The sequence below is a fragment of the Nelumbo nucifera genome, chromosome 1 (genome assembly GCF_055504915.1).
Source record: "Nelumbo nucifera cultivar China Antique chromosome 1, China Antique-T2T, whole genome shotgun sequence".
Classification (NCBI taxonomy): Eukaryota; Viridiplantae; Streptophyta; class Magnoliopsida; order Proteales; family Nelumbonaceae; genus Nelumbo; species Nelumbo nucifera.
This window is the reverse complement of record NC_142649.1, coordinates 52,539,283-52,611,371: the sequence shown is the minus strand read 5'-3', so window position 1 is coordinate 52,611,371 and position 72,089 is coordinate 52,539,283. Positions and strand designations below refer to the sequence as shown.

General features: G+C 38.5%; 3 protein-coding genes across 5 annotated transcripts; 1 reads left to right on the top strand and 2 right to left on the bottom strand.

Annotated features, from left to right (window-relative positions):
* Nucleotides 1-8,736: 8,736 nt before the first annotated feature.
* On the bottom strand, nt 8,737-10,386 carry LOC148803266 (uncharacterized). Its single transcript, XM_088894801.1, has 6 exons — nt 10,356-10,386; nt 10,112-10,268; nt 9,635-9,806; nt 9,307-9,427; nt 9,015-9,214; nt 8,737-8,928 (listed from the first exon to the last, which is right to left on the bottom strand). The coding sequence occupies exons 1-6, from the start codon at nt 10,384-10,386 to the stop codon at nt 8,737-8,739; spliced, it is 873 nt and encodes a 290-aa protein (XP_088750927.1).
* A 21,524-nt stretch (nt 10,387-31,910) lies between these two features.
* LOC104586955 (Mitochondrial import inner membrane translocase subunit Tim17/Tim22/Tim23 family protein) lies at nt 31,911-53,583 on the top strand. 3 transcript variants are annotated; one of them, XM_010244360.3, is made up of 4 exons: nt 31,911-32,137; nt 32,370-32,483; nt 33,971-34,075; nt 51,927-52,985. In XM_010244360.3, the coding sequence occupies exons 1-4, from the start codon at nt 32,056-32,058 to the stop codon at nt 52,070-52,072; spliced, it is 447 nt and encodes a 148-aa protein (XP_010242662.1). In that variant the 5' UTR covers nt 31,911-32,055; the 3' UTR covers nt 52,073-52,985. The 3 variants fall into 3 exon arrangements, with proteins under 3 accessions (XP_010242662.1, XP_010242663.1, XP_010242661.1); XM_010244361.3 differs by having other exon boundaries at nt 31,917-32,137; nt 51,923-52,985; XM_010244359.3 differs by lacking the exon at nt 51,927-52,985 and adding an exon at nt 53,031-53,583 and having other exon boundaries at nt 31,926-32,137.
* Nucleotides 53,584-57,215: 3,632 nt separating this feature from the next.
* On the bottom strand, nt 57,216-68,286 carry LOC104586956 (FHA domain-containing protein FHA2-like). The gene is made up of 3 exons (XM_010244362.3): nt 67,470-68,286; nt 61,589-61,746; nt 57,216-57,634 (listed from the first exon to the last, which is right to left on the bottom strand). Exons 1-3 carry the CDS (start codon nt 68,107-68,109, stop codon nt 57,425-57,427), a joined length of 1,008 nt encoding a protein of 335 aa, XP_010242664.1. The 5' UTR covers nt 68,110-68,286; the 3' UTR covers nt 57,216-57,424.
* Between the last annotated feature and the right edge of the window lie 3,803 nt (nt 68,287-72,089).

The following is a 72,089-nucleotide window of genomic DNA, read 5'->3' as shown; positions in this document are numbered from 1 at the left end:
TACGCTTTCTCTATATCCAGCTTAACTACAAGGCCTGGAGCACCCTCCCTTAATCTTGAATCAATTAGCTCATTTGCTATAAGGACAGAGTCAAGCATTTGTTTCCCCGGGACAAAAGCAAATTGATTTTTTGATATTACACTACTTAACACCTGTTTTATCCTTGCAGCCAGTACTTTTGCAAGAATTTTATAGAAACTATTCAAAAGGCTGATGGGTCTAAAATCCCTAAGGTTTGTATCCCCTTCTAATTTTGGGATCAATGAAATGAAGGTGGTGTTAAGACATTTTTGCAAGGATGCATTACTATGGAAGTCCTGGAAAACCTTCAACAAATCAGACTTAACAAAGTCCCTTACATTTGATGAAAAACAGGTTTTGTCACCATCCAAACTCCAGATTGCTGACTTAATTTCTTCTGAGAAAGGCCTCTCAAGAAGCTGACTCTGATCTGAACTTAATTGCTTGAATCTATCTCCATAGGAAAAGGTCTCTTGTCCCAGGTTTCCTTGTAAAGATTCTTATAGAAAGAGGTGGCTACTGATTTGATTTCTGAAGGAGGATCAAGAGAATACCCCTGTGGAGGAGTCATTCCAAATGAAATATTATGTTATTTCTGTTGTTGAGCTTTTTGGTTTCTTTTACCTTTTCCTCAATGGCAATGATTTCTGAACATGATTCAAATCTAAAATTTATGTGCTGATTGATAATTGCATTGAGTTGGAAACGGAAGCATCAAAATAAAACTACAAGCAGAAGTAAAATAACCAAGGATTAATAGATTTGAGAGATAGTTGTAACAGATAAGCAGATAAAATCTATGTAAAGGTATTTTCAGCTGCATCACAAAATTCCACAAATCCATATGGCACTTAATGCATGTGTGATGCTAAAATTCAAATCTCTTCTACCTTATTACTGCCAGCTAATAAGCACCCTTCAGTGTCAAGAAGAATGGTGAAAATAAAAGAAAATAAGAAAGGTATTTCTTAGATCCACCATCTCATATAGAACCACTTTTGCAGAAGCTCCCCATGTATGTGTACATCCACTTATTTCAGTCTTACATTTTGCAATTTGTGGTAAAGGACTTTGATGCTATGTTGAAAGGATTCTTCACCGTACCTGTAATTTGATATTCTTTGGTGCATCAATCCTGTTGAAAGTTATGCTCGATATTTATTCCACCACAACATGCATGTTGGATGAATTCCGTTGCTATAGGTTGTCTGTTTCACTTTTGAAGAGTCCAAATATTTCCTCAGTTCTATTTAACCAACCCAATGTATCTGTATTTGCAACTTACCCCCACTGCAAGATATGAATCTTATCACTAGCTTCCAATCAATCCCCAATAACCTCAATATACTCTTGTTAGGTGGTAGTTCTTGATTCAATGTAGCCAATCTGGCTCCACTTTCCTCTTTTCATTTGAGTTCTCCCCTCCCTCTTGAATTGATCCAGTCCAACAACACTCCTGTGTGTGAATGGAGGCCCCACTGTTGGGTTCTAGGTGATCTATTCATGCATTCAGGCCATCATGACAAAGTGCAAGGTTCAACTTCAACCAGACATGGGTGAGCAATTGCCACTTTTAGTTGACTTTCAAATCTAAAACTGCAGTGCTACTCCTTGTAGTCTGGATAGAGCACTTGGGGGGATTATTTCCTGTACCTTAACGTGTAACTGATTCTGGTCTCCAATGTCATTGAATGCCTAAACAGTAAATAGCACTACTTAATCCAAGAGTTAAATGATATTTATTGTGAAGACTTTAGTGTGTGTGTGTGTGTGTGTGTGTGTGTGTGTATGTATGTATACACTTCATACAAATGTCAAGCCAATCAATGCCAGAAAAACTCAATTTCATTGTCACTAGATCATCAAGATGATGCAGCTAGGCACAAATTAGCAAATGTATGTCCAATTAAGTTGAGAAGCCATCTATGATAAATAGATACCAGTACATGCCAAGCATATTGGTGTTGGACAGAATATTGTATCTGGTACTACACCAGATACTGCATGGGCATTTCTAGGGATGCTCTATAGCATTAACACTTCCAAAATATGTAAAAAATGAAACATTTTAACAAATAATACCATAAAAAATCAAGAATCCTAAGAATATTTTATGAAAAGGAAAGAAGCAAAGAAACTGTGATCAAAGTTATAACCTTAAGGGTGGCACATTGGGTGAAAACCTTAAAGCTGTTTGCTGACTTTAAGGTAGAAGATTTCTTCAGATTGTGGAGAACAATTGCTGACTCTTCATCTAGAAGACCTTTAGTACTCAGGTCCATCGGCTATATGGCAAATCCTCACCCATCGGCTATTGGTGGGGTAATAAGCCATGTCTCAGGTCCTGTTCAGCATGGTGATTTGGTGAAATCAGAACTGATGGCAGCAGTGTATGGAGTAGAAAAAGCTAAAGAAATGGGGATTGACAGGCTGGTTATTGAAGGGGATTTGAGAATTGTTGTGAGTTGGCTGAAAAAGGGGGAAGGAGCAATATGGAAGCTAAGGAATGAGATCAGGCGCTTCAAGCAGATATCTAAAGACATGTTGATCCAAATAAGGTGGATTGGGAGATCTGCAAACAGCATGGCTGATGGGTCAGCTAAACAAGGGATTCAGTAATCTATGTTCTGGGCTGTTTTGTAAATAGTGGGATAGTTTCTTTTGGGCTTCTTGTTTTCTGCCCACAACTTCTTGTTGTATATGCTTTTTTAATCTAATGAATCAATTTTTGTGTTGTTGATCAAAAATAATAATACCATAAAAAATCTGTATATGTCAGAAATTTAATTAAGTTTAGCAATACATAAGTCTTTGGAAATAACACTTGGAAATCTAGATATAAAAGCATGAAATAAGCATTATTATATGGCATTGCCATACTTGTAATCCATGTCAAGGATTTTATGTTATTGAGAGTTGTATCCCGGTTTCCCACTTCTGTTGTCAGTACCAGTGTCTGGGTATCATAGGAAGCGATTTACAACACTAGTATTATTCTTATTCTTATTCTTATTATTATCTGCTACAACAGTAGTCTTATTAGTAAGAAAATTTAGTTCACATGGAATATTTTGTTTCCAATGTTTTCACTAAATTATATTTTGCTAACACCTACATCAAATATCTTATTTTTCAATACTGTTTTTGAGGATTTTGAACTTGTTTAAGAGGCTCTTGATAATTTACCACTTTTCTTGAACTTGTTTTTGAGGATTTTCCAATGTTTCCACTTTTCATTTTCATAGGAAACCACTTTGTGCCAAAAAGAATACCAAGAGTTAGGTCTGTACCCAGTCTACCCCTCCCAAGTTCCCAGATATCTGAGACCAACATTGGATGGTGGCCTTTTTTCTATACATACAAGTTGTGATGAATTCTGGAAGATCATAACACACATAGGCTGGAGAAGATGTAGTTGAACTGAATAAAGAACAGAGGTTTATTGGTAATCTATGAATGAACCCGACACATGATGACAACAGCCCTGGCAGAAGTTCAAAGGTTAGCAGCTCTTTGGGAAGTGGATTTGCAACATGCATGGTATACAAAATTTCCAGTTAAGTAATAAAGGGTGCTTATTGATCTATTGATTTAATTCATAGTGCCATGTATGGTAGAATCCCCAGTGAATCACATGGTTAAATCTGCCATGATCCTTCTAAATTAGAAGTCAAATCTCATCCAAGACTTGATGTTTTTGAGACAAAATTGGAAATTTGACATTCCAGCATACAAAAACCAGAATACCATGCTGTAACTCTAGATATATCTATTTGGCAACTAGCATGTGTTCTAATCTCAAATATCATGACTGTGTCTCTTCATTAAATATTGTACACTGTAGATTAATGGAGATTAAATTTGTTCCCCATCTCAGTTGCAACTATATTCTGGAAATTCTTACTTTTGGTTATGATGTTACAATGCTTGTTAGTTGCAAATTCATCAAGCCTGCAAGAACTGTGCAGTGTGGTGCAGTCAGCCTTTTTGCCTCGAGTAGAATTGCTAAATTGGGCTAATCTGTAGTTCTGTGCTGTTTATTGATAAGACTTCAGTCTACTCATCCTAAAGGGGAGGTAGCATCTCATGCCTCCTCCTAGGCTGATTGTATTCTTCTTTTTGTTCTCTTTAACAAAATTATTTACTCATTCATAAAAAAAGAAAAAAGGGCTTTACTGGAGTCTGGAATTACCACACTGATGAGTGATGAATTCCTTTTACAGTCAAGCATCTCTCTCTTTGTTTGCAGTCACTTTTATAAGTTTCTTGACTCTTATGTTTTCCTGTGTTATTAGCTAAAATTTTAGGCCTTACAAGGATTTTTTTTAATTAATTCATGTCATACACAGAAGGTGAAAGCAGCATATTTTGTCACCTTTAGTGATGAATTCCATTTTCCACAACCTACAGTCACTTCCATACTTTGTAAGATGATACTACCATGTACTTAGCATTTATTAGCTTCCTTCACCCAACCTTGTGAAAATTGTTCTTCTATCTTCAAGGCAAGATAAGGTATCCTTAATCTGTAGATTAGTAGGTTTTTCCATGTATTCTTTCCTTGCTTCACTATCTGCATCAGAGGATTTCCAGTTGTCCTTCCTCTCCTTGTTTGTACTCAAAAGAATGTCAGAGGCCACTCAACACAAATGAAATCATCCTAGTGAATTCTTCAAATTCCACAAGACTAGAAGTCTGAGTAAGTCTTAGTAACCCTATTGATCAATTGGCAACATTTTATCATTTGATTGGAAATCACTCAGAGCATGATGCTTCTTTGAAATTCTTTATGGTGAAAAATGGAATTTTATGCCTTGATGAGCTTGGTTTTATTACTGTACATAGAAAGAAGGTATCTCATGTTATACAGCTTATATACCTTTTTCCCTGGAACCTTGAGAGATTTCATTTCTCCACAGAGGTTCATAACAAATGTATTTTGTAGTAGCTTTCACAGCTATCAATCTTAGACAGCATTATGGAGATGGTCCTTGTCAAGGCTTAAGTGAATGAAGCCAAGCGCTCAACAACATTGTATTTGTTCTCACAATCTCAACCACCAAATCTATTCCTAGGTTTTTCCCCCAAAGTTCTGACTCAGATAATCCCATTACGTAGTGCTTTTGATTTTCAGATTATAAACTTACTGCAACTTTTTTCAATTGAATGGGCCTCTAATGCCCAAGAAAGGTGCCACTCCTGCTCAAGCTGTGTTTCTGGCTTTTAGTGTTCTATCACACAGCATCAAGAATTCAAAATAGTTGTTCAGGTTCATTTGTAAGTAGACCTTCTTTGTTAACAAAATAATTTTAAGTTCATTTTAGTGATTACATAATGAATATTCTAACATGTTGAACTTTCATAAGCATGGACAGGAAAAGAACACAACGGCTTATATATGTGGAGATGATATCATGTAAGCCTAATCTTCTCTACAGGATTTTTCCTCTCGTACTTAGAGGATCTAGCCCACTATCTATTTTTTCTTTTTTCTTTTTTGTACAAATGAAAACTTTTAGTTTATTCACTCTCTAAACAAAAGTGATCATATGGCCAATCCAGAAGAAAATCTCACATGGCCCTTTGGCAATATATGTGGCGTTCATAACCAAATTGCCAACAAAAGCTGCATTCTATGTTGGATTTCCCTTCACACAATCATGTAATCAATGGCCAATCGTTAACTGCAGCTTTGTGGTGTGAACATAATATCTCCTCTATTCATATGGCTATTTTTATTGAATTCTTGTCACATGGATTTTAGTCAAGGAGTTAAGGAAGTTAAGCTTGAAGGAGACATTCGTTCGATCCTTCAGTCCTCCGTGGTCCATCCCATGCTTCCAATTATGATTTTGTGTAGAGGATTTATTGTGGTTTGGCATGTGGTCTGATAGGAAACCGAGGTCATGTTGGATTTGGGTGTTCCCATAAGAAGGATGATATCATTTGGTTTTCCATTAGGCCCTTTTGGTGTGTTCTGTTTGTTCTTGTTTATCTGCTTCCTAAATTTGATCCCAATTCCCAAGAGAACTAAACGTGTCGATGGTGAGCTAGCAAATCCAGGATGGTGAGAAAGAGATGTATAGCAGACCGTCTTTACCCGTGTAAATATATAGCTTGTGCAGCTTGGCTCTTCTTGCCTTTGATGTCCGTCTCTTCACTAACAAGAGAAAAAGGCTGCCTTGGGAGTTCAGAGACGCGTCTCACCTTCTAAATTCTAGGTGGCATTGTTATGTAATTGCTAAAAGCTTGAACCTACACCGGGAACTTTTATGGCTCTGTATGGTAAAACTTCTGAGATCTCTTCCAGAGAAAGATGCATAAAACGATTTTCTAGAGTAACCCATTTGCACAGGAGATTTCTTCTGTTCACAAGAGATTATGTGCCAATGCAATTAATTTGCTGTGGTATGATTGGACCAAGATTTCATTTTTAAAGATGTTTAAGTCGTACTAAATCCTGCTTATATAAACCTGACAATACCATTCATTTCGTTCTGCTATTAAAATTCTGAGTCGAGTTTTGGTTTAGTTTTAACCCACTCTTGTATATTTTACATAGTAATTGTTTGTTCGTTTTTTGCAACAAAACTATTCCATGGAATCAGAGGGAAACAAGATTTTAATTGCATTGCATATTGCATATTGGCCAACTAAATGCTGCCTTTAGGTGGAATTGGAAATCCTTCTCTTAAAATATTTCTTCCAAGTTCCAATGTAGTACTTACTAATTTAGTTTGCAGCCAAGTGGTCGTCACTGCCACACTGAGGTTGATGAAGGGATAAGAGCGTGCCAATTTTACATTTTGCATACCATGCACTGGGCTTCAACTTGAAAGAACAATCAATATAGATGGATACACACAGGGTAAGTAAAACATTGCCCACCTCAGCATAGCTTCTCCATCTTTGATCTCCTCGACTCCCTTGTAAAATTTGTTGTTTGTTATTATTTATTTATTGCTTAAAAAAAATCAACTCATTCATCCACATCACAAGAGTCTATATTTGGTTTCAATTCATGGGCATGTCTTCAAGCAACGTTTGGTTTTCCTTTTCCAAAGCATTATTAGCATGAGCTTCTTGGATCAAGAAATCCATTGGTTTGTACATCATCCTGTGCATCTTAGATCGAAAACTACAATAATGATGTTATAAGGTATCTGTTATTGTGTTTGTACTTGTACTTTCGAAAAAAAAATAAATTTGGCATAAGGTGCAATGTAATAATGTAAAAAATGTTTAAATGGTGATTCTTTCAAAAAGTGACTTTCATATAACCTGAGAGGCTGAGATAGAGTACAGTAGTAAATCTGATCGGTCCAACGGGATTATGGGTTAGTAAAAGTCCAATTGCCTAGGCGATGCCGATATGGAAGAGAAATGAGCACACAACATAATGATATCAAAGATGCCCTAAGTTGATACGAGTTCTTTCCATGGTAAAGGAGATTGATGATGCCAAAAGATATGTTGTCTAATAACCAAAAACCCAAGGCCCTAACGCAAGGCAGCTTGGATCCATCTTGCCTTGGGGTAGTCTAATAATCTGTAGTTCTGTATAGATCTGTATTTCCAAAAGATCTGCAGTTCTGTACATTCTTCAATAAAGGGGTAGTCTAATAAATATTACTAATATACTTATAGTTGCAACCAAACACCACAACCTACATATATATGAAGGTCTTTAAGAACAGAATTGCTATTGACTAATTGTCAAGAACTCATTCAATAGATTTTGTATGTTCAAGAAGAGGGTCGAACAACCACCTTGTCTCCTTTTTGTTTCATATTTTGCAAAGAATTTCATCAATTCATCAGTCATTACAAACACAGGTTCTTCTTCTTCTTACCATTAGTTAGATAAATAAAATGTTTAATTAACAGAAAAAATTTAATTAACATTAGTTAGATAAATAAAATTTTTAATTAACAGAAAAAATTTATAACTTATAATTGAGAAACAAAATCATTCCTTGAGAAATACTCATTATAACAGCTCAATGCACCTTACCATTAGCTATTCCAGGCTTTCAGCTTTTACTTTCTTTGAGTTTCTGACAAGCCCTTTTAACCTGTATTCCAAATATACAAAAAAAAAAAGGTAAGAAAAACTTCTACCAGGCCATAAGCAATGCAAACTATAAAAGGAGTACTTTCTTTCACCTTATGGAAAGGGACCCCTTTAGATGGTCAAGTCTTTCAGAGTTTCCTCTGGACTTCTTGTTCAAAAACACTAATAAGACAAGAAAAGAAATTTTGCAAAAGATTCTATTCATATTGCTATAACATCATGCATTCTTAATTCATCAAACATAATACTTAGATACTCAAAAATAAAAAGATCATAAACACAAGTAACAAAAAGATCAAAAACCAAGTTCACCAAGTATTAAACACAAATCAGAACTTCAAGTTCAACATAGAGTTTGGTTCACTAATCTAATCATCCAAATTCTCCAGGTATATTGGCCCAACTTCTCAATGGTACCAACTACCAACCAAAGCCAGGTGGTATTTCACCATCATCTTCATCTTCATCTTCGGGAGGTTGTGTTTCATCTACATCTCCAATTTGGGTGTTGACTGCATTTTCTTCAATGATTCCCCATTGCTCAATGAAAAATTCATCATCATCTAAAGAATGAAAATAGAAAATTAGAATTCAAAAAATACATAAAATAATCAAGTATGGAAATGTCATTTGAGATAATATCAATGATAGTTATCATCAGTCCTAGCTCTTTTTCTTGATGGTGATTCCATTATTGGAAATGTTGTCTCATCAGCTTTAAACATATCATCATTCTCATTATCATCAAGTAATGGAGGATCCTCATCATCGTGCACTATCCAATCTTCCACAACATCAACAAGTTCATGCCCAATTGGGTCAAGACTTTCAGTCTACAAATCAATAAATGATACATTAGATGCAATGCAAGCATTAAAAAAACAATCATGAAACATATAAGTTAAAACACTTATCCAACCATCACATGCAGGTTGCAATGAACATATACTAGGTCATTGAGCCTCTGGTGCTCTAACTTATTCTTTCTCTTCGTGTGTATACGTTCAAAAACACTCCAATTGTGTTCATATCCAGATGAGCTACACATCTGGCTAAGGATCCGTTCAACAATCCTTTTCAAATTTGGAGTGTCACAACCAAATCTCGACCACCATTCACCTATATACAATGAAATAGAGTTAATTTAATTTATAAAATAAAATTGAAAATTGAAATAATAAACATGTTACAAGAAAAAAAATATTTATTACCTGGAGGCATTGATTTAAATGTCTTCATTGAGAAAGGTTTTTCAAAATTACCACGACAGTTTTCAAAAAGAGTAAGTTCTTTGTTCAGCTTTATCTCCACATCATCTGATTTGATTGTAATCTTTTCAATGACATCAAAAAACTACAGACATAATGGCCAGGGATTTAACTTTTGATCTCGGATCATATTGGAAGGTCGGGTTAAAATAATACCCTGCAAGATGAATCCTCTGACCCATTTGTCTATTCCATCTTCTATCAATAATGTCCATGATTGGGCCATATTTAGCTTTCTTATAATTAAAAAACTTTTCAGTGATTCTTTTGCCTTCAACATTGCATGATACATATACCCCATTGTAGGCCTAAACTCAGAATTTGCAAGTCTCAATGCATTAACAAGAGGTGATGTGAAATCCACAATCATTTTGCATTGTGCCCAAATTTCAGAATCCAAAACTATTTGTATTACTTCCTTCCCCTTTGCATCTTTTGCATACCTAGAATCAATAAAACTCCAATCTATCACCAAATTTTGCAAATCATGCATGTGCTTCAAAGTGCTATCCAATGCAATGAAATTAGTTGCAAAACGAGTGGCTTCAGGATGTACTATCTCAGTTCAACTAGGTCTCTTCCTTAGCATTAAGAGTACAAAAATATGATTGTAGACAAATTTGGTAATCTTAAATGCATGTTGAACCACATTTGCAACATAATCAATTTCCCCAATTTTTTTAACATCAGGTTTAGACAATGTGCTGCACAAGGTGACCAATATATCCATGGAAACTCTACTTCCAACAATCTTCCTGCAACTACATAATTTGTAGCATTATCTGTTACCACCTGAACAACATTTTCTGCTTTTACCCAATCAATAACTTCCTTAAACAAAAGAAATAAATTCTCTGCACTCTTGACTGTTTCAGAAGAATCTACAGACTTCACAAATACAGTTCCTGTAGGACAATACACTAAAAAATTAATCAATGTTCGACTACGTGTATTTGTCTAACTGTCAACCATTATAGTGCAACCATATGTACCCCAATCCTTACGGAATTTATCAACTGACATTTGCACCTTTTGAACTAAATCCTTCAACAAATTGGTCCTACAGTTATAATATAAAGGAGCTTTGTACCATGGACCAATAGTAGAAAGGGCATCCAACATAGGCTGAAAATATCTTGAACGCAAAGCATTCAAGGGAATACAAGCATCACACAACTACTTCATAACAGCATGGTCCACATGATTAATTGCTCCCTTAGATGCCAATACACTCTTAATTCCAGGTTGTGCACCTGGAGTGGTCCGTGGAGCAAAATGGCTAGTTATTAGCCCTGAGATGCTTTCCCCTTTCCCGATGATGTAGTTGGTTTTTTCCCTTGATAGGTATCATGTGTACTAGGTGGATTTATTTCTCTATCTCAATATCATCATCATTATCATTCCTTCCACATTGTGCTCTAGTGTCAATAAAATTCATTGGTTGCTTTTCACTTCTTTTTTTGTCATTGATTTCATTCAGTGATTGCTCCATTTTGAACCTTACATCATGGGGTACTTTACGACAAATTGCAATCTCACCTTTCCTTTGGGAAAGATGTTGTTTCATCCTATTAATCCCTCCCCCTTTAAAAGTCTTTTAACAATAAAGGCATGTCATTGGCTTTGATCCATTAAGAGGGTCAACTTTAAGAGAAACATGCTTTCAAGAAAAATCATTTTTTCCCCTAACATTTGATGAAATGGACTCTTGTGATGGAGCTGGATCAGATGTATTAACATTTGGACTTTGAGATTCTATCATCTTAGTTCAATCAAAGAAACCCAACTCAAAAATAAATCCCTTCATACAAACACAAAATATAAAATTTAAAACCTTGCATTGACTAAAAGAACCAACCAAAATGTAAAATCACTCCATATAAGCAAAAAAATAATTAAGCAAATACTTAAGCAAATAATTAACCAAAATGTAAAATCACTCCATTAGAAATGAGAGTAAATTGCATGCAAAAATTTGAACATTTGATCATCATATGAAAATTAAGCAAAATATGCATATCAAAATAAAAAACAAATTAAGCCAAATTAATTAAACAAAGAACTAAGCATCTGATCATCAAATGAAGTTTGAGGGTTTAGCAAGGCATATAATCAACAAGAAACGGATACAAAAATACAAGCAGCAATTTTCTACTAGTAAATCTTATCAACTTATCATCTGTTGCTCCTAATTATAAAAAACAAAGTATTCACTAAAAGCCTCTGCCTATCAGGTCCAAAGCAAAATGATGAACCAATGAAGAAAAAACAGGAGCTGATGAACCAAATGAATCAAAAAAATTCAAAAAATCAATTAAATCACAAAAAAATCAACAAAAAATTATACCTTCAGGGTTTCACTGCCGAGTGCCGGTAATGGTGGTGTAACAGTGGATTCGTCGCCAGTGGGCTTGGGCAGTTGGGCTTGGTCGTAGGCAAGCTGCCGCTGCAAGCCTGCAAGTCGGGCTTGGGCTCGCCAGTGCAAACGTCGAGTGCTGAGTGCCGCTGCCGAGTGCCGAGTAACGAGTGCCGAGTGCCGCTGCCGAGTGCCGAGTGCTGAGTGTCGCTGCATGCTCGCCGTCCGCCACTGCAAGTCAGTGCTGCAAGTGTTGGATCCTCTCGCCGTTGGACGTCGCTGCAAGTACTGGGGTGAGGGTTACTTTTCGCTGCTGCAAGCTCGCCGGTCGCCGTCGGTGTGTATCGTCGTCGAATGCCGGAGGTTATGGCCGCCACAGGTGATCGATCGGTAGGGTGTGAGGGTTGAGAGGAGTGGGAGGGAACTTGGGAAAATGGGAAACAACCCTAAAGCTAAAGGGAAAATTGAAAAAGGATTCGAATTGTTTGGGATATAATGGGTATTTTATTTTTTGTTTTTTTATTTAAAACATTAAAAATAAAAATCTTAACCCGCGAACCGTTGCTCGTGTTGAATAGTTTAGCGGTCTAACCACCCTGGTCAGCGACTTTTTTTACTTTTCAATGTATTTTTTCAATTTTCTGGTTTCTAGTAATACCAGACCCAGATGGCTGACCGGTTATCGGTTTTTCCTGTCCAATCGTCCGGCCTAGTCCGGTTTTGAAAACCATGGGTCGGCATGCGATGCGGGACCAATGGCGCAACTACACGCGGTGACCTCAAATGGCTGCATCCTCAAGGCCAGACTACATTCTGGTCGTCCATGCCCACTTACCTCTAGGCAGTCTCAAGTATAAATAGGGGGTGATCCCCCAAAGGTGAGTATAAAGGTGAGTATCTAGACTTTTCACAACTGAGAACTTCATTGTCTCCTTTGTGGCCTCGTCTGAGCATCCCAACCTTAGGCCTTGTCCACCTCTCAGTCACACCTTCACTAACTTGACCATCAGAGTCCTTGCCTCGGGTTAGCACCCGAGGCCTCTGGCATCTTTTCTCTCTTCACAGGTCTGACCTATAGGCCCTCGAACTCATCAATCAGCCCTCGGCTCAGAAACGAATTTACTTTGTTGCCCTCAGCCCATCCAAGGCAGCAACAATTAACATTAGCATGAGCATCTCAAATTGAATAAGAGGGACTTAGTTGATGGCAAGGAGGCAAGGGTGGAACTACATGTATTTGAGTGGGTTGACCCAGTGAAGTTCGGAGTTCCTGTATTATTTCAAGCTTTTCAACCCACTTTTCCACATTATCCCTAACAAAGAGCTCGTGTGAGAGGGCTTCTTTGGTGATTGAGATGCATTGGTAGAGCAACTTATCAAAAGCTACCTATGAGTTACAATAGCTTCAATTGAAATTCTATATTTGGGCCCATGTAAGTTTTATTTTCAGCTTTCCAAATTTTTACCAAATAGGGCTTCACGACTTTATGGGTTTTTTGACTCATACAAAAGCTTTTGATCATGACTATTTTTGGGTGTATAGTTTAGTTTGAGAACCATATTGCCGGTGAGAAATCAAGCATTGCTGAAATTTTGATGTGGCCACAAGTTCCCGCTGGAGCTTAGGGTTGCTTTTATGGATGATGAGATCACAAATTTTATAGATACGATTTTGTATAACCCGTTTTACCTACCAAGTGAACTAGATGAGTTAGATAGCTAGGTCATATTATAACCATTTTTTAAGACCCATATAGTGAAAGAGCAAAAAAAGAGTTTGATTTGTACATCTATACTACTTTAAAAGGCATGAATAGCCATAAAAATATTTCTGGAATTTTCTGAAGATTTGTCATATTAAATAAAATAATTGTTAAAATAAAATTTATTTTTATTTATGACAAATGGAATACAAAATTTCATAATAATAATAATAATTGTTATTATAATTTAAAATTTCCACATGCAATGCATGCATACATTACTACAAGCATTTAAATTTATTTTTAATCATATTGTTACTTTTGTTAATTTTCAATTTCTATTTGTAAAATTCGAGTAATTAATATGAAGAAAAATATCTCACGTGTAAAGTACATGCTTAACTACTAATATATTTAAACAGGTCAATATGAACTCGAGATATTCATCTCTTTCACTCATACATTTAAAAATGGTATGTTTAATTGAATGCCTCTAGACTAATTCTGGGATATTTCTTTCTAAAAAAATAACAAAAAATAGCAAAAAAGAAAACACACACAAATCCCAAAAAAATGTCAAAGAAATTGATTTGAAAAACCAAATCTTACTAAATATGACTCTATTTTTTACGAGAAAGTGGAGGGAATAAAGGGGAGTTGGAGATAATTTAAAAGTTCCCATAAATTAGGAGAGCAAATGGGAGTGTTTTTTAAAATACTTTTGAAGAAGAGAAAAATGTATATGTATCTATGTACTATTAAATTATAAAATTATAAATTGCAATAATATTTTAATTATTAAAAATTAGTTCATTTTAATTACAAAATATTAAATTAATTTATAAAATTCTAAAATTAAATTTCATTTAAAAATAATAAATGTTATAATATTATAACTTAGGCATAATAATATGATAATATAAAAACAACAACAATAATATTTAAATGTCATTAGTTAAGATTTAAAATCTACTTACTATTTAGATATAATTACATTAATTTTTTAAAAACTAATTAATAAAAACTTTCAAACAAATAATTTTAAGTAATTAATTGACAAAAAATAAAAAGTATTAATTGATTAATTACATGAAAATAAAATTAGTATATGCAATATGTTGGTCATGCTAGATAAAGGTAGGTTATGTCTTACACCACTAGTCCCAACTCCCAAGATAGATAAAGTAGGTGTTTGTCATCAATATCATTTTTCCGAAAAATTGTGCTACATTTGAAGTCCATTTTTTCAGAAACATATAATGTTTGAGTAGCTATTTTTTTGAAAAACATTTTCTCAAACAATGCATTGGAAATTAGGAAAGGTGTGGTATGAAAAATGCCCCTTTTATTGTTTTCTCATTTTTTGTACTATTGTTAGCAACAATATGCTAACATGGCATTGAAAAATACATATGTGACAATAACAACAATGGTACCAAATAGAAAATCCAAAAAGAAATACATTTTTCTAAGAAAAAAACATATTTATGCAACACAATTTTTCTAAAAAACGCATCTTAGGAAACGACATGGGTTCCTGGATATCTATAAAAAATTTTTGCCAAACTCTTATCAACAATCATAAATTTTGCTTTTGTTCTAATATTAACACACTACACCTTAACCTAGGTGTGGTGTTTAGGTGTACAACTTCTATGGATTAGGGTTGTTGTTTTATTAAAGTTTGAATGGCCTCAACTTGGAAGACCAGGTCTATAATGTAAAATCTTTAAATTAAATACTCAGCTTACACCCTTAGTGGTGTCACATGGACAAGAATATGCTAGAGTACCTCCCAAAAGCAACAAGCAACAACTATACTCAGTTGTAGTGAAAAATGGGCAAGGATTCTCACATCTTTTTGGATAGAAGTGAATAAAAAAGTTAGTCTAAGAATAAAAATCCAATTAAACGCATGGAATATATAACATTAATAGAAAAAACTAAAATTTATTTGTTTTTCAAATAATAAAAGATTTAGACTAATAGACAATGAAAAAGAGAAGGAATTAATATCACATGCTTATAGAAAACTAAATGGATAAAAAAGTTAGTCTAATAAATAAAAATTCAATTAAATACATTGAATATAGTAACATTAATAAAGAAGCATGCAATATTAATTAGGGTGGTGCATAAATGCTGACTATAATTATGATGTCTGTATAAGGTGGTGTGCTTGGATCTATTGAGCGAGATTATAGTATAATTAAAATCACATGTTTAAACAACACCACGCTTTATGAAGTATTATAAAGTGTGTGAATGCATTATTAATTTTGAATAAAATAATTTCTACCATTTATTAAGTTATATATAGTAATGGTCAACTCAACTATGGTGTGAAATTGAACTATGAGATTTTGGTGTGGAATAGAAATTGTGTTGTTTTATATTTCAAAACTATCCATATATGATCTTATGACATGTTACACCTCTAAAAGAATGCATAATGGGTGTAGTATATTTTAGAATCAAACAATCCATACAATACCTATGGTATAAACATCTCCTTAAACCATATTAGATGTATCGAGGAAAAAATGTGAAAAAATCTCAATAAAAAAATGAGAAAATCAATAAAAGATGGACAACTATTTCAGAAAATCATTAGATGAAAAACATACAAAAATGTTAGTGGAGATACTAAACTCTAATAATATTAAAGATAACATATAACTTCATAAAATGGGATATTAAAAATAATATATACCTTTTTAAAATAATTATTATTTAAATGAATTAAATACAAAATAAGGTAAGGAAAAAACATTAGAATTTAACGGCACCCCAATAAAAGTGTGAAACGGTATGTTAGATATAAGCCAGTTATAACTTATTAAAACTTTTAATAAGATAATAAAAAATGTCTAATGAACAGACTAAAAACATTATAGTGCTTGTTATTAAAAATTAATATGATATAAAAAATTGTAATAATCATCGTAGGATTACATTCATGAGTTACATTATAAAACTTTATAAGAAAACAGTTGAGTAAAGATTATTGATATAAAACAACTATATCAAGTAATCAATACAGATTTATACTATGGGAATAAACAATAAAAGTTATCTTTTTTTTTAAACAGCTAAAGAAAAGGTATAGATTATAGAGAGAAGAGAGATCTTCATATATATAATATTATATATAAATAATTTAATAATATATTTACATATGGATAGTTGAGTTGTATAAACGATAAACCAATGGCAAATTAGGACCATGAACTAATAAAGATATTCTTAGATACCTGTATAAATGAGATCAACACTATCAGTCGATTAGGTATGTCACTTAGGAAGGAGTCTTGGTCATGTGTAGTTCAAAGGATACAAGAACTTACTGATGTGTTTTTAGAGCAACGCCAACTCAAGAACCAATATGATAATTTAAGGAAACAGTAATGATGAGAGCGGATTTGGCCCTCCAATGACATTGTGACACCTGCCACATCATGCCAACTAAGTGCAACCTCTTGACAGCTAGACAGCTCGAAATCGCCTCAGGCAGTTCGCCACTAGGCTGCTCGCCATTATGCAGCTCGCCACCATGCAACACACAGGTAGCTCGCCACTAGGCAGCTCGCCATCTTGTAGCCTGGCACCTCATAACAACTAGGTAACACCTGGGACCACTTTGGCAACAACTAGCCTTTGCTAAATTGATGGTGTCCCACTAGGCATAGCCTGGCATAGACGCGGCCTGGCCCTGGCATGAGCTGGCAGCCTGGCCCTGGCATGACCTGGCCCTGGCACGAGCTGGTAGCTTGGCCCTGGCACGAGCTGGCAGCCTGGCTCTGGCACGAGCTGGCAGCCTAGCCCTGGCGCGACCTAGCCCTGGCACGAGCTGGCAGCCTGGCCCTGGCGCGACCTGGTGGCCTGGCCCAGGCGCGAGCTGGCAGCCTGGCCCAGGCACCGACCTGGCGGCCTCACACAGGCGCCAACTTGACAACCTCGAGGAACACACCTCCGTAACCCGCATTTTACGGGATTGTGACTTGTAACGACTATATAAGCTCACCCACTCCCCGAGTCTGACGAGAAGGGACAGTTTTACCGTTTGGTAGCATTTCACCCACCTAACACGCAAGCCAGTCCCATCACAACTGGGATCAAGGAACTGCTCCACCTAACCCACGAGGACTCCAGTATATAAAGACCTCACCCCCAGAGGCAAAAGGGAGGCAAAATAGATGGTAATCTCTGCTCTCTAGCTCTCTCATTCTCATATATCATCTTCAAGCTCTCTACTACTATACTATGCTAACTTAGCCATCGGAGTGACCTCACCGGGTAAACACCCTCGGGTCCTTTGACATCCGGTTCCTTACAGGCCTCTAAAAGAGTAACAAAGCTCATCAAGGTAGCTCACCACCAAGGGGCTTATCATCAAGGTAGCTCACCTCCAGGCAGCTCATCAAGGTAGTTCACCTCCAAGCAGCTCATCAAGGTAGTTCACCACCAGGCAGTTCACCACTAGGTAGCTCGCCATCAGGCAACTCGCCACTAGGCAGCTCGCCACCAGGGAGCTCCACTTCAGCCTCTGAGTCACCGACCACATGGGAGTAGACGAGCTGACGATACTTTGCCAAAAAATTGATACATCATGAAAAAATGATACGTGACCGGAACCGGTTACATCATTTGGCGCCGTCTGTGGGAACACGCTACAAAAAGCTGAGTTCTCATCATACAAAAAGCTAAGTTATTATCTTACAAAAAGCTAAGTCCTCTTCTCCTAGAAAGCTTAGTCCTCACCCTTTTTAGAAACTAAAGCTCTCGCTTTATAGTTTCCATTTTTTATGAACTCAAAGACAGTGTAGGGAGCTAACAGACTAAGTAGCTCTAAGACGCCCACCCGATGGCCTGGCAGCCTGGTGCGGCCTGCGTCAATTTGGCACGACCTGACACGAGCCCCGACCTGGCAGCCTGGCCCAGGCGTGAACTCACGAACTGAAAAGGCACCAGCCTCATAAACAAGTAAGCAAGCTCTAGCTCTCAGATTGTAATTTCTAGCTCGCAGTCTACTATGAGAGTACTAACTCAGCCATCGGAGTGACCTCACCAGGTTAGCCACCCCGGGTCCTCTGACATTTAGTTCCTTGTAGGTCTCTAAGGAGCAACAAAATTCAGGAGCGGACTACGGGTCCCTCCCAAATCCTAAGGGCCACAAGAAGACCTAGTCGCCTCTACAGCATGGGCAAAGTTCAGGAGTGGACTACGAGTCGCTCCCAAAGCCTACGGGCCACATTACTGTTGAAAGACCCAGTCGCCTCTACGGCATGGGCAAAGTTCAGGAGTGGACTATGAGTCGCTTCCAAAGCCTATGGGCCACATTACTGCTTAAGACCCAGTCGCCTCTACGGCATGGGCAAAGTTTAGGAGTGGACTACGAGTTGCTCCCAAAGCCTACGGGCCACATTACTATTGAAAGATCCAGTCGCCTCTACGGCATGGGCAAAGTTCAAGAGTGGACTACGAGTCACTCCCAAAGCCTACGGGCCACATTACTGCTTAAGACCCAGTCACCTCTACGGCATGGGCAAAGTTTAGGAGTGGACTACGAGTCGCTCCCAAAGCCTACGGGTCACACTAGTGCTTAAGACCCAGTCGCCTCTACGGCATGGGCAACACTACTGCTTAAGACCCATTCGCCTCTACGGCATGGGCAACACTACTGCTGAAAGACCCAGTCGCCTCTACGGCATGGGCAACACTACTGCTGAAAGACCCAGTCGCCTCTACGGCATGGGCAACACTACTGCACAAGACCCAGCTGCCTTGTCGGCATGGGCAAAGTCAAGGAGAGTGGACTACAAGTCGCTCCCAGAATCTAAGGGCTAAAGTACTGAACTGGCAGAAACCTCGGCACCTCACGGGCAGCTCGCTTCCAAGCAGCTCCCAGAGCCTAAAAAACTAAATCAGCGCCTACGAGCTCGTCGAATTACGGGCCAAAAGGAGAAATCTACTCCCTTCACCAAGTTACTTTCAGCTCAGGAGTGGGGGGAAAATGATGAGGGCGGATTTGGCCCTCCAATGACATTGTGACACCTGCCACATCATGCCAACTAAGTGCAGCCTCTTGATAGCTAGACAGCTCGAGCTCGCCTCAGGCAGTTCGCTACTAGGCTGCTCGCCATCATGCAACTCGCCACAGGCAGCTCGCCACCATGCAACACACAGGCAGCTCACCACTGGGCAGCTCTCCATCTTGTAGCCTGACACCTTAGAACAACTAGGTGACACCCGGGACCACTTTGGCAACAACTTGCCTTTGCTAAATTGATGGTGTCCCACTAGGCGTAGCCTGGCACAGGCGCGACCTGGCCCTGGCATGACCTGGCAGCCTAGCCCTGGCACGAGTTAGCAGCCTGGCCCTGGTGCGACCTGGCCCTGGCACGAACTGGCGGCCTGGCCCAGGCGCGAGCTGGCGGCCTGGCCCAGGCACCGACCTGGCGGCCTGACACAGGCGCCAACCTGACAACCTTGAGGAACACACCTCTATACCCCTCATTTTACGGGATTGTGACTTGTAACGGCTTTATTAGCTCACCCACTCCCCGAGTCTGACGAGAAGGGACAGTTTTACCGTTTGATAGCACTTCACCCACCTAACACGCAAGTCAGTCCAATCACAGTTGGGATCAAGGAACTGCTCCACCTAACCCATGAGGATTTCAGTATATAAAGACCTCACCCCCTAGAGGCAAAAGGGAGGCAAAATAGATGGTGATCTCTGCTCTCTAGCTCTCCCATTCTCATATATCATCTTCAAGCTCTCTACTACTATACTGTGCTAACTTAGCCATCGGAGTGACCTCACCGGGTAAACACCCCCGGGTCCTCTGACATCTGGTTCCTTATAGGCCTCTAAAAGAGCAACAAAGCTCATCAAGGTAGCTCACCACCAAGGGGATCGTCATCAAGGTAGCTCATCTCTAGGCAGCTCATCAAGGTAGCTCACCTCTAGGCAGCTCATCAAGGTAGTTCACCTCCAAGCAGCTCATCAAGGTAGTTCACCACCAGGTAGTTCGCCACTAGGTAGCTCGCCATCAGGCAGCTCGCCACCAGGGAGCTCCACTTCAGCCTCTGAGTCACCGGCCACATGGGAGTAGATGAGATGACAAGGTACTTAGCTAAAAAATTGATACATCAAGAAAAAATGATATGTGACCAGAACCGGTTACATCAAGTATCAAGAATAGTCTTTTTTTATATTTGTGACGAGTTAAGGTTTTGACCGTCATTAGTACAATGAATTAGTCTGATGATTAGTGGAATGATTATTTGAATGTAAGAGACATTTATTATTTAATTTTTTCACATTTCAATATTCACTAAAAATTTCCTCTAACTCTTCATACCATATATAAACATATATTCACTACCGTGCGAAGCAATTTAGACATTAAGGTTGTAATGGGCTAATGAGTATAGGGCATTATTCCATAATACATGTGTCACTAGACAAGATTGTTAGACTTAAGGCAAGAGGATCAATGCAACGAAATTCATTATTTAGTTCAAAACGTACTTCTGGTGGTATACCACTTTCAAATTGTGCTTTCTAGATTGGCATTAGAATAAGACTAGAGGGAGCAAATGAGTCTACCGATGACCATGGTGAGCACATTGCATTTATGCTTGGTTCGTTTTCAAATGGATGAAAAAAGTTTAAGTGAGTAGTAGTTGGTGAGCTTCAAAGCATTATTAATGGTTCTATTAATAACCTAATGATATTTTGAGGATACGTGCCACAGGCCTCATTTCCTATGCCAATCCAAACAGTCCAACATCGAAATGAAGTTGAAGCGTGACACACAGTCGTAAAGTATAAACGGGCATTGTTGGAATTAAGAGTCTCCAAAACACACCAGTTGTATATTTCAACATCCATACTATTTGTCGAGAATGTGAAATATAGAAGGGAGTGGATGAGGCTACATGGGAATGTGCCTATAAATTTGCAACTCGCATGATTGCAACAAATGGTGAGAATATTCTTTGAGTTATAAGACGATGCCAATGGTTAAAGGTTGCTTCTATAGAGTCTTTTTTTTCATTGGCTCTATTTGTTATCATTTATGTTGGTTGAATATGTTTTTGTTCTTTTTACGTATAACTTTTAAACTGATTCAAATTACTTTATTTTATGAATATTACTACTTAATCAGTTTGGCATATATAATCATTTTTTTAACACATCTTTTATATAGTTATACATTTTAATTATCAATAGACTTGGAAAAAATACATCCACTTGCTAGCATTGCTTTTCGTGTATCGGGCTATAAAAATTAGGATACTTAATCATGATGATGAAACATTCATCAAGTGTGTTGAAAAATTATTGCAAATCACTAAGGAATCAAGCATAAAGGGATTGCATACAAAAAGTAAGACATACGAGATTCACAAAAACACACCAGCTATACATCAAAACACATATATATTCACTAACGATATATGTCGTCAACGAGTGTAGATGAGTTTCTATAATAGATCAACATACTATGCCAAAATTAAGTGGTTGGAGGCTACTATATGGAACTACTTTGAAAATTAGTTTATTTAATTGTAATATTGTTACTATGTGCCTTTGTGTTCGTTTGGGATTCTAAAACAATGATGTAAGTAATTATGTTTCATTAATAATTACTATAATTTTAAATTGTATTGTGGTTCAATACCATGCAATACATTATCAATTTTCTCATATGCTCAAATTATGCATGTTAACAATAGAGACCTACAATGCATTGGTTAAAATTCTATTTCAATTTTGGCTATTAAATATCAAATTTTTACAAATTAAATATCCCTACCCAAACAATGAATTTTCACATAGTGGACATCGGTATACTATAGAGTCACCTACAGGTCGAGATGAGCAAATACAAGAGATTTCTCAAATGAAAATAGATGTATTTAGATATTTGTGTGGCCAATTTCAAAGAATGGGTCAGGTACAAAATAACTATAACATTACCATCGAAGAGAATATGGTAATGTTTTTTTCATGCATTTGTTAAAGTCAACGTTTTTTATAATAAAACGTCACTTTTAACATTTCAAGGATATCGCGCACCATGTATTTTGATGATGTATTGGATGTTGTGATAACTTTTGTAGGTTAAATAATTATACTAACCTAGGATCCAAGTCCAAGTAATATTGGTCATTATCAAAGAATTCAATAGATATTTTAAGTATAAATTGTTAATGATAATTATGTGTTTTAAGCATGACTCAATTCATTTATTAACAATATCATAATTATGTATAAAGGTGCCATCGGTGCATTGGATAGTATGCTCATATTCGCAATTATTGCACTAAATGAATCAATGCCATGTAGAGGTAGAGATAGGAAGCAATGTTACCCGAATGTTCTAGCTATTTATGACTTTAATATGATATTTACATATGGCATAACTGGGTCGAAGGGGGTTATGCATGATGTAAGGATTTTGATGATCGTTGTAATTAAGCTAGATCATCACTTTTCATTTTCGCCTTATAGTAAGCATTTAATTCAAGTCCTTAAAGACTACAACATGTGCCAAATTTTACAATATTATAACACCTGTTACAAATAAATATTAAATATGTGATCAAATATTTCCATACACTTATTATTTCATGACTCTATACTAAGGACAAAGATATTGGATATCAGATTTCCACCGTAAATGGTCAAGAACTAGGGAAAAAATGTTTAATCATGCTTGTGCAAAAATTACGAAATGTAATTGAATGGGCGTTTGGGGGTCCTCAAGGCACAATTTCAATTCTGAAGCTAATGGTGTCATTCCCCTTTCCAGTCCAATGAAGGCTTTGTTTGATGATTAAGTGTCTGTTAAAAGAAGTACTTGTTGCACAAGTACCTTTTAGAAATACTTATTTTAACAACCACTTAAGGTTATTTGGTGACTCACTTTCCAAATCACTTTATATTTTTAAACACTTATTGAGGTGGAGATGTTTGATAAACTACTTTTCCCATAAGTGCTTATATTAACACAAATGACAAATTTAGCCCTTCACTCATACACATATACAATGCTTTTCACATGTTATAATATACATTTTAATAAAAAATGTCACATCATGACAACTGAGAGCCCACATGGACCCAATTAATAATAACAACAACAACAATAATAATAATCTTATGTATATCAATTAATACAAAATGGGGATACGTAGACACCTTCATCGCTCAGTAAATGATATCAACACATGTCTAGCTTAATGTGAGCATGTGAGGTCAATAATTACATGCTTAACCCTATCCAAGCGTTTCATTTAGTAAATGGTATCAACACGTATCTAGCTTAATGTGAGCATGCAAGGTCAACAATTACATGCTTAACCCTATCCAAGCATGCAAAATACATGTGTTCGCACTAATTTTTTGAAATGCCATGTGTTTGCACTAATTTTTTGAAATGCCATGTATTTGCACTAATTTTTTGAAATGCCATGTGTTCGCACTAATTTTTGAAATGCCATGTGTTCCCACTTATAATTAATGACAATGCTATTTTTGTATTATTTTATATAACTTTTTTTAACACTTGATGGTTTTTGTCCAGTTTGAGAGTATTATTCCATCTCTCTCCCACTTTTTCCCTGCAATCTTTCCTCGAGAAAGCCTGACGTCCCTCACTTATATCAAGCATCATTTCTCTCTCATCTCTTCCTCTCTCTTGGTTTAGAAGAAACCACAGGCTTTTTTTCCTTATTATTTGCAATGTTTTAGAAAAATTGTTGTTTGAATTAGTTATGTGGTTTATTTTATTTGCTTTTCATTATAACGACACTAATGTTTCTATTTTCTTTTTTTTTTTAGGTTTTTATTCTTTTTAAGGTGTTCCTTGAAGTATTTTCAGGTTTGGGTTACAATGGTTGTTTGATTTGAGTTTAGGGTTTCAGTTGTTTTTCATTTTACTTGTTTTTTCATCATCTAAGTTGATCTCCTTTGCTATTTGTTTTGTCTTTCTGTTCACATGCTTCTTTGTCTATTTTGCAAGTTTCCCTTTTGTTCACTCTATGTTCACAAGATTCCCTTTCGTTCGCTAGTACAGATAGAGTTCAAGGGTGGCTCCTGTGACCAAAGAGCATGTGGGTAATTTCTTCATTCTATGTTTGTAGGTTTCCCTTTTGTTTGTGGTACAAATGTAGTTCAAGGGTGGGAACAGGTTAGTGATGGGCCTAGAAAACAAGTATGCTTCTTTCTTGTGTTTGCTTGGTTTCATGAATGTGTATTTTAGGGTTCTTCCTTTGTTTGTCTTCCTTATGCATTTCTATTCAGGTTGATTTGATGCATGTGTTTCTCTTGGTGTTTTGTAGGTCTCTTCTTGTTTCTGCATTTCTATTCAAGTTCATATGTTTGTATGATTTAAGATTGTTGATTAGGATAGATGGCTTTTCATCTGTTATTTTTCTTTTCCAAATTACTTTGCTTTTCCTAGCTTGATGTGATCTATTTCTCCTTCTCTATGTTTATTTTTTTTACAAGATTCGACTCCCTCTGTTTTGCAATTTAAGTATTATTGACTATTGAGGTTGTTTTCATTGTGCCTACTTTATTGTACTTCTATATTTTCTTTTTCTTTTTTATTTTGATGGTTTCTGGAGGTGTTGAGGTTTGGTTGTATTTCTTTTATATTTGTTTGCAGTTAGTTGGAATAGAGATTGGTGTGAGATGGTGGTGCTCTTCTTTATTTTATTTTTTATTTAGAATACAAGGAGTAACTATGAGGGAGGGAGAACCAAAGCTCTCCTTTATCAATTGGTATGTTCTCTCCTTCAACTTTTATCTTGACTTCTCAACTTTTCTTCCCACAGAATTACATCGTGATGGACGAACTACGAAGACTGCGGCTGGAGTCTAAGGATGATATGTAGGAATGGACATATTTTGACCAAAGGGAAGACTTTGCAAGATTAGTTGGTTTCTTTCTTAACAATCATATTCTATTGGGTGTAGGTTGTAGCTGACTATTTGTATGGTGGGGACTCGAGGTCAGTGGGGTGGACATTATTTTCCAATATGGAATGCACTTCGAATCTAATGCATTTGGACTTGAAGGGATTTTCTCTTCAAATCCAATCACATTTCAACAGTCACTAGGTGCTAATTTGGAGTAAACCTGAGTTGGATCCTGAGTGTTGGTTGTCAGTGTACATTTATTTGTATGGCATTGTTATTTTTAAATGTATAATTAATTTTACTTGTTGTCATTCAAATATCTTATCTGTAAATAAAAATTAATAAATGAAAAATGAGTTAAAATAGTTTTGACAACAAAGATAGTGATAAAAACTTAGATCATTTTACTGAAACTATTAAATTTTTTTTCCTCATCCTTTTAAAGCAAATAGTTTACATTGAACTTTCATAATTCCACTAGCCCCTGCAATGAATAATAATAATAATAATAATAATAATAATAATAATAATAATAATAATAATAATAATGATGATGATGATGATGATAATATAATAATAATAATGATAATGATGATGATAATAATAATAATAAACAATAGTAATAATAATAATAAGAAATTTAGATTAAAATATGATAATTTTAACTATACATATAAATCAATAATAGGAATTTCAGATTATTCAATAAAATAAAAAAACACCACCAATATCAAATTAAAAAAATATATATATGATAATTTTTATACACCAATAACTATACATTTGCGTGGTAAAGTCAGCAGCAGGGGCCTTGATGCTTACTGACCTCATAGTGCTAGTAGTTGCAGATTTAGCAGTTTGGGCAATGGCTGAAGTAGCAAATTTGACGGCTTTTTTTTGCAAAGCTAGTTTTTTCTGCAACTTGTGGAGCTGGTTTGGCCAGTTCATACCGTTATATTGAATGATCTCGATCGGTTGCTTTCTATCCATATAATGCATACAACTCTAGTTTCTGGTTGGGCCGGTTCGATGGCTCTATACGAATTAGCAGTTTTTGATTCCTCTGACCCTGTTCTTGATCCAATGTGGAGACAGGGTATGTTCGTTATACCCTTCATGACTCGTTTAGGAATAACCAATTCATGGGGTGGTTGGAGTATCACAGGAGGGACTATAACGAATCCGGGTCTTTGGAGTTACGAAGGTGTGGCCGGAGCACATATCCTACAAGAAGGAGAATGTGAAGAAGAAGAAGAATGCTCATGCACTGCGTTAGCACTTGGAGCATTACGTAATTATTGGCAAGAAGTTGGTGCTCAGAGCATTGTTTTGCAGAGCAAAAACAGGTGGAACGGAGATTGTAGGTATCACAACATTTATCTCGAAAGCACTCGATGCAAGTAAAATACAAGCCCTCCACAAATGATCTGCACTCATGACAAAATATTGCCCTCCATTTAATGATGTAATAGAAGACAATTGCTTCTTTGAAATCAATAAGGCCATTATCATCATTGCCTAGTTCAGTGAATAAGCTTGGCTTAAAATTATAATTGCGACATTTTGTGCTCCTCCACGGGAAATCCTCGAACTCCTTCATGTTGACCTTCCCATCTCTATTGGAGTCCATGGCTTCGAAGAACTTCTTAGCCAGCTGCTTCACCTCATCTAAACCACCTTCGTAATATGTCAGGGCAGCCTCACGGTAGGTCTGTCGGCTGTTTTTTGCTCACCGTTGAACGTCGCCGATGGACCTGCAACCAAATGCCACTGTTGCCTGTTGTTGTAGGGTTTCGAATGAAAGAAGAAGATCATAAACTTGAGTGGGGGTAGTTTTGTCATTAAAGAAAAAAATAGGGACAGGTTTGTCCCATTCGAATGAAGAAGCACTTTTTCAAAAAGTGCTAAAAAAAAAAGCAACATCCATGTCACTTTTTTAAGAAGTACTTTTTTTTTAACAATAAGTACTTCTTACCCCCTTTTTACCAAACACCCATAAGTACTTAAAATCCACTTAATGTGTAGTCCCATGTCTAATAGCCTAGTTCTTCATCTCTCTATTTGCTCTCCGTTCATTTGTCGACCGCCAGGTGTCGTCGCCACTATAGCAACAAACTTCCCAATCTTTCCTCTGTTCTTTGATCTTTGATGCGTTTAGAAGACACTAGCAAGTGCACTAGCCGATTAAGTAATATAATGATGAGTAGAGTATCGTTCCCACGGGGATTGATCCAACAACTACTAGTACTGAATCAGCCTTTTGTTATCTGATAATCCGAAAGATTAAACAAAGAAAAAATTAACTCCTAATTAGCAAACTACCCTAAGTATTCTCGGATCAAACCGCCTTTAATGATGAGAAGAATTACTACATGCAAATACTAGCAGAACCGATTTAGCAATTAAATCATTAAGTTGTCCAACCAAAGTGAATTCAATCATGGGTTGGCTAATTCCTAATTGTATGAGCAGCCTCTCTCGAGCACAACCCACTCTATCTATGAGCAACAATTCCTATATTTCTATCAAGAATTTAATCGCCATAGATGCATTAAGGACAAAGAATTCAAAGGAAATCAGTTCTTGCTAAATGAATGCTAAACAAATCATGCATATTATCTCTAAGATACATTCAATCAGTTTTCTTGATTAGTTGATCTGATTACCTAAACCCTTTCTCAAACAATTCAAGTAATCCAAGAAACAAGAATAATTCGGCCAAGATTACTCTTATAATCGAAAACCCTAATCAAGAAATCCCAAGAATGAATCACAATCAATCGGATCTACTTAAAATATTAATTACAAATCTGAATTAACATCCATCATGGTTCGAATAATAGAAAGAAAGAAAGATTCAACAAAGAAAAACCATGAAACCCTATTTGAATCTAGGTTACCAAATTCGCAGAATCAAAGAAGAAGACAACCTAGGATTTCTGCATCAATCTTCAATCTCCTCTTCAATTCGCATTCAACAGCCTTGTTATCTTTCTCCTAGCTCTTCTCCTCTCTGATTTTTGTCTCAAGGGGTCGAACCCTAATTTCCTCTCCTTTTCTTTTTATACTCCTCCTCTCTCTCTTTTTTCAATTCTCTAAAGTCAACCGCCTTTTGGAGCCTCTCTTAGGGTTGTGGTTGGGCTGCTGTTGGGCCTCTCTCCTTGGTGGGCCGAAGTGTTCTCCCATAGGGTTTTGGCTGGGCTTTTCTTCTTAATGGGCCAAAGTGCTTCCCTTTCTGCCATATCAACATGTCTTCACGCTCTCTTCACCCTAGACTGTCATAAACTCCTAGTTTCCTGAAATCTTGCTCAATTAGGGTAAAAACCATTAAGAATTACCATCAAAACCATGTAGAGAGCAATCAAAATAATGTGTAGCATGCACACACATCAATCTTCACTCTTTAATGGATATAGGAGGTGATGGTTGGATGCTTCTGTCACCACACAATGGTTGGATACAGGAGGTGATGGTTGGACACTTTTGTCACAACAGCAACCCCTATACAAACTCGCATCTCCAAGCCTTCTCTTAGTGTCCTCTTGGTCTTTGCGGGGCGAGTACATATCGGGGATTCCCCATCCCCGACGGGCCGGGGATGGGGGTTAAATCTTTACCTCGATACCAGGGACGGGTGTGGGGATTTTAGCCACGGGGCGGGGATGGGGAGGGGATGCCCTGCCCTGTTGCCATCCCTAGTGGTATTATGTATAACTAAGGTGCAATAAAATATTTCTTGGATAAGGATATAGAAGAGATAACAACACATGGTATGTATGGTCTCTCTATAAGGAAACAATCTTGGATAGAAGTTGTTGTCCAAATAGAAGAAACATTTTATGTCAAATTAGAACAAAGGTAGTTGAAACACCAAAATGATTATATGATGTGCTAATACCGGACATAGATGGCTTTGATTGAAGTAGTTGGGGGTGCATTCAACCTAGAGACTAGAAAAGTTCATTTGATGTTTGAACAATGGGAGGCTTACCTTATGGTAATATTTATTTTATTAGAGTTTGTATCACATACATATAAAATTTGTATATATTCTAAACTATGCAATTTTAAAAAACAGAAACATTTGCGTGCTTCTGCATTCCCGAATCAAGCTTGCAATTTTTCAATAAATATGGTGGATTATTCTGAGGTCTTTGATATTGATCGTGAATCAATAAACGAAATGTTCAAATAAGTGGCAACTTGACCTCACATGGATCGTTTATGTTATAGTGTGAATTGTATTAGTTGAAATAATTAGTAGATAACTGTTTAAATAAATACTCTTTACACATAACAAGTTTTAATTAATTATGACTCTTTAGTCTTTTCCTAATTTTTAAATTTGTATTTAAAAAAATCAATAATAAATTAATTATTAATGAAATAGTCAAGTTGTTACAATTATTTAAAAAACGGTAATTTAGCACACAATTACTACTTATGTAAAGAATATTATTAATTCAAATAATAAATACTAATGGTAATTAGTAAATTCATTAATTATAATATTAATTACAATAATCCTTAATATTGTAATAGTAATAACATTATAATAATATTGTCATAATAATTAATATTATAATATAGAAATTTAATATTATAGTATTATAATAGAAATTAATAAGTATGAATTGTTAATTATTAAAGAATCATTAATTCAATATTAATTAGTAATTATTATTAATGATTAATTAATTATTATAAATTATTCATTACAATAATAATTAAGAAATTATAATAATTATTTTAATATAATAATGATTAGTTATTGTTAATGAATAATTTTTAATTATTAATTAATAATAATTCTTATATTCATATATAATTAATTATGATTGATTATAAAAATGATTACTAATCAAGAATTATTAATTAATATAAATTATTAATGATTATGATAATTATTATAAATTACTCATTACTATAATAATTAATAAGTATACTAACGATTAATTATTGTTAATGAATCATTTTTAATTATTACAGTAATTATTCATTAATAATAATTATTATAATGAATAATTTATAATTAATATTTATAAAAATGATTACTAATTTACAATTAATAATGAATATTAATTATTCATTACATATTGTTTATGAATTATTATAATAATTAAAGCTTCATATTAATTAATAATTAATAATTAATAATTATTTATGAATTAATAATATTAATTAATTATTATAAAATTAATAATTAATAATAATTAGTAATTAACTAATTACAAAAGTAATGATGAATTATGAATAATTAATAATAATTATTGTATACTTTTAATTTATAATTATTGTTAATTATTATTGATATTATTCATTATAATAATTTTTAATATTGTTTCTTTATTGAATTACATAGACAAACAAAAATTCTCATATATGGGACTAAAATGGACATTTGACAATTTTAGAATTTAGAATAGCATTATTTATGTTCAAAGTTAAGAGGAAAGAAAGTTCACCGATACTAACATACCTCTTAATGTAATTATTGCACTTTCAAAAGTTAGAGGTCAGAGCAAACGAATAATTTCTTAATATCTGTCAGCCAAAAATACCATCTTTTAATTCTTTCTTAACTCAATCATAACTTCAGCCCTTCCAAACGGGTGCAACTTGGACTATGATCCAATCAGCTGAACATAACCCAAACTTGTGGTTAGATGTCATTGAATTGGATCAGCTTGGCCCAATTGAGAAGTGGCTTCTTTTCATGTACTTCAATCTTGCTTAAAATGTGCAAGGCCCATGTTCTCAATTAGACCTATTCATGGGACGAGTTGGCCCGGGCTCGGGCCTGGCTTTTACTCTTCATAAACAAGATTTTGTTAGGCCCAAGCCTGAGCCTGGCCCAACCAATGGGCCTACAACATGGGCCCGAGCCCGACCCTAATAAAAAGCTCGAAGCCTGACCTAACAGAAGAAAGGACTCATCGCCAGTGACTGTGTTCGCCGGTGCTGAGTTCACAACTGAGAGAGAGAGAGAGAGAGATGACTCACCATCGCCGCCGGTGCCTGTGTTCGTCGCCTTGCCAGTGCCTGAGTTCCCGTTTGAAATTTGAGAGAGAAGAAGTGAGAACTGAGAAGAGGAACGAGAGAAAGAGGACTCACGCCGGTCTGCCGGAATTTACTAATTGTGCCGGTGAGTGTTCGCTGGTTCTGTGTTTGCCTGAGAGTGTGAGGTTGTGAGTCACTGTGAAAACTGAGAAGAGGTTCGGCTAACTGGCTTAGACAAGAAAGAGATGAATGAGAAGAGGGGTTAGGATATTAGGGTTTTTTTATTTAACTTATAGGTTGGGTCGGGCTGGGCTTTTTTAACAAATCTTGAGCCCGGCCCGCAACATAGTTGGGCTTGGGCTTTTAGGCCCAAGGTCAAGCCCGCAGGCTCAAATGTGTGTTCAAGCCCGTCCGGGGGCCGGGCCGGCCCGTCGGGCTACTTGGCCATGAACAGGTCTATTCTCAATACACAGTTGAAATGTTATGTGGAGCGTTCGTGGTCCGCTCTTTGTGGGGCACAGATGTGAATTCCTACAAGTTACTGTGCCACTCAACAGCTTGGTTGGGACTGGGGATTACATCTGATTCGACGAAATTCCCATTCTATTTCACTCTAGCCTTTCTATAACGACACGCAGACGCTTCAATCAGGGGACCAAGAGAACGAGAGAGAGAGCAGTAGCAGCACCAAAATGGATTTAGACGACAAAATCCATAAGAAGTCATCGTCGGAAGGTTGGAAGGAACGTATCTTCGTACCCACTGTCATCGCAGGTGAACTGGTGAAACCTAATCCGTCCGATTTTATTCCCTTTTATTAGGGCTTATGTCTTTAGGCATTCGGTAAGTCCTGTTTAATTAAAACCGATTGCTGAAGAGAAGCTGGACATATTCATCTATTGAAATACTGAAGTCGTTTATTCTATGCGTTTATCTTTCTTTTTAAGTGAATTGGGTGATCTTATTTCTTTCCTTTTTTTTCTGAAGATTTTCTCGAATTTTTCAGGGGTTGTTGGCGGAGCAACTGGTTTGGTATCCAAATATCGAAAAATTTGTGGCCTCGCTAACATTTCTACAACTTATGCTGCTAATTTTGCCATCGTTACTGGTTGCTACTGCGGTAATTGTTTCCCACAGAAAGCACTTTTCAGTATATTTACTGGTTCGCTTGATGTTGCTTGTTTATTCACCTGATAGACGCCGAAAGGAAAGTAACCCGTATTCGTATTGGCAGTTTGAAAGTCAGGGTGATTTTGGATAGTGTTTGTTATGCTTGAGAGTTGTGTTGGTAGGCACTGGTTGCGTTGTGTGATGGACTGCCCAGTAATCGGATCACTTGAAATTGAAGCTTGATTTTACTTTTATCATGAAATGGTCATAAACAATGTGATCATGGATTCATCATGATTAGGAATTTATTCAACGGCATTTATTATGGACTCTTTATTTGTGGCATAATTTTAGATAAATATATGCTGGCCAACGTGACTTGTTTTGTTAATGTAGATTTAGAAACGTATAAGTTAGACATAGTTTTAAAATGCTGAAGCATGAGTAATCACATTTCACTTGGATAAAAGGCAAATCCTAACATCAAGGTTCAAATAGTAAATCTCATGAATACGCCATTCACCAAAAAAGAATGATTATAAAAATATATTAATTAAGCTATTTTGTATTTCTATATATATATATTTGTGATTTATTGGTTCATTTTGGGACAAGTTGCACCACTCCCATTTGCTTTTGGATTTCAGCCTCAGACACCTCTGAGAACATCCAATTAAAGTGCATTTAGAGGTTTAAATGGGTGCAACCTTTCTATGTTTGTTTTCGGTTCAGGATTAACACATGAAGTTTTCTTATACTTGACTCTTTATGTTGTACTACTTGTAATGCTAGTTAAAAGTTAAGGTCACATTTCAATGGGGGTATTTGGAACCGTGGTGTTGAATTCCCATTTAGAGTCCATGTAAGCACCATTTAGTAATTTTGACTTCATAATACCAAAATCATGTTTGGTTGGGCAGATTTAAGTTAAAAAACATTTGTACAGCCCCCTTACATCAGGCTATGTGCATGGGGGTGTTGCCACTTCAGTTATGTTATGTGGTGTCTAGTGGCACCTAATGGAACTTGTGTATTTTAAACTGCAATAAACAATTGTGCATTGTATCATGTGCCAAAACACCTTACTTTCTGTTTTCCAATGCTATAATTATTTTACAAATGTTGAGATTTGAGACTTAAAAACCACAGTACCAAACGCCATGCAAATGACTTGCATCCCAAATATCATATCAGTTGGTTGGTTTAAGTAGTAATCAGTAGCAAAATAAGAAAATCAAAGAAAGAAAAGAAAAAGGAAAGAAAAAATAACAAGAAGAAGAAAGAAAAAGAAAGAAAAAGAAAGGAAGGGAAGAGTAGGCAAAACTCAAATGTGTAAAGTAGTTGTCATTATTGATAAAAAAGTAGTTGTTATTAATGTTCTGAAGATCTGAAATAGTAGGTCCATGTAAGCAAGTTGTTCCAAATTCTTTTGCAGTATTTTCCAAACTAACTATGCTTGCAATTCTTGAAAATTATATGATTTCTTGCATTCAACAGGAGCCCGTGAATTTGTAAGAGCAAGCCGTGCTTCAGAACCTGGTGATCTCATAAACTCCGCTGTTGGAGGATTTGGTTGTGGAGCTCTTCTAGGTCGACTCCAAGGTCAATTTCCATTCTCCTCTTCATTTACTGCTTAAATGCTTATATGTACTGGGTAACTTATGGTTAGATTAAGTTGCCTAGCTTGTGTTCCTTAAGAGATTTTGGGGTCAAGATGTTCCGAGTCAAATCTCTGCTGCAAGCCTGCAACCTTACTTTATTCTAGACAGAGTACACATGCAGGTATCTATTGATTCATTTGTCAGACCTAGTATATTTTACAGGCTAAGGGGGCCATTCAATAACGCTAAAATCACAAAACTGAATCACTTGTTGCTTGATCTTCTACCAGATAAAATAATTTTTTCTGCCAAAATCATAGAACTGAATCACTTATTGCTTCATCTTTTATAAAAATCACACTTCTCTAGAAAGGATTCAAAGGGAGATGATTCTGTGAGTTTGAGCTCGAAGCTTGTTTTAGCTAGTTCAAACAGCAGACAAAAAATGTTTTTAAGCAAGGAAGAAGAGGATTGGAGACAGAGGCTGGTTCTTACTGCAGCTACAGAGGCTACAGATTGGGGGAGGATTCTGGAGAGCATCATGAAAAAGCTTGCACTCAAATGTCCGGCTTCTGTTTTTCCTTTGAGGAGTGAAAAGCAATTCTTGATGTTGGGGAAGGGAGATTTGAATTCTCAAATGTTGAGTTGGTGGAGACCTTGGATGGTCCGGCAGTGATTGAACATTGACATTTATCCTGTAATTAGCTGGAGTTTTTTCATGAGAGCTTCATTATTATAAGATTTTTAGGACTCCTATTTAATCTCTGGAAGGAAATTTCCCTTGACAGAATAGTTAAGACTCTGGGAGAAAATCTTATTAAGTACGACCTTTCAGATCTGAAGTCTGAGAGGGTTGCTGAGAGGGTGAGGAACTGTGTTTTTGTCTGTTGCCATTGTCTGAGATGGTGAGAGGGTGAGAGGGTGAGGAACTGAGATGGGAGAATTTGTGGAGGTAGGCCGTTGGAAAAAAGCTTTGAAGATTGAATTTAAGGAGCTCCTATTTGAGGAACTGAGATTAAATGGTCAGCTGAGCTTGAAAATCAGGGAAGCAAAGAGAGGGATGGTGCTGTTAGAAGGGGTGGGGGTAATTGAAGGGCTCAAGGAGTTTGTGGAAGGTGCAAGTAACAAAGGCAAGCAAAATAGTTGGAAAGAGCTTCTCTCAGAAACTGGAAGAAGGTTTGTTGTAGAGTGTAAGAGAAACCTTAAAAAGTTATTTTATCTCCTTGACAGAATTTTTTGGCAAGGGTAGAAAGCAGATGATCTGCTTTCCAGAAGGAAGGAAGAGTCAGGGCTGGAAGGCAGTTCATGGCGCCTTATGTGAACTGCTGAAACACCTGAGTGTTAAAAGAGAAGCAATAGCAAAAAGGAAGATAAGCAGTTCTAGTAGTATGGTGAACAATATTAAGCAAGAGACTCTTTTAGTGATAGCTGGGGCAGGTAAATACAGAATGGGAGTAAAAACATACAGAGAGGTGATTGGGAAAGTAAGCTGATAGTTAAAGCTTCAGCTCCCATTCTTGACTGGAGGAAAGTTGCAGATCTGTTAACAGCAAGTTTAAAGTTGAAGAGCACATTTATTTTAACACCTTTTGAGAAGGACAAGGCTTTGCTGGATCTGCTTGAGAACAGAGTAGAAGTTGAGGCTTTAAATATCCAAGCTAAACTTGGAAATTTCACAGTATCAAGATGGTGTCCGGGATCAAACTCCAAAGATTTCTTTGTTGAAGATGGAGTGTTGGTGCGTCTTTTAGGTCTTCCCTTTCACTTGTGGAAGCAAGAAACTGCTGAAGCCATTGCTTTGATGTGTGGAGGATCACTAGGAGGTGCCTTTTGGGGAGACCTTCGTTCAGCTTCCATTTTATTGAATGGAGTAAAACCTGAGGAGATTCCTCGGAAGATAGAGGTGTTAGTTGAAGGGCATTGCTACTCAGTGTGGCTGGCTTCATCCACTGAATCGATGCTCTGGAAAGAGGCTCGTAGGGAGGGAGATGAGAAGGTTGAAGAAGAAGAGCTGCGTGGCAAGAAAGGGTTGGAGGATTCAAACAAGAAAAGCACTTTCACTAAAATGGAAAAACATTTGCTGCAGAAACAAAAGGGTAGCAGGCAGGGGGTGGGATTTTCGCGTGTGGAAGCAATGAACAGTCTGGAGGGTGGCAGGTCCTTTGCACAGGTTGTAACCGGCGCTAAGACTTTTTTGAACAAGGAAAAGGGGTTGGTCCAAGGAAGAACCAAACATAGACCTGTTAAAACCAAACCGGGGCCGGGGTCGGACGTGCGTGACCTTCTTAAAAGTCACGTGAGCTCGCGGGTGTTTAAGAATGGGCCAAAGCAAAAGCCCATGTGGGCTGCTAATGGTATTTTTAAAGGCCCAAACAGGTCAGCGGGCCCGACCCAGCTTGTTAAAAAGGTGCATGAGCCTTTAATGAAACATGTGACTGGGGTTTCGACTATGATAGACATCGGTTACGGTCTATCATCGTCCCTAGCCACGAGCCAAAAGGGGGAATGTGCGCAGCGTCGGAAACCAGAAAAGAAGAGGGCGTTACAGTGGGTCTCCCGGCGAAGTTTGAAGGAGCTTAGCCCCGTGCGAGGCTTCTCAGAGAGGCCGAAGCCAAGTTTCACTAGGGGAAGAACTGAAGAGACGAAAGAGAAGTTTGAAGGATGGGTGCAGTGCGGTGAAGGCGATGATGAATCGGAGGACCTTTCCGTTGATGGCTCTAGCATGGGCAGTGTAAATGATGAAGGCAGCTGTGCTGGAGGTGATATGGAAGGGTGGAATATTGCAAGATTATTCCAGGATGAAGACTGCAATCGGCTTATCTCACTCCCAAGACCACAGAGTGCGCAAGGTTTATCAGAAGGGGAAAACCGGGAGTACCGGAAGCAGAGCAGGAATACGCCATCTAGGGGTGACCCAGGGGTAGAGTGGAAAGATCACCAGGTTGACCAAAGGACAGAAGTACTTCCCAACCAACTCAGGAAGATAATTGTTTACCAACCTCCGGAACAAGAGAAGGAGGCCGGGAGCAGTCTTATTCTAGCTTGTCTATCAGTCTAGGTAACCATGTGATTTCGGTTTGTGCTACTAATGTGTCTCCCGTGTCTTTGGTTCCAGATTCCGTTCCTGTACCATGTCCTGTAGCCCATGAATATGCAGCCGAGCTAGTAGGCGGGCTCTCTGAGGAGGGGGAGAGGGGAAGGAAGGATTGTGGAAAGGTGCGGGAAGAAAGGTATAGGAGTGGAAAAGTGTGGGAAATCATTGAAAGAGTGTTTAAGGATGTGGAAGGGAAGCTGATTTGGAGGAGGGAAGGGGAGGAAGGAAGAGAGGAGGGGTTAGTGGAGATGAGGGAAAGGAATGAGGGTAGAGATGGAGAGGATTACGGGGAGAAAGCAGGGAAGGAGGGAGGTAACATTAAGGGGAGGAAGGTTGGAGAGGAAAGAACTGAGGTGGGACTAGAGGAGAGGAAGGAAAGGCAGGTGGACAGAGATGAAGGGGATTCTGTAGGAAGGGTAGGGATGGTGGAATCGAGGAGAGAAGACACGATAGCAGAATTTGTAGGGAAGTTGGGCTGTAGGCTGGAAGATTTGAACGAGTTGAAAGAAAGTTTACAAAAGAGGAAGATGCAGATCATAACAAAGAAGAGGAAGTTGAGTGAAGTAGAGAGATTAAAGAGAGATGTAGAAGGAGACAAGAAGCTCGAGGTAAAAGGAGATAGAAGGAAAGGGGGAAAGTAGTGGGTAGGTGGCAAGGGGTTTGTAAAAAAGAAGCGGAATGAAGATTCTTAGTTGGAATGTGAGGGGAATTGGGAGTGCGAAGAAGAGAGCAACAATAAAAGAGGTAATAAGATGGTATGACCCAGACATTGTGCTGCCGCAAGAGTCTAAGAGAAGGAGTTTAATGACAAATGGGCAAGGAGTGTATGGAAAGCCAAGGGGATTAGCTGGGTGGCGGCTCCATCGTGGGGTGCTTCTGGGGGGATTGTAACAATGTGGAAGAGGGATGTGGTTGAAGGTCTGGATGAGTTGATCGGAAAGTACTCGGTTTCCATGAAGTTTAAGCAGCAAGAGGATGATTATATGTGGGGTGCTCACAAATGTTTACGGACCGAATGATTACAGAGAGAGAAAGGAGCTGTGGGAGGAACTGGCTGATGTTAGAGGGTTGTGGGATGGGCCTTGGTGCATGGGTGGGGATTTCTATGTGATTAGATTCTCGGAAGAGTCCAACAAGGTTAACCAGAGGGTGACAAAAAGCATGAGGAAGTTTAACAGTTTTGTGGATGCCTTTGAGCTTAAAGAGATTCCTCTAGCACATAAGGCATTTACATGGTCAAATCTCCAATCTAGACCCATTTGCTCTAAGCTGGATAGATTCATGTTCTCTTTGGATTGGGAAGAACATTGGGGAACCTTGGATGCTAGATCTCTCCCAAGGGTGACCTCGGATCACTGGCCCATAGTGTTATGTAAGGAGGAAAGAAGGTGTGGAGGTCCTACCCCCTTTAGATTTGAAAATATGTGGTTACTTCATACAGGGTTTCCTAACAAAGTGAGGGAGTGGTGGCATGAGTGTAACCCGTTGGTGGAGTGGAAGGGGATGAGATTCCATAAGAAACTACAATTCTTAAAAGCAAGAATCAAGGAGTGGAATTTGATGGAGTTCGGGAGGACAGAAGAAAGAAAGGGAGACTTGATGAAGAAGATTGAAAGCCTTGACTTTAAAGAGGAAAGGGGAAAATTTGGAGAGGATGACAATGACCTCAGGAGAGAATTGAGAAGACAGTTAGAGGACTGCCTGCACAAGGAGGAAATTAGCTGGAGGCAAAAATCTTGATGTAAATGGTTGCAAGAGGGAGATAGAAACACTAGGTATTTCCACTCTCTAGCAGATGGCAGGAAAAGGAAGAACTTTATCTCCAAATTGGTAGTAGATGGAGTTGAGTTAGTACAGCAAGAGGAGATTGCCAGGGCCTGTGTGGAGCACTTCAAATCTATTCTAAGAAGGCCTGTGAGTAGAAGGGTGTGGGTAGAAGGTTTGGATTGGCCAGATGTAGGGGTGGAGAAAAGGAGAAGGATGGAAATAAGCTTTAATATAGAAGAGATCAAGGAGGTTGTGTTTTCTATGGATAGAACAAAAGCTCTAGGGCCGGATGGGTTTACAATGGCTTTTTATCAGGATTGTTGGGATATCTTGAAAGATGATCTCTTGCGGGTGTTTGAGTTTTTCAGGAGAGGAATTGTCAATCCGGGTGTGAACTCTACATTTATAGCCTTAATTCCAAAAAAGAAAGATGCATCCCACCCGAAGGATTTTAGGCCAATAAGCTTGGTTAATAGCTTGTATAAGATCATTGAAAAAGTGTTGTCTTTGAGGTTGAAGAAGGTACTGCCAAATATCATTGCACACTATCAAGGAGCTTTTGTGAGTGGAAGACAAATTACAGACCAGATTTTAATTGCTAATGAGAGTGTGGAGAACTTTAAGAGGGATAAGAAGAAGGGAGTGGTCTGTAAGCTGGACTTGGAAAAGGCTTATGACTTGGTGGACTGGGAGTTCTTGAGGAAAGTTTTAACTAAATTCGGGTTTGGGGCTAGATGGTGTAAGTGGATCATGGGCTGTGTCCGGAATTGTCATTATTCAGTGCTAGTGAATGGGATAGTGGTAGATTTCTTTCCAGCCAGTAGGGGTATAAGACAAGGAGAACCCCTTTCTCCTTTCTTGTTCATTTTAATTGCGGAGGTTTTGGGGAAACTGATTCACAGAGCAGATTCTAGGGGGCTCATTAGAGGTTGGAGGGTGGAAACCCCCCTCACTCACTTATAGTTTGCTGATGACATGATTCTGTTTTGTGAAGGTGGTAATGTGAGGTTTATCAGGAACTTAAAGTCGGTGATACAACTGTTTGAGCAAATGTCCAATTTGAAGGTTAACCTTGGGAAAAGCTGTGTAGTGGGGGTGAATTTGGAGGGAGAGCTCAGGGAGAGTGCTGAAGTGCTGGGGTGTGAAGTTTCGGGGTGGCCTCTGAACTACTTAGGATTACCATTAAGTGATAATCCCAAGAGAGAGTTTCTAGAACCGGTGATGGAAAGGTTTGAAAAAAGATTGGTATCCTGGAAAAAGAACTACCTCTCTCTTGGTGGGAGAATTACACTAATTAAGGCCACGCTTGCTAACTTACCCATCTTTTTCATGTCGGTGTTTAAAATCCCAGTGAAGATTGCTAACAGATTAGAGAAGATAATGAGAGATTCCCTGTGGGAGCCAGGAGAAGGGAAGAGGGATCATAGAGTTAGCTGGGAGATAGTGTGTAGGAGTAACTCGTGTGGTGGTTTCGGGCTTGGGAGTATTAGGAGAAGGAATATGACTCTGCTGGGGAAGTGGTTGTGGAGGTTTCCTATGGAGAAGGAGAAGCTATGGGCTAGAATAGTGGCAAGTATTCATGGGCTGGAGCACAATGGATGGGACGCTGGAATCAAAGCTAGGATCACAAGCAATTCTCCTTGGAAAGCCATTCATGACCTGCTACCAGTTTTCATTCCTATTATCAGGTATGACTTGAATTCCGGTAACTCCATAAAATTTTGGGAACAAACCTGGGTGGGGAGCACCACTCTAAATGATCAGTTTCCGTCTTTGTATGCTCTTTCTGATTTGAAAAATGAGCCGATCTCGTCTTTCACCACATCGTCCTCTTCCACTTCTGGGATTGGGTGGAACTTGGGTCTAAGAAGGGATTTGAGGGACTCAGACTTCGATTGTATTTCGAGCCTTCTTGCACTTCTTGATAACGCTGTCTTAGACCCCACTAGGGCGGATTCTAGAATTTGGACACCTAACCCCAATGGCATCTTCTCTTGTGCTTCCTTCTTCAAAGTCTTAAGTCAATCCACCAGTCTTACCTTGTCCCCTTTCCCTGTTGGTGAGGTTTGGTGCAGAGCTATACCTCCTAGGTTTGGTAGTTTTTGTTGGGAAGCCTATCTGGAAAGAATCAACACTGGTGATCTACTCCAAAAAAAGAGACCCAATACTTGCTTGTCACCTCAGTGGTGTGTTCTGTGTAAAGCAGATGGGGAGACTGGTTTTCACCTAATGGTGTCTTGCCACTTCGCGAGGTCATTGTGGGATTGGGCTTTTTCCCTATTTGGATGCAGCTGGAATCCCCCATCAGACATGCAGGGCCTTTTCTCACCTTCCTTTTTCAGGTGGCGGCTAAAAAGGGGAAGGACAATGTAGAGAGGACTAAGGGCTGCAGTATGTTGGACACCGTGGGAAGAAAGAAACTCCAGGATATTCTCAGAAGCTGAGAGAGGAACAACAGATCTGAGGGCTATCATACATTTTAGGGCGGTACAGTGGCCGAAATCTTTGGAAATATTCACGGATTACACTGTGGATGACATGTTGAGGAAGTGGGGTGAAATTGCAAATTGCACGCAGACCAAGTCAGTAATGAGTGTGGCTTGGACCCCCCCACCTAGTGGATTCTTGAAATTAAACTTTGATGGATGCAGTAGGGTTAACCCGGGACAATCGGGGATCGGGGGTGTTTTTAGAGATGAAAATGGGGTCATCTCTGCTATGTTCTTAGGCCCAATTGGAGTGGGTGACTCCCTTAGAGCTGAGATATGTGCAGTTATGGAAGGAGCTCGGAAAGCTAAGGAATTGAACATCAAGAAACTTATAATTGAAGGGGATTCAGAGGTGGTGATAGGGTGGCTGACTAAAGATCAAAATGATTTATGGAAGTATAATAATGAGAAGAGGAAATTCAAATGGCTGGTGCGGGAGATGGAAGTTAAGACATTGTTGGATTAAAAGATCAGCTAATTCCCTAGCTGACGGTTTAGCAAAACAAGGGGCAGAAAGGGATTCTTTGTTTTGGGCTAAGCTGTAACGTTAGTGTCTTTGTATCTTTGTATTTTCTTTTTTCATTTCTTGAAGTTCTTTGTGACTCTTGGAAGATAAGTGTGTTTGTCTTCCACTTGTAAATTTTCTACTGATGAATTAATGAAAGTGTTATTGATAAAAAAAAAAACCTTTCAGATTTGAAGGCATTGAGGGTTCAAGTTTCGGGGTTGAAGCCAACTGATGCTCCTCAAGTCATTGATCTCTTCTCCGACGGCTTATGGCTGAAGGTCTGGTGTTTGACAGAATTTGAAACGTCTTTGTGGAAGAAGAGTTCGAAGGTTGAAGACGATGGTTTATTGGTGGGATGGATGACATGTGGAGAAGGAAGGTAGGAGGAGGTGGAAAGGTTTAAGGGGCAATCATTTTGAGTATCTGAAAAGTCACACTTTAAAGGTCCTTTGGGGTTTATACTCGAAAGAGAAAACGTTTCAAATTGTCTTGAAACTCGAGAAAGGAAGAAGGGTAGTAATTCGATCCAAAGCGGTTCGGCTTCACCCTAAGGGTGGGTGGGCAGGACTAAGCAGCTGAGATTGAAAAAAGTGATAAGTTTTAAAAACCGATACCCTCACCCTGTTAAAGGAAAAGGAAGGAAGAGATCTGGGAGTGGGCGATCACTAAGTTTGTTCATTCCGACGATTTGTGCAAGGTTCCAAAGTTCGAGGTATCGTCAGAAAAGATTGACTTCCAAGCACCCTTAGTGGCCACTGAAATCAGCATTTCACAAGGAAGGGTGACTGACAGGGCTTAGAGACCTGTATCTCTTGAGAAAGGTTCTCATAGTGTCTTGGAGGGGGCTAAGGAAGGAATTGAAAATGCTTCAGGCATGCAGTTTTCGTTAGTTAGAGAGGTGGTGAACCAACTTCCCAAGCTTAGCAGTAAGGGGAATGTGGAAGATAACTGGTGAACGTGGAAGATAGTTTGGAGAGAATGGAGGTGGGAGAAAACGCCGAGGAAGGCGATAAAAGAAAAAGCTTTGACTTCAATGTTTCAGAAAGTAGCTTCTGCCCCAATGTTATTGATAGCAGGGAGTTGGGCATGGAGTTGGAGATTCAGAATGCCAGGGCCGAAGCTGGAGTGGAGGTTGAAGATGAGATGGAAGGTGAGGATTTTTCAGGTGATCTTGAGGATACTGGAAACCAGATTGAATGCTACACTGAGGATGTTCGGCAATATGAGGAGGTGAAGATTGGAAAGTTGGGCGTTGATTTGGGTAGAAGGAGAAACCCTGAAGAGGAGGGGGAACAAACCAATGAAATAACAAGAAAGAAACTGCGCAGTTCGAGAAATCATAATATTGCGCATGTGACCAAGATTTTCTTTAGGCTAAAACTGGACCTGATGCCGAAGGAGCATCAAGAAAACACTTCGAGTGGAGGTGATTCCGATTCCGCGGTGAGACAGACGATGCAAAAGGATAACAGTAATGATGGGGAATCAGATGAGGGGGCCCTCCAAAAAATAGTGGACAGAGGTTACAATTGGGAAGAGCCTAGGTCTGTTTTATTGGGGTGGTGAGGAGTTTGCTAGAAAGGCTTTTCAGGAGTTCAAAAGGAGAAGAAAGGAAGATAAGTTTAACATGTCCACAGAGGTTCTTTGAAGCCATGGCTGCGACAAGGAGGGGTTTTTTCCTTGTTCTTAGTTTGGAATTGGTTTGGGTGTTCCTTTTGTCATCAAGTTATGTGGATTTGGGGTCTTAAAGGGTCTTTGAGACTTGCATTTCTTCTCTTGGTGATGTCTTATCACCTCCCTGTTGTATCCCTTTTTTGTTTTTATTAAAATTTTATCTTTATTCTTCAAAAAAATAATTAAATAACAAAATATTCAAGGGTATGGTAATCTACTCAACTTTAACTTCGGCTATTAAGGAGCTCACAGCCTCCTTAAAAAGATTTTCACTAAAAGACCATGAAATTAGCCTTTCAGTTCAGCCACTTCATCTGTCATAAGTTATAACATCCCCTAAGACTAACATATCAGATGTTAACAATGCAGCACTTTGGTTTTTTTACTTTTACCACCGACCAAAAAAAAAACTTATGGGTTATATCAATCAAAAATGAAAGAAAGAAGGAAACAACTTGGAATTTTACATAGTTATTGGTCATGTTTCTTTTTTTTTTTTTTGATCAATAACGCTTTCATTAAATCACCAATAGAAGATTTACAAGAGGAAGACAAACACACTTATCTTCCAAGAGCAACAGAGGACCTCAAGAAAAGGAAAAAACACTAAAGTTATAGCTTAGCCCAAAACAGTGAATCCCTTTCTGCCCCTTGTTTAGCTAAACCATCAGCTAGGGAATTAACCGATCTTTTAACCCAACATATTTTAACTTCCATCTCCCTTACCAACCACTTAAATTTCCTCCTCATTGTTGTACTTCCATAAGCCATTGTTATCTTTATTCAGCCACCCTATCACCACCTCTGAATCCCCTTCAATTATGAGTTTTCTGATGTTCAACTCCTTAGCTTTCTGGACTCCTTCCATAACTGCAAAGATCTCAGCTCTAAGGGAGTCACCCACTCCAATTGGCCTGAGAACATGACATAAACAACCCCATTCTCATCCCTAAAAACACCCCCAATCCCTAATTGTCCCAGATTTCCCCTACTACACCCATCAAAGTTTACTTTCAAGAATCCAATAGATGGAGGGGTCCAAGACACTCTCATTACTGACTTGGTTTGTGTGCAATTTGCAATTTCACCCCACTTCCTCAACATGTCATCCACAGTGTAATCTGTGAATAGCTCCAAAGATTTCAGCCACTGTACAACCCTAATATGTATGATAGCCCTCAGATCTGTTGCTCCTTTCTCAGCTTCTGAGAATATCCTGGAATTTCTTTCTTTCCAAAGTGTCCAACATACTGCAGCCCTTAGTCTTCTCCACAGAGTCCTTCCCCTTTTTATCCGCCACCTGAAAAAAGAAGGAGAAAAAAGGCCCTACAAGTCTGATGGAGGATTCCAGCTACATCCAAATAGGGAGAAAGCCCAATCCCAAATTGACCTCATAAGATGGCAAGACACCAGTAGGTGAAAACCAGTCTCCCCATCCGCTTTGCAAAGAGCACACCAATGAGGTGACAAACAAGTATTGGGTCTCTTATTTTGGAGTAGATCACCAGTGTTGATTCTTTCCAGATAGGCTTCCCAACAAAAACTACCAACCCTAGGAGGTATTGCTCTGCACCAAACCTCATCAATAGGGAAAGGGGGGAAAGTAGGACTGGTGGACTAACTTAAGACTTTGAAGAAGGAAGCACAAGAAAAGATGCCATTGGGGGTAGGTGTCCTAATTCTAGAATCCGCCCTAATGGGGTCTAAGACAACATTATCAAGAAGTGCAATAAGGCTCGAAATACTGTCGAAGTCTGAGTCCCTCAAATCCCTTCTTAGACCCAAGTTCCACCCAATCCCAGAAGTGGAAGAGGACAGGGTGGTGAAAGATGAGATTGGTTCATTTTTCAAATCAGATAGAGCATACAAAGAAGAAAACCGATCCTTTGCACTCCCCATCTAGGTTTGTTCCCAAAATTTTATGGAGTTACCGGAATTCAAATCATATCTGATATTAGGGGAGAAAACTGGTAGCAGGTCATGAATGGCTTTCCAAGGAGAATTGCTTGTGATCCTAGCTCTGATTCCAGCCCATGTATACATGCCACTATTCTAGCCCATAACTTCTCCTCCATAGGGAATCTCCACAACCACTTTCCCAAAAGAGCCATATTCCTTCTCCTAATATTCCCAAGCCCCAAACCACCACAAGTCTTACTCCTACACACTATCTCCCAGCTAACTCTATGATCCCTCTTCTCCTCTCTCAGCTCCCGCAGGAAATCTCTCATCAGCTTCTCCAATCTGTTAGAAACCTTCATTGGGATTTTTAACACCAACAGGAAAAAGATGAGTAAGTTAGCAAGCGTGGCCTTAATTAGTGTAATTCTCCCACCAAGAGAGAGGTAGTTCTTTTTATAGGATACCAGTCTTTTTTCAAACCTTTCCACCACCGAGTTCCAAAAGCTCTCTCTCATAGGATTATCACCTAATGGCAACCCTAAGTAGTTCAAAGGCCACCTCGAGACTTCACACCCCATCACTTCAGCACTCTCCTTGATCTCTCCCTCCTCCATATTCACCCCCACTACACAGCTTTTCCCAAGGTTAACCTTCAAGTTGGACATTTGCTCAAACAGTTGCATCACCAACTTCAAGTTCCTGATAAAGCTCACATTACCGCCTTCACAAAACAGAATCGTGTCATCAGCAAACTGTAAGTGACTGAGGGGGGTTTCCACCCTCCCAACTCTCCAGCCTTTAATGTGCCCCCTAGAATATGCTCTGTGAATCAGTTTCCCTATTACCTCCGCAATTAGAATGAACAAGAAAGGAGAGAGGGGGTCTCCTTGTCTTATACCCCTACTGGATGGAAAGAAATCTACCACTATCCCATTCACTAGCATTGAATAATGACGATTCCGGACAAAACCCATGATCCACTTACATCATCTAGCCCCAAACCCAAATTTAGTCAAAACTTTCCTCAAGAAATCCCAGTCCACCAAGTCATAAGCCTTTTCCAAGTCCAGCTTACAGACCACTCCCTTCTTATCCCTCTTAAAGTTTTCCACACTCTCATTAGCAATTAAAATCTGATCAGTAATTTGTCTTCCACTCACAAAAGCTCCTTGATAATGTGCAATGATATCTGGCAATACCTCATTTAGCCTCAAAGACTGAAGCTATTTACTAAGATAATTGACCTAAAATCCTTCAGGTGGGATGCATCTTTCTTTTTTGGAATTAAGGCTATAAGTGTAGAGTTCACACCCGAATTGACAATTCCTCTCCTGAAAAACTCTTGCAAAAGATCATCTTTCAGAATATCCCAACAGTCCTGATAAAAAGCCATTGTGAACCCATCCTATCCATAGAAAACACAACCTCCTTGATCTCTTCCAAATTAAAGCTTCTTTCCAACCTTCTCTTTTTCTCCACCCCTACATCTGGCCAATCCAATCCTTCTACCCACACCCTTCTACTCACAGGCCTTCTTAGAATGGATTTGAAGTGCTCCACACAGGCCCTGGCTATCTCCTCTTGTTGTATTAACTCAACTCCATCTACTACCAATTTGGAGATAAAGTTCTTCCTTCTCTTGCCATCTGCCAAAGAGTGGAAATACCTAGTGTTTTTGTCTCCCTCTTGCAACCATTTACACCGAGATTTTTGCCTCCAGCTAATTTCCTCCTTGTGCAGGCAGTCCTCTAACTGTCTTCTCAAACCTCCTGAGTTCATTGTCTTCCTCTCCAAATTCTCCCATTTCTTCTTTAGAGTCAAGGCTTTCAAGTTTATCCATCAGTGATCCCTTTCTTTCTTCTATCCTCCCAAATTCCACTCCTTGATTTTTGCTTTCAAGAATTGTAGTTTCTTATGGAATTTCATCCCCTCCCATTCCCCCATTGGGTTACACTCATACCACCACTCCCTCACTTGGTTAGTAAACCCTGGATGAAGTAACCACATATTTTCAAATCTAAAAGGGGTAGGACCTCCACACCTTCTTTCCTCCTTACATAACACTATGGGCCAATGATCCGAAGTCACCCTTAGGAGAGCTCTAGAAGCCAATGTTCCCCAATGTTCTTCCCAATCCAAAGAGAACAGGAATCTATCCAGCTTAGAGCAAATGGGTCTAGATTGGAGACTTGACCATGTAAATGTCTTATGGGCTAGGGGAATCTCTTTAAGCTCAAAGGCATCTACAAAAATGTTAAACTTCCTCATGCTTTTTGTCACCCTTTGATTAACCTTATTGGATTCCTCCGAGAATCTGATCACATTGAAATCTCCACCCATGCACCAGGGCCCATCCCACAACCCTCTAACATCAACCAATTCCTTCCACAACTCCTTTATCTCTCTGTAGTCATTTGGTCCGTATACATTTGTGAGTGGGTATAATCATCCTCTTGCTGCTTAAACTTCATGGAAACCGAATACTTTCTGATCAACTCCTCCAAACCTTCAACCACATCCCTCTTCCACATTATTACAATCCCTCCGGAAGCACCCCACGAGGGAGCAGCCACCCATCTATTCCCCCTAGCTTTCCATACACTCCTTGCCCATTTGTTATTAAACTCCATTCTCTTAGACTCTTGCAACAGCACAATGTCTGGGTCATACCTTCTTATTACCTCTTTTATTGTCGCTCTCTTCCTTGCACTCCCAATTCCCCTCACATTCCAACTAAGAATCTTCATTCCGCTTCTTTTTTAAACCCCTTGCCACCTACCCACTACTTTCTCCCTTTCCTTCTATCTCCTTTTACCCCGTGCTTCTTGTCACCTTCTACATCTCTCTTTAGTCTCTCTACTTCACTCAATCTCCTCTTCTTTATTCTGATCTCCTTCTTCCTCTTCTGTAAACTTTCTTTTAACACATTCAAATCTTCCAACCTACAACCCAACTTCCCTACAAATTCTGCTATCATTGTCTTCTCTCACCGAGTTCTCCACCCCTACCCTTCCTACAGAATCCCCTCCATCTCTGTCCACCTGCCCTTTCTTCCTCTCTTCTTGTCCTACCTCTATTCTTTCCTCTCCATCCATCCTCCCTCCTTCCCTGTTCTCTCCCCGTAATCCTCTCCATCTCTACCTTCATTCCCTTCCCTCCTCTCCACTGACCCCTCCCCTCTTCCTTCCTCCCCTTCCCTCCTCCAGATCAACTTTCCTTTCACTTCCTTGAACACTCTTTCAATGATTTCCCACGCTTTTTAACTCCTATACCTTCCTTCCTGCACCTTCCCACTTTCCTTCCTTCCCCTCTCCCCTCCTCGGAGAGCCCGCCAACTAGCTCGGCTGCATATTCATGGGCTACAGGACATGGAACAGGAACAGAATCTGGAACCAAAGACATAGGAGACACATTAGTAGCACAAACCGAATTCACTTGGTTACCTAGGACTGATGGACAGGCTAGAAAATGACTGCTCCCGGCCTCCCTCTCTTGTTTTAGAGGTTGGTAAATGTCTATCTCCCTGAGTTGGTTGGAAAGTACTTCTGTCCTTTGGTCATCCTGGTGATCTTTCCACTCTACCCCTGGTTCACCCCTAGATGGTGTGTTCCTGCTTTGCTTCCGGTTCTCCCGGTTTGCCCGTTCTGTTATTCCTTGCACACTTTATAGTCTTGGGAATGAGTTAAGCCGATTACAATCTTCACCCTAAAATAAGCTTGCAATATTCCACCCGTCCATGTCACCTCCAACACAGCTACCTTCGTCATTTACACTGCCTACGCTAGTACCATCAACAGAAAAGTCCTCCAATTCTTCATCTCGTTCACTACACTGCACCCAACCTTCATCCTTCTCTTTCCTCTCTTCAGTTCTTTCCCTAGCATATCTTGGATTCGGCCTCTCTGAGGAGCGTCGCAGGGGGCTAAGCTCCTCCAGACATCGTCGGGAAACCCACTGCAAATCCAACTTCTTCTCCATTTTCCGCCACTACGCGCATTCCCCCCCCCCCTTTCTCGCGACTTGGGACGATGATAGACCATTATCATCGTCTATCAGCGGCCCAAGAAGAGTCCCCATACCCCGACCCACGTGACATTTTAAGTTATCATGTGGGTCCTTCAAGTGGAACCTCCTTTCGGTGTTACACCCACCCGACCTTCCAACGCTGTCTCGGCTCAAACTTCACCCCGCCTGACCCACCCGCCACCTTCAACGGCTCGGACCAAACCGTTCAGCTCCCCAACCCATCCTGCCTCTTCACCACGTCAGCATAAGAAGAAGAGCCTGCCATTAATTTGTTTAATTCAAACCCATTTGAATTAGTTTCCTTAATTAGGTTGCTTGTCGTTTGGTTTTCCCCATCCGGCTCAGTAACCCCAAAAATAACTTTCATCTGCTCCACCTTTTCATCTCCCACCCTCTGCCCTCCACGTGTCCACCACCACCCAGCCAGCTCATCATCTTCTACTTTAGGAGCACCTTCTCACCACGACCGTTCAACTTCTGAAGCTACCCACACCTTATACCAGGCTTCATCCGAGCAGATTTCAAAGAACCTCGGCAGGTTCTCATGCCTTAAACCAGCTACCTGTAACTCCACGGCACCCAGATTTCGTTTATCAGCTTTCACCAAGATGCCTCCCAGACTCTGCACGATGTGCTCAAGAACAGAGTCCCACCAGAGGTGAAATGGAAGGCCTACAAGCTTCAGCCAGACACACCCATCTTGGACTTCGACTTCATTGCAAATTGGGCTCCAGTTCTGAACCTGTATCAGACCTCCATCCACCGCAACTGCTTTAAAACTTAGTTCCTGGTCGCCTACATCAAGCACGGCTTTCGTCTCTGCAAAAGGGAACAGCATAGCTTCACTCCCAATACCTATCTCCCCTGCAACTGTACTCAGAACCCTCCTCCAATCTGTCACTCCTTTTCTTCCAGTCATCCTTCCCTGCTCCTACCAGTAATCTTCGATGAATAGAAGAGCAAGCAACCACCATTTCAGTTGGAAGGCCTTGCACTTCTACACTCCCATAGGTACTAATCGAAACTGCCCCCTCCTGAACTTTTTGACCCTGGTCTTTGGATTTTTGACCAGTTCTCTTCACCCCATTCACTCTCTTATCTTCCGAGGCTACAAGGAAAGACTGTAGCACCTTCACAAAATCCATCCACCCTTTCCGTAATCTCCCTTCCGGCACACATAGCATTTGTTTTCCATTTGTTCCAAAAAACTCCACCACAGAGATAAACCATCCCTTTCTGTTTCTTTTCAATTCTGTTACATAATTCTTACCTAGAACTGACATGGAGTTTTTCCAGCCATTCACCTTACCAGAGTTGATAGCCCCATCTATGAAACCTTTCACCCAGACAATGACCTCCTTTGATACCAACACAGTCGCCCTGTTATTCTCTCTGATTTTCATTGCATCTTCACCTTTGATCCTTTCCTCTTTGAACTTGAAAATCTTGGCTTCGATCGACACCTCAGACCTCCATCTTCCTACTACTATGAACCTTCTCTCGTCCTCCATCTTCACACCAAAGATACAATTCACCCAATACGGGGTGTACTGTATCGAAATTTTGATCCTTGATTGAACCCTCAAAGATTTCAAAACCTGAACCAATAAGCAAGGGAAACTTAAAATTTTGTCTAATTAACACATTTTCTTCTTCTTCTTCTTCTTCTTCTTCTTCTTCTTCTTCTTCTTCAACCTTTTCTTTTCTTCTTTTCCTTTATTGGTCATGTTTCTCTTTACAGTATGAAAGAATTGAACAGATTGGATGGTTACAATGATCTGTTTTTCTTTGGTCTTCTCTGTAGAACATCATGGGTATAATTATACATGGGATCTCATTTTCTTCTCTTTAGGAAAGGATATATCCCCTATTGGAAATAAGTTTCCTAGACAGACAATCAAGCTTCACTTGTAACCAAACATGCCATTATCATGTAAGGAACACCAAGGGACACACTAAATGAGCTTGGGTTGCTAGAAATAAGGTCTTTTCATACTGTAGGTAGGTGGAAAGTGTCCTTCCATAAACAAAATTCAGTTGATACCACCTAAGAAATCTCTAGGATGAGTATATAATCTCATTCATCTAATATATTTCCCATGCCATCCTGCACCATGCTTCAGGGTGCATGTGTATGACAAGAACCTATGATCTTGGACCTTTCTCATTTGCCCAAAAAGAAAAGCATAACAAATGTTCAATTTGTTGGGCCATGGAGACATCTACAAAAATAGTCCACAAAGAGTCGGAATGGTGGATTCTTATAACCTCCTATTGTTACTTATTTTATTTAGTTTTTAAATGAGGAGATGTTTCTATTGACATGAAAGAATGGGTCATGGTTTAGTAATTTTATGTACCATATGTGTATTAATGTCTTCTGTGTAGAAAGATACAAGAAGTCATGGCCTTACTCCAAGGCCTGAGATTGGCGAAACAATGGGGAATGCAACAATTAGAAGTGGAAGGAGACTCCAAGCTGGTAAGGGTGGATGCAATCTGGAAACTTGGGAGTTTGGTCACTTATACAGCCTCTAAGAGAGATTATTAGCTTAGCAAGGGAGATTGGGGTGCAATTTAAATGGGTAAGAAGGTCAGCAAATGGAATGGCTGACACTTAAGCTAAGTAAGGAGTTACTAGGGAGGCTTTGTTTTGGGCTTGTTTTTAAGGTTTTATTCTGATGTTCCATCCATCCTGTGGGTGATAAATCTGTAATTTTATTTCAAATCATCAATGGAAGTTACTGTTTCCTATAAAAAAAAAAAGATACCGGACAGCATAAAAAAAATTCAATACCCAATATTGCTCCTGGCTGTCCAGGGTCTCCTGGGGTGGACTAGGTACAGATCTAACCTTTGGCATTTTTAACACAAATCAGCTGCTCTCAGACTCTAACCTGCATTCTCATGCTTGCAAGCCTGAGCTTTTACCATTAAACCAAGTAATGGCCTGAGACTACATACTTCACATAAATACGGAAGAATATGTGAAACACTAGGGACAGGTATATGGTACATAATAAATACCTCAGATTAGATATTTTGTTTTTAAATATGCTTATGATAATCTGAAAATATACTTTTATTCTTCTAGATCCACATATTTAACACTACACAATATTTTCATATAAAATATGCCAAATTTCCTTCCTGAATTTTGAAAAGAATGCATGTTGAATGGGAAAACATGTATCGCAGGTCTTTTTACCATTGGCATGTCTTGCTTAATTTTTCTATGTTATTTTTCATTCTTGGTATAAATTGGATGCAAGTTTTTTCCCTGTAACATATTTGTGAAGAATATATATTTAACTATGGTCCTGGGCTGTTTGTGAATTGTCTGTCCTGGCCCGTGCTTATGGACATTTTCCCTGCCTATTATTGCTGGATTATGGACCCATTCCATAGCTTAAGAAATTCCTTTTGTTGTCTAAAATTGACCCCATTAGTAGTTAAATTAGAGTAGGAGAGAATCTTATCAGGGTGGACATTTCAGGTGGTCAAATTGGTGCAATCCGCTACTCGGTTATCTTCGCAGTTGTTGGGACGACCGTTGATTATGTAACAATGCAACTGAAACCTGTAATGCAGAACTACAGGGAATCCATATTTGGGAGCAATGAGAAGACCACTGATTGGTTTAAATTGCCAGAGTGGTCACCAATCCAAGTACTTGATGAGGAGGCACTAGCTGCAAAACATGCCCGGGAACAACAATTATATGCACAAAGAACACTAGGTAATCTAAACAAAGAAGAATCTTGAAAACTTGTATGGCAATTAGATCAATTTGAAAAGCCTCTTAATTAGCGGGTTGTCCCTATTAACAATGATATAGTTCTTGAGGGCCATTCTTGTCAATTTGCTTCGGTAATCCAAAATGATTACTCGGCCAGAACTAGAACTTTTGTCATGTATTTTGGTTATTCTTCACTCTACATTTTTTTATTTTCTTGTGGAAGGGATTCATCCAACAAAAGGGTGTTTTTACCTTGTAAATTGAACGTGATAAATGGAGGATCAACATAGTTTGACAGTTGGAGAGGAAATATCTCTTGTGTTTACATGATCATTAAACTTAAAACCTTCCCGATTAAGTAATGAGGGGGCCAAGCCCAGAATGTTATCACAAATAATGAAATACTATGATTATGAATTCATATTTGTACATCTTCTGGACCAATCTTTCTAGCTTGCATTCTCTGTAAGTTCAAAATACCATATAACCAATACATGGTATATTATATTGGATTTTTAAGGATGGAGACATGGGTATGGATGGAATGCTGTAGTATTCGTGCAATTTCACCTATGTTGGTCTTTATCAGATTGTATTGGTTCGTATCAGTTGATGTATCGATGAGTACTGGTGGATACGGACCAATACTCATTATGTAGCAACCATAAAATTAAAACAAAAGAATGGAAAATTGAAGATTTAGAAGTGGAAAGTATGAGTGAGATTCATATGTTTTTATCTTTTCACACCTTATTGCTATTTTAACCTTAGATCTTGGGGGCCGTTGGTTTCTTGGGAAGCTATTGACCCATATTCAACTAATTGTATTTACTAATGTTTTTTTTTATTTTTCAACTAAATAATAAAATGATTGTTTTAGCCATAAAAACTATTATTAAAACGGGCATTTTGTCTTGTTCAAGTATTGGCAAGTTTTCCATCAGGCGGGAAAGTTACTTAATTACCTAAGAGATGGGTATTACTTGTCTATACCAGTGATATTCAGGGAAAATAAAATTTTCATAAATTCCACATAAATCTGAAAAAAGAACACGAGTATCTTGGTCAATAGGAATCAAAATCCCATTATTGACCCATACTCAACTAATCGCATTTACTAATGTTCTTTTATTTTTCAACTATAAAATGATTGTTTTAGCCATAAAAACTATTATTAAAATGGGCAATTTTGTCTCATTCAAGTGTTGGCAACTTTTCCATCAGGTGGGAAAGTTACTTAACTACCTAGGAGATGAGTATTACTTATCTAGATAAGTGATATTCAGGGAAAATAATTTTTTTATGAACACAGAAGTCTGAAAAAAGAACATGAGTATCTTGATCAATAGAAATCAAAATCCTATTGACCAGCTCCCCTCCCCCATCAAAGTCCCAAAAAAGAATAGGCCCCTGGTATTTTTAATGCATTTGTGGGATTTATATGATTCTTTTTAGTGTATCATGTCTGTCCTAATCATTCGACCATATTTGTGCATTTTTAAGAATATTCTGATATCATCTTTTCAATATTCTATATTTTGGACCTTTAAGTTGAAGGGTAAAGTTAAAAGATTTGTTGTCAGTGTGCGCACAGTGCACATACTCATGTTCTCAAAGATAAAGGATTTTGGAGACTAATTAAAAATACTTGGTGCAACTCAGTTTGCAATCAACTTAGCAGATGGTGAAGGACAATAAGACTTGAATCATATACGAGGTTTACCCAAAGGCTGGGGATGTTTGATTCCAATCTAAGGGGTCTTTGGTAGTTGCATTGCATTGTCGATGTATTTTGGATTGATTAATATAAATTGGTGAGAAATATGTGTTGTACATCATATATGAGGTTCATTTCAACTAGAAAAATGCATGTATGTAATAAACAACAAATTTGATGTTTTAAGTAAAAATAATGATTTGTATTGATCAACTCAAAATTTATACTATATATATAAAAGTGTAAATGTAGAGTGAAAAATTTTTTGAACTAAAATTTTTTTTTATTTTTTGTTAGAGAAAGGGTATTAAAGTTATTTTATCACGGCTTTAATATTAGTTTTAATGGCTAATAAAATGTCTATATTTGTATATTTAGTTCATTTCTAATTGCAAGGGTTGAAAATGTAACTTCAATTAGGGTTGTTCATAAGAAAGCCCAACCCGACCAAACCGACCAACCCGGACCGACCCAACTCGAATCGGTCGGGTTTTTATCAACACCGGTCGGTTTCGGGTTGTACAAATTCATAAACCGATAGTTCAAGTCAATTTCGGTTTTCTTGTGTGAAAACCGAAACCGACCCAAACCGAACCGACTTAGTTCCTACTTAACTATTTAAATATATATTTCGATTTTAAATTAAATCGACCTAATCTATTTAAATATATATTTCGATTTTAATTTAAATATATTTTATATTTAAAACTGTTAAATAAAGATATTTCAATTTTACATGAAAGCTGAAATATCTGACAACCCAAACTTGCATCACACAAGCACATGGGCCATGGGGGCCATGGATGAACTTAGAGCCGAAATCGACCCAAACTGACCCAACCCGACTCAAACCAACCAGGTCGATTTTGCTTAACACTGGGTCAGTTTCGGTTTCCATCTCAGGTAACTCAACCAGGTTGGGTCGGTTGGAAAAACCTCAGTAAACCGACCCAACTCGACCCGTGAACAGTCCTAACTTCAATTATTATTTTCCATCTCATTTAATCCCCTCTCATTAAGTCTTATATTTAAGATAACTCCCATTTTCTCTTATTTAATCTTATATTTAAATTGTTTTTCACTAATAAACACTACTAATTAAATATATGTCAATATTTTTAACAATATAAACCTATATAGTATAAAATTGACTAAAAAATAAAACCATTTTTTATCGAAGTGGTGGTTAAGTAAATCAACCATCCGAATCAAATTGATCAACCTATGAAACCATAGTTAATAAAAGTTTTAAAATAGAAATAAATATAAAAAATTACAAAAGATGTAGAAAAAAATAGACACACTTATGATATTTTTATTAATCAATTAAAAAATAAATGTAATAAACAAGAATTATTTTTATTGATAATGAAATGAAATACATAATTTAAAACTGACCAAAAATTAAATTATTTTTACATTTTTACTATTTGATAAAGATCAATAGTTCAACTTTTGGGTCGAATGCGTTAATCTTTAATGTCATAAATAAATAATAAAAAATAATAAAATATAAAAATATAAAATGAAAAGAATACATAAATTTTGCAAAAGTAAATACATTCAGGCACATGTATAATATTATATATTTATCATATTAAACAAATGGTATGACATCAAAATTATTTTTACATAGAAAACAAAAAAAATTATAAAAAAAATGAATACATCTATAATTCTGTATTTACACTACTATTAAAAATATGAATAATATTGTAGAACCTTCTTTTGATTAAAATACTTACTTTTGAATTTAGTCCCTATTTAATTAGGAGGTTTAAATTGTAAATTGAACTACTATTCACCAAATTCAATTCCCTCTATTTAAATCTAACATTTTTTTGATAAATTAACAAAAAAAGGATATACCTAAAAGAATTGAACTAGGATATCTCAAGGAGTAGTGTATGTCCTAACTCTATTTAGCGTATCAGCATCTCAAAGAGGCAATGATATAATATCGATATTCTGAATCTTTATCAAAACAAATCAAACCATGCTTATAATGAATCTTAACTGTAAAAGGGACACAAATAAGAGATAAAAACGTTTAATTCAACTTGAAAATCTCTCTTCACATTGAAACAAAAAGAACCAAATGATCCGTTCGTTTCATTGTAGAAAAAGAAAATTTTAATCTGAAATAATTGAACCATATTTCTACCTTTTATATTGAAATAGATGTAGCATGCACAAACCAACAAACTAAACCCCTTTCATGCAAATTGAAACAAGACAGAAAATACTAATTCATATATTTCATAAACAAGGATTGTTTACCCCAAAAGTGGGCATGGAAGAATCCATATTACAGTTTACAGCCACAGTTTCAGAGGGTTCAGTCCCCAATTACCATGCCCCAAGAAAAATACACATCCGAAAAACCCAGTGATCTTACTCGTCAAAAAAAAAAAAAAAAACAGTGATTCGAGTTTTAAGACAGCAAGGAGACTAATGAGACAAATTCTGATGTAACACGCCCCTTGGATCTTGTATTGATGACAAAATGTTCTGGGTATTTTCTTAGCAAAGTGAGTAGTCCAAACCACGGTCTTCCCTTGGATTCAGTGGCAGGCCAGTCCTCAGATGTGAGGTATCTCCGTACCCGACTGTGATGCCAGATATTTCCATACTGCTCTACCAGCTGCTCAAGAATAAGAATTTACATAGTCATACACTGTTATTGATGAATCTCCAGGTTATTTCATAACAGAAGATGAAACAAAATAAAGCATTAAATATCTAGCCAACCTGCAGTGTTTTAAAGGTCTGTAAAGATTAGACTCCATCTAAACAATCCGGGTTTAAAAAGTAACCCACGGTTGATGCCTATGACTCGTGGAAAGGCATAGGCAACCTATCCTTGGGAATGCAAGCGTGCAAACTAATATTGGATATTGGAAGAATATACATGGCTTTCACTCAGTCTTGCAGGATCAGGTGCCAACCAATCAATTTACACACAATTCTTGGGTGGATATTTTCAGGAGTAAAAGTGCATCACCAAAATAGTAGATTTGGTATTCATTCGCTAAGCAACAACTGCCAGCAATCATAAATGAGTTTTTTTTTGTGAATATCATAAATGAGTTTTATTAAGAGTGCTGGCTTCAGTAATGTCCTTTCAATTGCCCTTATTATGTCCTACACCGAGTAGAGAATAGGCCAACTGCAAAAAGCCAAAAAGTGTGATTCTGAGAGGCTGTGAAGCAGGACCAAGTTGCCTCCCAGGCTAATTATGAGACTACCTCAAATTGTAAGAGGAATGTGTCTAAATACGCAAGTTTGATGTACACCTCATGTTATTATTTGCAAAATAGTAAAAAGAATACTGGATTTTTCTATTTTGTGAAAGGCTCTAGACAAGGTTCAAAGTATCAATACACCCCAATATGCTGGAAGGGGTGTATCAATACTTTGAACCTTTTATGTTGTTTTTTTTTTTCAAAATTTCACAGGGGGGACCATTTTTATGTTGTTTAATCATTAAAAAAAGAGTTTCTAAAAATACCTTGAAATGGGTGTCATTGAGCAAAAGATACCATATGATATGCCCAGTCTTTATCCATACATGTTTGTGTCTTAAGAGTGAAGAAAGCATAAATCACCTTTTTTTGGTACAAATCACCATTTATTGTATTCTCAATTTACATCTCAGGATTGGGATCATTTTCTATATATACTCTTTGGGACGTATTGGACAGCACTGATAAGTATTATGAATCTTTTAATGATAAACCTAGAGTATCCACACAAAAAGAAACAAGATTTTATGGCACAATAGAAGGGCAGCCTATCCTATGGAGATTTTGTGGTGGAAGAACATTTTATAGTATATTTAGCATGAAAGAAATGCTAGTCCTTTTGAGAAAAAAGAACAAGATGGTGTAAAGCTCATTAAGGTGAGACTGATAGGTGAAGGATTTAAGGGAGTCACGATGAATGATTATTGAGAGGTTAGTAAATAATGGTGGGCTCATCCACCAGGAACCAATACAGACAAGTGGTTTGGGATCCTTCTGTAGTGGTAATCTGGGTGAATCTGGAATAGGAAGGAGAATTGTTGCGACCTCTCCAACTCACACCAGTAAGGACCCAATCCCCAGAGCTCAGCAGTTTGTTAGAAGGTAGAGGAGACCAGTGGCCACATCAGCAGATTTGGTGCCAGAGTTGGTAGCAACACATGCAGATTTCTGATTCTCATGATGATTGTAGGAGGCCAATATATAATGTTTAAGGAGTTTTGGGGGGAGAGAAAACTAGAAAAATCAGCAAATGCATCTTCTAACAATCTCTCATTCCAAAAATAGTTGGGGATATTAGAGTTAAAGATATAGATCAAAACAAAAATATTAGAGTTAAAGACTTCAGACCTATCAGCCTGATTTCTAGCCCGTTTAAAATACTGGCTAAGGTATTAGCTGGGAGGTTAAAGATGGTGTTACATTCTGTGGTGGGACCCCACCCAAATGGGGAAGTAGGGGTAATTTGTAAAATTGATCTTAACTTCTTGAGAAAGCCATATGATCATGTGGAGTGAGGTTTTTTGGAAGAGTGAGGAGGATGGGTTTCAGGGAAAGATGGAGGAGCTGGATCTTTGAATGCATTTCTTCAGTGTCATTTTCTGTTCTAGTAAATGGAGTATCAAAAGAATTTTTCAGTTCTTCGAGGGTTTAAGGCAAGGGGATCCCCTCGCAGGCATATTTCCTTGGGAGCATTCTTAAATGCTTCCAAATGTTGTCTGGTCTCAAGATTAATCTATGCAAGAGTATTATGATTGGGGTGGGAGACATTCAGCACTCGGTGTTAGAGGAGTGTGCAGGAGCTTTGGGCTGTCTGGTTGGAATCCCTTTTTCTTATTTGGGGCTTCCAATTGGGGCCAGGGCTGTGCTGCTTCAACTTGGCAACCTGTGCTAGATAGAATTGATAAAAAGCTGGTGGGCTGGAAAGGAAATTTTCTCTCTTTTGCTGGGAAAGTTTCCTTGATAAAAAGTGTTCTTTCTAACTTGCCAATTTACTACCTAAAGAAGGCTGTTAATAGGAGTGGTAAGTTGATTATAAAATGAAAAGAAGGCAGCTTGGAGCTACCGAAATTTGGTAAAGAAGATCAAGTGGCACCTGAGAGATGTAATAGTAACTTTTTAATGGGTTCCAAGGGTTGCTAATGGGATGGCAGACTCTCTAGAAAGGCAAGGGGTTGAAAGGGAACAGTTATTTGGGGGCAAGTTGCTTTAAGGTGTGAGTGTACAACTGCTCCTGTGGGTAAGGGAAGGGCAGGAAGTTATGTATGTTAATGGGTAGGGAGTGTCTATATTGGTTTCTGTTTTTCCATCTATTTTTAGGGGTACCCAGACCCTGGTTGTAATCCTATGTATATGCTTGTTTATATTAATGAAATACTTTCTATTATCTATCAAAAAAAAAAAAAAACTTGCCAGTTTACTACCTCTCTTTGTTGAAGGCTCGATTGAAAGAATTCAAAGGGAGTTTTTGTGGCATGTGAGGGCTGAAAAAAAAAAAAAAAGAAAATTCATTTGCTCAAGTGGGAGGTGGTGTGCAAGCCTAAAAAAGAAGGGGATCTTGGGGTGAGAAGGGTAGGGGTTTTCAACAAAGCTTTGGTGGGGAAGTGGGTGTGGAGGTTTGGAAAAAGAGAGAGGCACTATGGAGGAGAGTAGTTGCTTGTAAATATGGGGTGGTGCATTTTGGGTGGGATTCAAAGGAAGTGAGACATTCTTATGGAGTTTGTGTATGGAAAGGATAATGAGTTTCAACTCTCTGATGGTTCCTCATTATTCTTGGATGGTGGGAGGGGGGTCTAGCATTAGGTTTTGGGAGGATGATTGGTCTGGAATTGGGAAGTTTTGTGAGTTATGTCCAAGGCTGTTGTACAGGTTGGATTGGAAGGGAGTGCTTATTTCTGAATGTTATGAAGTTTCAAATAGTTCTGTGGTGTGGACTCCAAACTTTAGAAGGCCTCTCCTCGACTGGGAGGAGGAATGTGTGGATCTGCTATCAAAATTGCAGTCTCTGGAAGTTAGTCTGTCAGTTGATGACATCAGATGGTGGAAGGAGTGCAAGGATGGAAAATTTACAGTCAAGTCAATGTACTTATTCTGATCAGAAATATGGTGGAAGCCAATCCAATTCAGGGAGTGTAGGGGAAACCGGTGCCCCCAAGAGTGGAATCCTTTGCCTGGCTGTTTAGCCAGGGGGCAACTGACTCAGGACACCTTAAAGGGTCGAGGGTTTCATTTCCAAGTAGATGTGCTTTTTGCTTGTCTGGAGAGGAAAACATTATGCATCTGTTCTACCTTTGCAGATTCATTTACCCAATATGGTTTTACTTCTTCAAGCTGTTTAAAGTGGATATGTGGTCAATTTCAAATCAGTCTGAAATCTTTGATTGTTGGCCAAGAATTCAGGGTGGTTCCAATGTCAAATGAAAGGACTTTTTTAATGGTTTTTTTGGACTCTTTTAATTATCAAAAAAACAAAAGAAGGGACTTTTTTCTTGATAGATATGACAGAAGAAGCTCTAATTAACAATTCAACACTTGTAAATAAAGATGATTGGGTATCTAAAGGGTGACTGACTTACCTCAGCATGAAGTTTTGCCATGGGCATCCATTCTCCTGGACCACAAAGGTCAGAAAGTACAGTTGCTACAGAAGAGACAACATCTTTTTCTTCCAACTGCAAAAGTTGATGATTATCTGCTTCCCTGTCAGCCCTTGACCTCGTCTCCGACTTTTTATCTGCATGAAATACACACTAATACAGGACTTGAATGAAATGGATGCAAGCACATAGAAGCTGGATGAAAAATCACAACCGATAACCAAAGAAAAAGACAAAAACAAATAGATGGAAAGATAATTAGAGTTTATGCTGTCCTGTGTTGAATGGCATCAGAGAATTTGTGCATTATCATAATTGACAAAATTATTGCATGGCCAATGTTTTATAACATGGAGCCATGAGAAAGGCATTAGGATCTCCTGATGCATGAAGCATAAGCCTTGAGGCAAGAGGCTTAACATCTCATTTTTTTGACAACAGAATTTTTATTAAGATTAAAGGAGAAATAAAGAAAGGTACAAAGTGGAAACTTCCAACAAAGAGGCGCAAGCTGCAGCCTCTAGGAACAAAAAACAAGTTACAATTGAGCCCAAAATAACTGATTCTTCTGTACCCCTTGCCAATGTTTTAAAACGCGGAGGCGTGACGCGAGGCATTCCACTACCTAGAGGCGTGAGGCGTAGTTCAGAACGCAAGAGGCGTAAGCCTCCCGAACACAAGGAGGCGTAAGCCTCCTTAAGAGGAGGGGGGTTAGGAGGAGGATGGAGAGGAAGGGGGGGATCTCATTTTTTCTTTATTTTTAATAAAAATCTTTTATATTAAAAGGAATAAAGATACATAACATTAGTTGAAAGGAGGGTCTTGTCGAAGCGGAGCAAGACCCCCCTAACTCAAAAAAAAAAAAAAACAAATTGGGTTGCATCGAAAAGGGGGCGGGGGGCAAACCACTTTCTTTCCCCTTATCTTTTCTTCCCTTCCCTTTCCTTTCCTTTTCTCTTTTTTTCTTCTCTTTCTTTTTCTTTCCCTTCCCTTTCTTTTCCTTTCCTTTCCTTTTCTTTTTTTCTTTTTTCTTTTTTTTTTCTGTCTTTTTATATCAGATGTGAAAAAGCGCAAGAGGTGTATGCCTCTTGCACCTGAGGTGTACGCCTCAGAGGTGTCAGCGCCTCTGGCATACACCTCAGGGCGTTTTGGGAGCACCTCGCCTGGAGGCATGCCTCCAGGCGCATGCCTTTTAAAACACTGCCCCTTGCTTAGCTAAACAATCTGCCACCCCATTGGCCGATCTTCTTTCCCAATGAAACCTCACTTCTATGTTTGTGGTTAGCCACTTAAATCCTTGCAGAGCCCCCCTAAAAGACCAAGCCACTTTCTCTGGTCCCTTTCACCATCCGATTACCAGTTTAGAGCCACCTTCAATTAGCAATCTGTCAAAGCCCAGCTCTCTAGCAAGTTCCATTCCTCGTAAGACTGCAAGGACTTCCACATTCACAGATTGCCTGAGGCCCTGAGCTGCAACTGTCAAAGTTCAATTTAAAAATGCCTTCTTCAGGGGGCCGCCACCCTACCACAAGCTTCTCCTTGACAGAAGAGCTTTTGGCAACCAGTTCCCAGATCCACCATAGATCATCAAAACTCAAAAGAACAATGTGAAAACAAGTTAGAGGCTTTAATCCAATTTATAGCCCTGTTAAGTATACACTCCCAAACAGCAACCTCATCTCTCTCCTTGTCATTGAATGTTCTAGCATTTCTTTCCTCCCAAACTGTCCACAAAAGAGCCACCCTAACACAATGCCACATAACTTCTCCTCTTAGGCCATCTGAAGGTTGTAGGGTCAAAGAGACTACCAATCTGCGGAGGCTCAGTTCACTTGCAACCAAAAAGACCAAAAACCTTCTCCTAGAGACCTACAACAAAAGGGCAAGAGATTAGTGAGTGGTAACAGCTTTCTCCATTAATTTTGCAGAGTATACACCAGTTTGGAGAAATACTAAGTCCAAGTCTTCTCTTTTGCAAATTGTCCAAAGTGTTCAATTTTCCTAGAGACACTTCCCAACAAAAAGTCCTCACTTTAGAAGGGATTGGTCTAGACCAAATTTCCTTGCAAAAAGACAATTGGGGTTAGGATCAGAACACAAGGAAGAGAAGAAAGACACACAAGAAAAAGAGCCCATAGGGTTGAAGGTCCAAACGTGTGCATCAAGTCTAGAGGGGTCCAGACAAATAGGTTCAAGAGTCTTGAGATGAAAGGTCATGCAATCAAGCTCAGAATCCCTCAGGTCTCTCCCAAAACCCAAGTTCTAGTTGAAGCCCAAAGATTGAGAAAAGAACACAAACCTTTGAATGGATTCATTTTTAAAGAGAGAAATAGAGTACAACGAAGGAAACCAGTCCTTTAAGGCAGAGTTACCAGTCCAAATGTCTTCCCAAAAAAAGAACCCTATCTCAGTGCAGACATCATACTTGATGAGGATCAAAAAATGGGGAAGAACCTCATTTATAGCCTTCCATGCATGGAGAGTCCAAAGTGGCCCACTGAGATACACCAGCATCCCAACCATTATCTGCCTAACCATGGATACTTCCCACAACCTTATGCCAGAGTCTCTCCCACTCAAGAGGCCACCTCTAGTTTAAAATGTCCCTAATTTCCCTAATATTTCCACTTCCATGGGTAGTGACACGAATTTTACCGGAATCAACATTTCCCCAATAAGCACTACCAGCACCATGTGGAGTACAACAAATAGTTTCCATGACATATTTCCATTTCCACTTCCATAGGTAGTGACATGAAATTTTATTAGAATCAACATATTCCTCAATGAACAGTACCAATACTATGTAGAGTCCAAGAGATAGTATTATAACATAAGGTGGTATACTATTGTAAATATGTTAAGTAACAATGTTATTGTCCACCTAACTTACATGATTACCACTTTGAGCAAGCTCAATATTCATTTCAAACATGAAGTTAAATATTAGTTTTTGTTTGTATAATACATTATTTGGTTGATCTATTACAATCATTTACATTTTCTATGAGTTAAAATTTTTCTTGCTCTGAACCTTAAGTTCACAGGGCAACTTTAGAACATATTCTTTGTCTATAACATAAGTTTCTTAGCTTTGTTTAATGATTTGCAACAAGATAATAATTTAAAAAGGTGTGCCTATGCTTCTTTTATCATTTCATAAAACACCTTTCCATATTTTGCATGTTTTAAAATGTTTCCACCATGTTTATAATTTTTACAATATTTCCATACGGTATTTTTGACATGTTTCTCATATTTGGATGGCCAATATTTCCACCGACATCGACATTTTAAACCTTGACCTCTACAAGCATTTACCTAACAAAGATACATTCTTTTTTCCTAGGTGTCCTATACCCAACCCCCAACCCCCCCCCAATCCACTTTCCTACACACTATCCAACCTAACCAAATGGTCATTTCTTCCTTTGCCAAGCTCCCACAAGAAATCTCTCATAATCTTTTCTAATTTCAACACCTCCCTTTTGTGGTATCCTAAACACAAAATGACAAAAAGAAAGCAGACTGGCAAGTTTGCCAATGTAGACTTGACCAATATTATTCTACCCCCGAGGGATACATAATTTCTCTTCCACGCTACCAATTTCTTTGCACAGTTTTCCACAATTAGGTTCCAAAACCTTCCTTCCTATGACACACCCTAGAGCCTCTACTACTTCCATCAACTCCTACTACTACAAATTTAAACCCACCACGCAACTCTTATCAAAATTGTTTTTCATCTTAGAAATAAGCTCAAACAGTTTTATGTAAATGAGTGACCACAGTATTTTCCCTACCCACCCTCCATCCTCTAAAAAGATCCAACCTATCAGCTCTCAAGATAAGCCTGCTAAACACCTCAACTATTGAAGTAAATAAGAAAGGAGAAATGTGATCCCCTTGTCTCAACCCTTTAGTAGCTAGAAAGATATCTCTAACCACCCCATTAACTAGCACTGAATAATGACAAGTCTTCAAGCATCATTCAATTCAGTCACACCATCTCTCTCCAAACCCACAACACCTCAAAATGTCTGAGAAACACCCAGTCAACCATATCATAGGCTTTCTCCAAATTCAGTTTACACACAAATCCCCCCCTCCCCCCTCTCTTGAAATCCTCCACACATTCATTAGCTATTAGGATTTGTTCAGTAATTTGTCTTCCTTGAATAAATGCCCCTTGGGATTGGCTTATCAAGTTGGGTAAGGCTAATTTTAACCTTAGTGACAATACTTTAGCCAGTATCTTGTAGATGCTTGTCACCAAGCTGATGGGTCTGAAATCTCTTGGTTGGATGGCATCTCTCTTCTTATGTATCAGAACTAGGAAAGTGGAGTTAATCGCCAGACTAATAAGGTACTGCCCATAAGGGTTTCTATTGAGACTTTCCAGAGGAGAGGAGAAAACAAGGAGTCTCAAGACCATAGGAGTATCATAGTTATATGCAATCTGGTTTGTCATACCTACTTCCAAACGACAAACTTGTCATGAGTTGCATTTTTGGACAACTAAGTTGCTTAATTTGTTATTTTCGTTATTGTTTTATCCATCAAAAAATATGTATTATGTTTCAATATTGTGTTTGGGGTATTGATATCAATAGATATAGAATGTTACTCTTATAGATATGGTGATTTTCTATGTTGTGGCATGAAATATATTATGATCTAGTAAAGATTGTTGACTTTTTTCTATATAGATGCCTAATATGCTATGTAAAAATTAAGAAAATAACAATGATTTAGCATCTTTTTCATCAAACCCATCACCTAGGTGATGCCTAGGTAGGCCTAGGTGACTAGACACTCCACTGTTGTGTGCTTCATCTAACCCTCTTACAACTTTAGGAACCAAAAGATTGATCAAAGCTGCTGAGTGTTTTGCAATCCCAAATCACCACATTAGCATTTTATACTTCTTCTAATGGAAAGTTATTTCTTTAAATTGGCAATGGCAAAGGAAACTTAAAAAAGCAGCTCAAACCATCAAAAAATAAGTAACCAAACATTAGGAAAAAAATGCTCAGTCAAGCACCAGTCTGTCAAGACAATGGAAGTTCATTTCCCTCTGAAACCCAATTCAGCTCAACTTAACAAAGCTTTATCTAGCTATTTTGATCTGGCAACATGAATCCTGTTTGCCAATTCCTCTTTAACAATAGCCATATCTTCTATTAAATTGTGAATCCTCGGTTCTTTTCTCACTACTTCGACCCATGTCTTTTCAGCTCCCTAGCTCTTCTATGCAAATGATTTAACCATCTTTATCAACATTCACTCATCTTGACATTCTCGTCTCTGCTATACTTATATCACAAACATGTTCCTTGATTCCCCATACAGTTTTGCTGGTTTTAGTACAAATAGCTACTAGAGTCCACAAGGTAATTTGTAATACTCCAAAGAAATCAAAAAATAAGATTACCAATACCCAAACATAGGTCGGATGTAAAACTCCCACCCGAACAAACATTGAACGATTGCTCACGATTCTATTTCACATAACAATACATCTCAACTAGTGGAGAGAAATTTTCTTGCATGCTGGAAACCCCCCACTAAAATCACGAAACAAGCACAGTTGCCAATAAAAATACGGATAGCTCTAAAGCTTTAACCTTAATCAGAAGCTCCAGAATGTGCGTCAATGGGAACAACAATTAAAATCAGAAGCTCCAGAATGGAAACAACAATTAAAATCCAAATTCCAACTCAATTGCAGTATATTTCATAGAAGTGTGCGTCAATGGGAGTCTTATTTCAATTTCCCATCCAATGGATGAACAGGAAAAGCAAACACACAATTCAAGCAACAATGGCAGAATTCACAAAAGAAGAGAGGACTACTTACCCAATTGTCCAGATGATCCCGCCTTTCCGCCAGACCCACCGTATCCAAACATCTCATGCCCTTCCCTCCGCAACTTCTTGCCAACACCAGCAGCAACAACATCCTCATCGTCATCGTCTTCATCTTCGTCATCCAAATAATCACTCGATGCCCTACCCCGCCCCTTCTTCGAAGGATACAGCTGTGGAGGAGGCAGCGCAACACGGGAATGGGAAAGATGCGCAGCAGACGACGGAATGGGCGGGGGAGCATGGGGAATGTGGCGGGGCAGAGAGCCGCCAATGATGCTGCGGACGGGAAGGAGGAAGTAGAATTTTTTGTCGCCAATCTGGAGAAGGTCCTGGGAATCTAACTTTACGGGAGGGTTGCCGGGGAGGTGGAGGACGCCCTCGACGAAGCATCCGTTCTTGCCGAGAACTTCTAGGGCGAACCGGCGCCTCTGGAAGTCGTAGAAAATACGGGCGTGATGGCGGGAGATGTTCATGCCGCCACCGAGGCTGGAGAGATCGACATCGACCGTCGATTTCTTGCTGTTCCGGCCCAAGATTATGGAGTAAGTCTGCATGTAGTATTCGAAGTCTTCGCCTTGGAGTTTGGCAAATCCAGCCTCCACGTCGCCTCCGCTGCCGCTACTTCCCATCTTCTCCGATAAACCACAGAGAGAGAGAGAGAGAGAGAGAGAGAGAGAGTAGCGTGGAAAATAGGGGGGAAAGCCGGAGGAAGAAGAGTATGGGCCACTCTCATCGGCTTCACGACCAAACCGGAAAAATTTCTGATCAGTACCTCAATTTTAGTGGTTTGTGTCAAGTCAGTCCTCACGTGTTTATGCAATACCCCGACTTTAAAAATGTGTCTAATAGGTTTCTACCGTTAAGTTTTTTTATCACGTGATGGCATGTGCTATTTAAAACTTTTAAAACATCAAAACTACTCTTGAAAGAATACTGTTTATTGTCTTCTACTTTGAGATTGAAAAAATATAGCGTTAGGAACTTACCAAGTTTCGATGACAGTTGAAACTGTTATGGTTACAATTTCCTATATTTTTTTATTTTTCTTTAATTTTATGTAGCTGATGAAAATTTCTTATATATTTTAAAATCCATATTGGATAGTTGTAGCAACCTCAGCTAGGATGCAAGAGGAAATGATGTCCATCTTAGCATTTATAAGGGAAAGGTTCTGTTGATTGTTAACATTGCATTACAATGGTATAACTTAATTTCTTCTTTGCTTATTTCAGATTTTACTTGTATTTGAATTTGATTTCATTAACCATTGATTCATCATTGGTAACTAGTAATCTATCAGTCCACAAGCCGGAAAACAAGATTGCTTGGAATCAAGGTGGAACGACAACATAGTAGGGACCTGATGGGTAGCTTTGACATTTCCAAAATTAAATGACGGATTGTTCATAGTAGGGACCTATTAGACATATTCTGAAAGTTTGGGGTACTGTATAAACACGTTTTGAAGTTCGGGGACTAACTTGACATAACCCCTAAAGTTCAGGGTATTGATCAGTAGTTTTTCCAAGTGATAAAATACATGATAGAAAAATCTCCCTTTTCTTTTTTGTTTTTTGGGCAAAATAGTGGAAATTAAATTATATTTAGAGGTTGTAAAAGGTAGGGGTGATCATGAAAAACCAAAAAATCGAAAAACTAAATTGAATCGATGAGACCGAATTGAAAATTTTGGTTAATTGAACCGATTGATTTGGTTTAGTTTTGCTGTTTTCAAAAAATTGAAGGTATCTCAGTTCAGTTTCAAATAATCAATATAAAAAACTGATGATTAACCGATTAACATGTAGCTCTATAGCAACTTCAAATCCCTTGATGACTACACAGAGCTCTACATTATAGCTATCAATGGCTCTACAAATTGATCTTTGGGCTGCAATGACTTGCCTATCACCAAGTCGTTTGATGACAAAATTGATCCTTGCATTGTCTGTGTTGATCATAAGATCCATCAATGAATACTAGATAATGGTTTTCAGTTGTTGGGCTTAGAGATAATGCATTTAACTTATCATGACTGAGAGTGTGACATGAATCAACAATTATTTCGTTTGCTTTGTCCACCAAGGAGACATGATTTACATCCTTATTAAGATGAAACTTCTTGTTGTGTGCCTCCCAAATCATATATAAGAGTACCTGAAATCTGAAGAGAAAGCATAATCTGATATTTGAAATAAGTTGTTATAGATGTTCACCATTCATTGTACTAGGATTTATACCAAGTTGGGCTTGACACCAAACAACTCTTACAAAGTGGCATTTAAAAAATAGATGTGAAAAGTATGCACTTCATGATTGAAAAAAAAAATTCATGATAACTCTACATTTCTATTCCACGATCTTAGTTTATTTCATGTGGGAATTCCTCCCATAAAGCCTTCCATGTAAACACCTAGTATTTGAAGGGCACTTAGTTTGCCAAATTAACGACCATTTAAAAGAGGAGGTAGAGGAAGATGGATTTTGATTGAGAAGAGTTTGATATGTAGACTTCACAGTCTAAGTACCTGAATTATTTCTCTTCCAAATAAGTTTGTTGATGTTAGGGGTGGTGTTATTTGTATAATGTGCTCAATTGAAACTAGAGTAAATGAATTTTGAAGTAGAGAAAGATCCCATGTTCCTTTGGGGTTAATAAAATGACTTAATTTGATTTACTCATAACCCGTGAATGCAAAGTGGAAGAAATGTCTCCTCTAGTGGTTGAAACCCATAGAAGATCAACCTGAATATCCTTGAGAAGCTTTTGAGCCTACCTCCACCATAGTGATGCCTGACTATGTGTTTGGTTTTTAAAAGGGCTAGTGTATGAGAAGTATTTAGTTTTTATATTACTTGCCCAAAGAGAATCAAGATTGGAGAGTAATCTCCATATTTGCTTATCAAACATTGCCTTATTCATTAATCTCAAAAGCCCAAACCACCTCTTGATTTTGGCAAGCAAAACATGGCCCATGAGACTATGTAAAATGTTGCTAGTGGATGACCCTTGCCACTAGAAGCTTCTTTGAATTTTGTCAATTATATTGTTATTGTATTAGGAAGCATTTGTGGTGGCCATAATATAAAGAGGGATAGATTGTGCAACTGCTTTTATAAGTGTTGTATGAGCTGCCTAAGAAAGAAAATTTTCTATCCAAGTGTTTGTTATTTCTTGAATTCTTTCAACCAAATTTTTATGGTCTACTGAAACATAACTTTGCACCCAAGTAGATACCTATATCCTAGGAGTATTGAATGCCAACTGATGAGGGCGGATTTGGCCCTCCAATAACCTCATGACACATGGCATCTTGGAACAACCGGGTGACACCCAGAATCACTTAAGCGACAACTTGCCTTAGCCAAAATGATGGAGTCCCAGCTAGCGACTTGGTATTGTCGCCGACCTGGCGACCTGCCCCTGGTGCTGACCTAGAGACCTGCCCCTGGTGCCGACCTGGTGACCTGCCTCTAGCGCCGACCTAGCGACCTGCCCCTAGCGCCGACCAGGCGACCTGCCCCAAGCGCCAGCCTGGCGACCTACCCCTGGTGCCGACCTGGCGACCTGCCTCTAGCACTGACCTGGCGATCTACGAGACGTGCTCGCTGTCGATTTCTGCATGCATCCCATCACTCCCTGGTCTCTCGGAAGTCAGCTCTCACATCGAATGTTTTGGGAGAAACCGTGTAAGGCACAAAGATTGGCCTACAGGCATGACTACCTCCAAGGACTTCAGAGCAATTAGGCACGTCCTCCCAGAGATCCCGGACGTATTGCGTGATGCTCACGCCAAACAATGCCTATATAAAGGCCTTACCTCCAACTCCAGGGGGTAGATGCGCAATTTAGTTCTCGTAGCTCTCTCACATTTAGCTATCTTAAAATCTCTTATTCGCTAATTTAAGCATCGGAGTGCCCACCCCGGGTAAAGCAACCCAAGCACTCTAACATTGTTTCCTTGCAGGTCGCATCAGAGCCACCTCTCCAGCTCGTCACCATTCAGTTAGGCATCAGAGCCACCTCTCCAGCTCGTCACCATTTAGCTAGGCGTCCAAGCCACATTACAAGTAGGAATTATTCAACCAGGCATTCGAGTCACCTGCCAGCCGGGGAGCTGTCAAAATGCGCATCATCAATTGGCGTCGTTTGTGGGAAACGCTACAAGAAGCTTAGTTCTCACCTTCTACAAAGCTAAGTCCTTATCTTCCAGAAAGCTAAGATCTCGCCTTTTAAAAATTTAAGTTTTCACTCTCTAATTTTCATTTTTTATGAACTAAAAAGCATTTTTGAGCAGCACCAACATCCATAACAAATATCAATTATTGGGGGGCAAGAACATTTGTGATGAACCTTGAGAACTCCCCTGTGACAATCAGACAAATTCATGCCAAACACAGCATTCCCAGTGCCCCATATAAATATACTGCTACCGCATGTGAACGCCCCTCTCCCCATGGTAGAGCTATCAGTAGTTCCCGCCGGGATTGAAGCGTGGAAATTCTATGAGATGAATCATGAATTTCCAGATCTGAGCATGGGAGAAGCCCGATGTAGATAGCAGAAAAACGACCTCAACTCATCCTCAATAGCAATCAGCCAAGATGA

Bases quoted from the DNA above. Each gene is read 5' to 3' on its own strand.
- LOC104586955 (XM_010244359.3), top strand. From the start codon at position 32,056: ATGGATTTAGACGACAAAATCCATAAGAAGTCATCGTCGGAAGGTTGG. The intron at 32,484-33,970 runs GTAATTGTTTCC...TGCATTCAACAG, and splicing joins CGTTACTGGTTGCTACTGCG to GAGCCCGTGAATTTGTAAGA. The intron at 34,076-53,030 runs GTCAATTTCCAT...TGGACATTTCAG, and splicing joins TCTTCTAGGTCGACTCCAAG to GTGGTCAAATTGGTGCAATC.
- LOC104586956 (XM_010244362.3), bottom strand. From the start codon at position 68,109: ATGGGAAGTAGCGGCAGCGGAGGCGACGTGGAGGCTGGATTTGCCAAA. The intron at 61,747-67,469 runs GTAAGTAGTCCT...TATTTCATGCAG, and splicing joins GGGATCATCTGGACAATTGG to ATAAAAAGTCGGAGACGAGG. The intron at 57,635-61,588 runs GTAAGTCAGTCA...ATTCTTGAGCAG, and splicing joins TGGCAAAACTTCATGCTGAG to CTGGTAGAGCAGTATGGAAA.
- LOC148803266 (XM_088894801.1), bottom strand. From the start codon at position 10,386: ATGTCAGTTGATAAATTCCGTAAGGATTGGG. The intron at 10,269-10,355 runs GTACATATGGTT...ATTGTCCTACAG, and splicing joins TAAATTCCGTAAGGATTGGG to GAACTGTATTTGTGAAGTCT. The intron at 9,215-9,306 runs GTAATAAATATT...CATTGTATATAG, and splicing joins ATTTAAATCAATGCCTCCAG to GTGAATGGTGGTCGAGATTT.